The following is a 63165-nucleotide window of genomic DNA, read 5'->3' on the forward strand; positions in this document are numbered from 1 at the left end:
TTCTTGGTGGACCTGCGGCCCAAGGAGTTGAAGGCGTTCTCTGACCGCGTTGTGGAGATAGCGCGGGTGGCTGGGTTCGCCCCTCACACTGCAACCAAACCCTCGGAGACTTTTGCGAGGTTCTACAAGTTAGGGGACTCCACTCCAGGTGGCGGAGACTCAGCTGTGGAATCATCTGGACCCGCGCCCCTCTCCCAGAATCGATAAGCCTGCCCTAGGTTGACCAGGCCCCCTCTCTAGAGGCGATGAGCCCACCCCAGGCTGAGCTAGTCCTGCCTGTAGAAGCAATCAGCCTTCCCCAAGGCGACCTGACCTCCCCTCCAGAAGTGATAAGCCCACTCCAGGAAGCTATGGCAACGTCCTCGGTGAATGCACCTCCAAAACATGTAACATGAACCCCAGGGACCACGTAGCCCCCCTTTAACTGCTGAAGCAGGCCCAGGGATTGACATCACCAGCTCAGCCCACCGCTGCATGCTGTTTTACTCTGCATTCCTTCTCAACCCGGTTCAGTGATATGACTAGAATTTCAAATTCCTTTCCTGGAACTCTCAGTTGTACTATTTGGGGGGCGGGGTGGGGGATGGGTCCTAGACTGTTATCTGAGACTTATCCTGACAAGGATCGAAGGCTGAAGGGACAACCCTGGGCTCCAGCTCCTCTCGTTTGTCTTGGGCCTTTCTTGGCATGCTGCTTTTGGGAAGGACAAGGGCATAGCCTTCCTTGAATGTGATTCAAATAAAAAGCGCAGGATCACCTCTGTGTGTCCTGTCCTCAGTTGGTCTCCAGTGCCAAGAAGGGGGCGGGAGCAGCAGGGATGGGTCCCGATTGTGGGTTTGCAAGTGGACTTGGCTGAATTTCACAGGAGTGAAGGACGAGATCCTTCAAACCAAACATGCCAGGGGCACTGAAACCGACAGAGACGTGGGGGAGAGAAAGGACATACTAGCTGTCACAAAGACTACAGTTCAGTGAGGGACCTGGGTGTGAGGACAGAAGGCCGGCCTGGATTTCTGGGTATGAACATGGGAAGCTGAAGTCTGGACAAAGACTACAGTTCAGTGAGGGACCTGGGTGTGAGGACAGAAGGCCGGCCTGCATTTCTGGGTATGAACATGGGAAGCTGAAGTCTGGACTCTTGGATTTGAGAGAAGAGGGACCTTGCTCCGGGTTTTCCTAAGTCTGAGGGAGGAGGGAGCTTGGGCGCTAGAGTCAGAGGAGGAGGGGGTGTAGATCCTGGGCACCTTGGTTGACCCAACTGGAGCTTTGCACACGGCTCCCCCTCACACCCTGTTATCGCTCATCCTGGGCAGGGGAGGAGACAGCAGTATATTTAGTCTTTGTCCTCGCCCCTTATCTCAGTGTCCTCAGTGAGGCTTGAGCAGCCCAGAGGGAACCCAACCTCTAGAGAGCTCCAAGGTCACCAGGGACACCCTTCCAGGACCCTCCAGGAATCTCCGATCCTGTTCTCTGCCTCTGGAGATCATCATGGCTGACGAGTATGTGAATCTTGGTATCCTTGGGGTGGAGACCCCAAAGAACAGGCAGAGGTGTGGTCGGTCTTGAGGGTGCAACCAGGTTGGATACTTGTCCTGAGAGAGTAGGAGGCAAGGGTGGTTGGATTTCAGTAGAAATGAGGTAAGAATTTGGGAATCAGACTCCTGGGGTTCAAGAGTCAGGGGGACCACCATCAGTGATTTCCTCTTCACGGTTTCTCTCTCCAGGAGCAGCGATGCGGTGAGCTGTGAGCTAAGAAGTGGGGTAGGGAACCCTCGGTCCAGAGTGGGTGCTGCACGGAGAGGACTGGGGACCAGTGGGCAGGGGAACCTGCCGCTAGAGGTGAGGGATCCGGGAAGGGCTGGATGGGAGGGTTTGGGTAGTGATGTAGCCTGCTTCAATTCCAGGCTGGGGAACCGCAGCCAGCGCCTGCTCCTGTCCGACGCCGCTCCTCTGCCAACTACCGAGCCTATGCCACCGAGCCACACGCCAAGGTGGGGTCCAAGAGGATGGGCTTCTAGGTTCAAGAATCCTCTGAGACCTAAAAAGGGGCAGGACCAAGGCCTTGGAAAGGGGTGGTAGGGTGGTAGCACTTTGGTGATGGGCAGAGCCCTATGGGTGGGGCAGAATTTCAGAAAGGTTCAGGTTGGGCTTGGTGACAGCGGCCTGTTGTGGGGAACTTGCCTACAGCAAGGTTTAGGCGTGAGCATAGTGGTTAGCAGTGCACAGATAGGCAGTGCGTAGCTCTAGTCGGAGACAAAGATTGGTAGATGGGACCGAGGGGTGTGGCTTCCAGTGGACTCCGCGTTCTGGTTGAAGAATGTGTGACCCGAATGGGTATGCACTTGAGTGGGTGGTGATGCCTTGCAGTTCCACCCAGTGTCCACTTTGGGACCTCACACTGACCTTTCTCCATATCACCTTGGCAGAAAAAGTCTAAGATCTCCGCTTCCAGAAAACTTCAGTTGAAGGTGATGATGAGGTCGGAGTGGGTGGGCTTTGGTGGGCGGAGCTTTGGGGGAGTGGTTTCGTTTCCGGAATGTGTCAGTCCCCGCCCCCCCACCCTGTCCACACACCCCACACACACCCACCCCCCCACACACCCACACCCACCCCCCCACACACACACGTGCGCGCGGGCAGAAACGAGGTAGGTTTTGAATAAAAGACACAAACTTGGATGTTCGGATATTCTGTCTCTCTGGAGGATGGAGGGAAATTTGTTATTCTTATACTTTTTGGGATTCTGTTGTCTGCTCCAACCATTCCGCAGACTCTGATGCTACAGATTGCGAAGCAGGAGATGGAACGAGAGGCAGAGGAGCGACGTGGAGAGAAGGGGCGCGTTCTGAGGACTCGTTGCCAGCCTTTGGAGTTGGATGGACTGGGCTTTGAAGAGCTTCAGGTACCAGTTTACAAAGCAAGGATTCCGGATGAGCCTGGGACCCGAGGTCCCTCATCTCTGGCCTGGCATCCCTTGGGTATCAGGAGCATAAGCACCATCTCCAGTTCTGCTCAGGATCTGCAATCCTTATGCCAAGCAAAATGTTCAGCCCTACAGCTTCAAAACCCAGTGTATTTCTCCAGCCTCTATCTGCCAGGTCTCAGAATTCTTGGCTCCCGGCCATATTTCTTTAAGTTCCCTGGAGTGCAGATTCCGGTGTCAGCTTCCTTTCACCCCCTCCTTCCTCAGACTCAGGAGTCCAGACCCCAGCACTCCTCTCTCAAACTCAGGAGTCCAGAGCCTAGGCCTCCTTCCTCAGACCCAGAGGTCTCCTCTCTCAGATCAGGGAACCCAATCTCCAGCCTCCCTCTCAGCATCCACGCGTTCCTTCATCAGGACTTATGCCGACAGCTTCATGCTCGGGTGGACAAAGTGGATGAAGAGAGATATGATGTGGAAGCAAAAGTCACCAAGAACATCACTGAGGTGGGGAGCCTGGGGAAGCCTGGGCACCTTCACATTAGACCAAGATCTCCAGCTGTAGCTTTGGGCTGAGGGCTCTGGACGCTTGTGCTTGAGATAACTCTAAGCAGAAAGCAGGCAGTGGCACAGGTACCTCACGGCAAAGGAAGCTGTCTCTGCAGAGTAGAGCCTGGGTGGCACAAACAGGCCTGTAGAAACTGAGCATTGAGTTGAGCTCTGGAACAGGGAATAATGATCTGCACAGCATGGGCTCAAGTTGTGTTAGATGCTGTCTTAGTCAGGGTTTCTATTCCTGCACAAACATCATGACCAAGAAGCAAATTGGGGAGGAAAGGGTTTATTCAGCTTACACTTCCATACTGTTGTTCATCACCAAGGAAGTCAGGACTGGAACTCAAGCAGGTCAGGAAGCAGGAACTGATGCAGAGGCCATGGAGGGATGTTCTTTATTGGCTTGCCTCCCCTGGCTTGCTCAGCCTGCTCTCTTGGTAGAACCAAGACTACCAGCCCAGAGATGATACTACCCACAAGGGGCCTTTCCCCCTTGATCACTATTTGAGAAAATGCCTTACAGCTGGATCTCATGGAGGCATTTCCTCAACTGAAACTCCTCTCTCTGTCATAACTCCAGCTGTGTCAAGTTGACACAAAACTAGCCAGTACAGACGCTTTGAGGGATGCTGCTAGGAGCATCAGGAAGAACATGGAGGTGCAGGCTGGAGGTTTTAATCTGGGGCCAGAGCTGGAAGAGAGGAGGAAGATTAGATACAGAGAGCAAGATAGGGACAAGGGAGAATTGTTTGTTGGAAGGAAGGAAGGAAGCAGAGGGAAGATGGGGTACCACACCCCATATGGTCCTCCCCAGATTGCAGATCTGACCCAGAAGATCTATGACCTCCGAGGCAAGTTTAAGCGGCCCACCCTCCGAAGAGTGAGGATCTCTGCAGATGCCATGATGCAGGCGCTGCTGGGGACCCGGGCCAAGGAATCCTTGGACCTGAGGGCCCACCTCAAGCAGGTGAAGAAGGAGGACATTGAGAAGGTGAGTGTGGGCTAGGGTGAGAAGGAAGATGCTGGGGAAGGCCTGAGTGGCCATAAGGTCCAGAGAGAGAGAGAGAGAGAGAGAGAGAGAGAGAGAGAGAGAGCAGATGCACTTGGGGTCTAGTGAGAAGCTACTGATAAAGAGAATTCTAAGAGCACTGACTGCTCTTCCAAAGGTCCTGAGTTCAAATCCCAGCAACTACATGGTGGCTCACAGTCATCCGTAGTGATATCTGACGCCCTCTTCTGGTGTGTCTGAGGACAGCTACAGTGTACTTAACATATAATAAATCTTTGGGCTGTTGTGAGCGGAGTTGGAGGGAGCAGGGCCAGAGTGAGCAGAGATCCTGAGTTCAATTCCCAGCAACCACATGATGGCTCTCAACCATCTGTACAACTACAGTGTACTCATATACATAAAATAAATAAATAAATAAATAAATCTTTAAAAAAAAGAGAATTCAAGAAGTCAGAAGGGAAGATAGTGCATTAGGGAGAGAGGAAGTAGCGAGGGGCAGGAAGTGCAACAGGACTGGGGGGGCATGAGGGACAGGAAGTGCATGGGGGAGACAGGAAGTGCATGGGGGAGACAGGAAGTGCATGGGGGAATCAGGGATGCATGGGGAAGACAAGAAGTACATGGGGGAAACTAGATGTACATGGGGGACAGAAGTGCATAGGGAGATAGGAAGTACATGGGCGACACAAGAAGTACACGGGGGAAGACTAGATGTATATGGGGAGACAGGAGGTGCATGAGTGTGACTGGAGGTACAAGGGGAGATGGGAAATGATTACAGGAAGTTTGCCGGGTTGACTGAAGAGACAGGAAGTGCTCTAGAATCATATTCTTAGACAGGCTTCCAGCACAGAATGGTCTAGCAAGCTAGAAGGTAGATAGAGGATATTCAGGAGATAGAGACCAGAAAGGGCCCTTAACCTCTGACTTTCCACTTGCAGGAAAACCGGGAGGTGGGAGACTGGCGCAAGAATATCGATGCACTGAGTGGCATGGAAGGCCGCAAGAAAAAGTTTGAGGGCTGAGCCATGGCTCCCACACTGTGCTCTGAAGGACATCCCTGCAGAATAAACCTCTCCAAACCAGAAGGAACTGTGTGTCTGCTACCCTGGGGGCACTTGAGAAGGGTGAGGGTAAATGGGGTGGAGTCACAGGCAAGTTTCTAACATGGGTTTCTCACATGGGCTAGTCTCTTCTACAGAGGGCATAGAACGTGCCAAACTCAAGGAAAGACGTGGCTCTGGGGTTAAGAGAACTGGCTAGTTTTCCTAGAGGATCCAGGTTTGATTCCCAATATCCACATAGCAGTTCAAAATATCTGTAACTCAGTGCCAAGAGATTCTATGTCCTCTTCTGGCCACTGCTCAGACAAGCAATTGTGATAAACATACATATCACAATTCTTTATTAAAAATAAATTTTTTAGAGCACCAAGAAAAGAAAAATAGAAACATGGCTATATTCACAGTGAGGCAGACAGATGACAGAGATCCTGTAAGAGACAGAAATAGGAAAGCAAGCCGGGTTTCATCCCAGCACTCGGGAGGAAGAGGCCTCTGGATCTCTGTGAGTTTGAGGCTAGGCTGGTCTACATACTGGATTCCAGGATGGCCATAGTGAGATCCTGTCTCAAAAAACCCCAAACCAAACTCAAACCAAAACCAACCAACTAACCAACCAACCACCCAACCAGAGAGAGAGAGAGAGAGAGAGAGAGAGAGAGAGAGAGAGAGAGAGATATGACACAAAGACATGCAGAAGGATTGAGAAAGAGAGAGAGAGAGAGAGACATGGCCCAGACACAGAGGGGCAGAGCCCAAGTGATAAAGAAACAGCTTAGAGAAATATACAGACATACCGACCGCCAGAAACACACAAGGACAAAACCACAGAGAGATCCTGTTAATCCCACCACTGCAAAGTGGAGGCTGGAGGATCAGAAGTTCAAGGCTGTACTTAGTTACATAATGAGTTCTAGGCTAATGAGGGCAACACGGGACCTATTATGTGGGACATCTTTCATTTCAAATCTTTTATCCCATCCCCCAACCAAACAAAAACCAAAAACTATGCAGAATTTCACAGCAATCCAGATGACAGACAATGGACATGTGTGTGTGTGTGTATGCACACACATACACACACACACACACACACACACGGGGAGAGAGAGAGAGAGAGGGAGAGAGAGAGAGAGAAAGAAGAGAGAGAGAGAGAGAGAGAGAGAGAGAAGAGAAGAGAAGAGAAGAGAAGAGGAGAAGAGAGAGGAGAGAGAGAGGAGAGAGAGGAGAGAGAGAGAGAGGAGAGAGAGAGAAGAGAAGAGAAGAGAAGAGAAGAGGAGAAGAGAGAGGAGAGAGAGAGAGGAGAGAGAGAGAGAGGAGAGAGAGAGAGAGAGAGGAGAGAGAGAGAGGAGAGAGAGAGAGAGAGAGAGAGAGAGAGAGAGAGAGAGAGAGAGATCAAAGAGTCCAAACCCAAGAGGGGAAGAGAAGCCCAGAACACCCACAGAAACAGAACTGCACTGGAGGGAGGCATGGAGGGGGCCAGAAAGCATACCTTGCCACCACTGGCTTCCCTAGAGTTCAAGGTCATGGCTTGACTGGGAGTGGGGGTTGGTGGTGGGAGGATACTAAAAATGTTCCTGTTGGTTGGAAAGAGGAGGGGCTGGGAGAGTGAGGGATCTCCAGCCTGACATCCCATCCCCTCCCCCCTCCCCACACCTGCTTCCCAGCTTTAGCTGCCTGTTGTCACCATTGTGGAATTCTGGTGGTGGACAAAAGAGTGGGGGTAGGGAGGAGGGAGACATTTGGACAGAGACAGAGAGGAGAGAGATGGAGGAACGGGGAGGGGGGGCGGGGGGGGGGGGAGGTGCAGGGAGGGGGGAAGGACACAGAATATACAGATGGAGGCCAGAGACAGAGGCCATAAGAGAAGTTTGAGAGAAGCCACACAGAGGTAGAAATAGAACCTCACTTAAGACATTCCCCTGGGTCATTAAGCCTCCTTTTCCTGTACTGTTTCCAGTCTTGGGAACTCCAAAGCACTGGGTATTGTTGGGTACTCTAAGAGGGCTTGAGGGGTAGCCTGATGTAGCCTGAACCCTACGGTGTTTGCTGATGGAAATCCAACAGGGATGTTGAAGCAGATGACAGGTGTTGGACCCCCAAACTGGATGGAGCCAGAGGGGGCAGGGCAGGGCTCTGAGCATGGGGGATGGTGTCTGAATATCGGAATCCTCGCCCCCTCCTCCAACCTGGGGCGGGGCTCAGCACCTAGCTATAAATCCAGAGGGTGCGTCACTGTCCTCAGAAGCCTCAGACTGCCTCTACAGCATCTGTGGACCCAGCCTTAGGTAACTGGCTCTGAGTTCTTAACACTGATGTCTTTGGGGAATGGGGGCCAGGTGTGACAGTGGGAACAGAATATCCTCTTCCTCTCCTCTTCCTCTTCCTCTTCCTCCTTCTTTGAGTCTCATTTGGTAGCCCAGGCTGGCCTTGAGTTTGCAATCCTGAGAGCTGAGATTATAGGCAGCAGCAACCCAGCTAAGCCTGAGCCTTTGGGAAGACTTGGGGTGGCAAAAGTGGAGGGGTAGAATCTGGGGGGTACACAATCTGGGGGTGCTCTTCTTAACACTGTGGAGGAAGCATTCTGAAGGCAGAGGCATGTGGGTCTCTGAGTTCAAGTCTAGCCTGGTTTACAGAGTTCTGACCAGTCAGGGCTACATAGTAATATCATCTCAAACCAAAGCAAAACCAAACAAAAACGTCTCAGAGACTGGGAAATTGTAGAAGGGCAGATGCCCCCGTGAATTAAGTTTGGAAAGTATGAGGTACAGAGAACTGGGGAGGGCTTAGGGCCTGAGGTCTCAGTGGTACAGGCCAGAAGTCCCAGTGCTCAAGAGGTTGAGGCAGAGGATTTTGAGTTCAGGGCCAGCTGAGAAAAAGCAAGGTCCTGTCTTGGAATACAAACAAAGAAACAACCACCTATTAGGAGCAGTGCCACTGTTATTCGTGGTGTCCTAAAAGGGGTCTCTGAGTTTGGGTGTCGGGTTGTATTTGAGGATCTTATATCTGGGGGCGGGGCAGACTGTTCTGATGAGAGGGAGGCAGAAGAATCAGGAATTCAAGGTTATCCTTGGCTACATAGTGAGTTTAAGGCTAGTTTGGGTTATATGAGACCCTGTCTCAACACCACCCTCCAACCCTCCCCCAGTCCTGAGGGTCTGAGACTGTTAGTGCCCAGACATGTGCTCGTATGAATTGGGCACCCAACCTAGAGATGCGAAGATTTCTTGGTGTCACATAACAGGGGCATAGGATTTGGATCTCAGAATCTGTGGGTAGTGAGCTTTGAGGATCTCAGCCTGGGGACTTTCAGGCCTAGAAAAGCAGAGTTTGGATGGGGCAGCTACTGATTTTAGGGTCTCAGGACGAAGCTGCTCTTGATACACCCATCCCTTTGTGGAATGTAGGGGGAAGGGGAAAGAGGGACAGGATGGGAGGAATCCGAGGCAAACGAAGGGGCTGGGGTAGGAGGGGAGCAGTGGGGCTGGGGTGGGGGAAGCCCCACTTCTCCAACTCCTTATTGGGAAATGTCCTCTGTTTCTTTGTCTGTGACATTTCCCCCAAAATAGCACTAGAAGTGGGGCAGCTATTGTCTTTAAATCCTGTCCCTTTTCCAGTATCTCCTAATCCCTCCAGGGATCAGGTTCTCATGGACCTGTCACAGGACAAAAGAAGACAGCTGTGGTGAAGGAGGCCTACTGCCGCCTGCTTGTGGGGCTGGGGCCTGGCCTCCATGGCCTGGGCTGGGCTGGATGCCAGCCTTCCCTGACCCATGGGTCCAGATCCCATCCTTCCTCCATCAGACTCAGGAGTTCAGGCACCAGCCCCCTTCCTTAGGGATCTATCTCACTCAGCCTCCTCTCTCTGATCTGCAGGTCACTCCAGGATGTCAGACATCGAAGAACAAGAATATGAGGAGTGAGCAATGCAGTCTGGGGGCTGGGGGGCTTACAATGTCGAGAGATCATCCTATCCCAAGATGTCTAACTGTCCTCTCTTCTCTCCTCTCTCCTTGTTCATGTCTCTAGGGAGCAGGCAGAAGGTGAGTGAGGAGTGGGCTGGCCTAAGGGGTAGGGCAGGCCCTCTGGAGTTCTGACTTGGAGGAAATGGCTCATGGAGCAGTCCAGCCCCACTTTGGTGTAAGGGTAGGGGTGAGGTGTACTGATGCTACTCTCAGAAAACCCCTGGCAGCAACTGGAAATGCTCCCTGTTAGATCTGCAGCTGGGGCACAGAGGGTCGTCTTGTTAACCCAGTCTCCTATCCAGGACTAGGGCTTGGACCCCAGGTCTGAGGGAAGAGGGCTGAGGCCTGCACTCAGGTCTGAGGGAGGAGGCATGGAGCCTGAAGTCCAGGTCTGTGGGAGGAGGGAGGAGACCTGATCTCCTGGCTCTGAGCGGGGAGTGCTGAGGCTAATCTCTGAGTCTCTGGGACACTTTCATTCGATGCTCCAGTGTTCCTAACGTTTATGTGTCCCCACTCCTTTCCAGATGAGGAAGCGGTGGAGGAGGAGGAAGGTGAGGCTTGAATCCCACAGGTCTCTTCCTAGGCCTTGGGCTGGGGAGTTGGGGAAGGGACGATATGTTGGGCTGGAGGATGCTGGGTCCACTCTTTAACAGCATCTCGCGTCTCTTCCCACCCCTCTATGCTTCTGTGTGGCTGCCCCTTCCTGCACCTCCCTCCCAATCTTCGCTTCTCCTCCTGCCCCTCCCAGTCCCCGAGGAGCCGGAGCCGGTGGCAGAGCGAGGTAACCATAGCTTCTTCGCTTCCTGGGATTGATTCGGGGTGTCTGGGGACCCCGACATCATCAAGTCCGCAATCCACCATCACCTGATAAGCTCCTGGATAACCGGTCCGCCCAGCCTGATCCTTTAAGCCCCTAGGGCCCTGCGCCCTCTGGTGGCCTTGATGGGAAATTGCCTGGCGTGTTTTTTTTTTTTTTTTTTTTTTAAAAACCCCTTTCCCTTCCTTAAAGGGAGTGGTGTGTAAGCCTTCGTTCCAATCTTGGAAGAATGCTTACTAGAAAAGCTGAGTGTTGGCGGAAAGGTGCCTCATCTCCTATCCTTTTGGCCTCTGACCCTGTATGGTTTTTTTTGTTTTTGTTTTTTGTTTTTTTTGTTTGTTTGTTTGGTTTTTTGGTTTTTCGAGACAGGGTTTCTCTGTGTTTCTCTGTATAGCCCTGGCTGTCCTGGAACTCACTCTGTAGACCAGGCTGGCCTCGAACTGAGAAATCCACCTGCCTCTGCCTCCCAAGTGCTGGGATTAAAGGCATGCGCCACCACCGCCCGGCTGACCCTGTATGTTATATTTCTCCGCTATATACATTCGAAGGCTGGGGCCTGAACCTTTTAATCTTATATTATGTTTTATTTGTTTTTGAGACAGGGTCTCACATAGTCCAGGCTGACTTCAAACTTGCAGCAACCTTCTTGCCTCAGCCTCTTAAGGGCTGGGATTACAGGTGTTCACCACCACGCTCAGTTTGGTTATTTATTTAGTTAGGTTTTTTTTTTTTTTTTTTTTGAGACAGTCTCCACCTGTAGTTTAAGCTGGCCTAAAATTTGATATATATCTTAGGTTGGCTTTGAACTCATAGCAAGTCTCCTGCCTCAGCCTCCTAAATCCTAAGATCACAGGCATGAGCTGAGAAACTTGAACTTTAGGGTACCACTAAGAAGTGGGGGGGGATATGTGTCCTAAGTGAGCAGGGGGCTGGGGACAGAGATCTGGGGTCTCTGAATGAAGAGAAGCAATGGGCTCTCTTCCATTGCTGGATAGGATGGGGGAGGAAGGAGACAGGGGTAGATAGAATTGTAAATAGTCCAGGAGTTTGGTCCTTTGGGCTTTTAGAGGCCTGGGAGGGGGTGTCCCCACACCAGTGGAGAATTATGCGAGTGACCCTTTTCTCCACCTCAACTTCCCTTCACTCTCCTAATGTCCTTCCCCCAGCCTTGGGCTCGCAGGTTGCTTCTGGGTTTCCTCTTAAGGATGCCAAGCCTCTGTCTACCCGACTCTCGCTAATTATCTTTTTGTATTCCCCCATTGCCACCAGAAGAAGAGCGCCCCAAACCCAGGTGAGGTGCTACAGGGTGGGTGGGTTACAGCCTATCCCCTCATGCTCCTCCACCAAGAGAGACAGGGCACCCAAAAGGCAGAGAAATCAGGGCTTGAACACAGCCAACCTTAACTCTTAAAGCAAGAAGTTGAGGACCTTCCTACATTATGAAACAGGTCAGATATAAAAGTAACAGCCTGGGTTCTAGAAAACCATGCAAGGGGACTCTGTGTTGGCCCAGGGCCAATCAAGGAAGGCTTCCCAAGGAGGTGATAACCTGGACCCTCTCGATAAAGACCTTGCTAGTTGAAGGAAAGTTGTAGGCAAGGAAAGTCATTTCTTACACTCAAAGTGAGTGGTTATATATAAAACCTACTCTGGGTGCAGAACCAGGTCACCGTGAGAGTATGGTTAAGCCAGGGAGGCCAGTACAGGCTGTGGAAGCTAACTGAGCTAAGAGGAGGCCCGGAGAGGCCAGGGCTAGTTAGAGAGGTTCCAGGTTGGAGAGCTACCAGGGAAGGAATGCAGGAAGTGAGTGAGGGCCCTTTCCAAGGACTTCTGGGACCCACAACAAATGGTCCTTAGAGACACCAAGTGGATGAGCCCTGCCAAGGCAAGGAATGTTCTGACACATGAATTATTCAGGAAGTTTCTGCTAGCTTGGGCCTTGGGAAAGAGTGTTTGCCAGGCATGGTATTGCTGCATCCTCAGAAGAGGAGTCTTGGTGATTCTGAGTTCAGCATCTGTGGGTTTTGCTGATCTTAAATCGTAGCTATTAAAAGAAACTGTAGGTGACCCGAGCATGCAGACGTTTTTCTTGTTACAGCTGCACACTGTTGCTGTTAAACAGCCAGTAGCACAGCGTTAGAGCAAACAGGTAACTGTAAGTTGCTTAGAGAATATCGATCTTTAAAGTTCATGGCCTTTAGCATGCGTGGTCCCCAGGCTCCATCCTTACCCTTGAAATAAAATTTCCAGGCCTGGAGAGATGGCTCAGTGGTTAAAAGCACTGGCTGCTGCTCTTCCAGAGGACTTGGGTTCAGTTCCCAGTATCCACGTGACAGCTCACAAACATCTGTAACTCCAGTTCCAGAGGAGCCAATGCCTTCTTCTGGCATTTGGCCATACACGTGTTACACAGGCAGCAGGCAAAGCCTCATACATACACATAAAATAAAATGGTTAAAAAGAAAGTGAAGTATCTCAGAGCATGTGCAAAAGGAAGAGCAGTACTTTTTTTTTTTTTTTTTTTTTTTTTTTTTTGGTTTTTCGAGACAGGGTTTCTCTGTGTAGTCGTGGCTGTCCTGGAACTCACTCTGTAGCCCAGGCTGGCCTCGAACTCAGAAATCCGCCTGCCTCTGCCTCCCGAGTGCTGGGATTAAAGGCGTGTGCCACCACGCCCGGCTCGAAGAGCAGTACTTTTAAACTTTAATACCTTTATTATTTATTTTGCGTGTGTGAGCACAGAGGTGTGTGTATGGTGCAAGTGTAGGGTTCAGATGATGATTTACAGGGGTCAGAACTCAGATCATCAGGCTTGTCATGTGGGTCTTTGCTGAGCTATCCCTGCCTGCTTTTTTTTTTTTTTTTTTTTGGTTTTTCCAGACAGGGTTTCTCTGTATAGCCCTGGCTGTCCTGGAACTCACTTTGTAGACCAGGCTGGCCTCGAACTCAGAAATCCGCCTGCCTCTGCCTCCCGAGTTCTGGGATTAAAGGCATTCGCCACCATGCCCGGCTCCCTGCCTGCTTTTTATGCAGAGCATTCAATATATGGCCTCGTATGTTTGAGACAAGTATTCCATCTTGAGTCACCTCACTGGGGGAGTCGCCCCCTGCCTCTCCCTGGGGGATTCCTGGCAGGCATCTCATCCCCAGCCCTGTTGTGACTTTTCATTTTGAGGCAGTGTCTCTTAAGTTTCCATGGATGGCTTTAGATTCTCTCTAGACCAGGCAGGACTTGAATTTGCCTCAGACTTCCAAGCAGCTAGGGCAACAGATCTGTGCCACCGGGTCCTGCCAGTTTTTACAAGTATGTCAAAACAGGCAAAACAAAATACTCAAACTGTATTTCCCTGACTGTGGTCTCACACAGATTCGGGGGCCAGTGGGGGTGGGGGTGGGGGTAGGGGTGGCTGGCATTTTGAACAGCAGGGGAGGGGAGGGCCAGCCTGTTGATGATCTCTATCCAATTCTATCAACACAGCCGCCCTGTGGTGCCTCCTTTGATTCCCCCGAAGATTCCAGAAGGGGAGCGTGTGGATTTTGATGTAAGTGACAGATGTCCTACCCCAGAAGCAGCTGCAGGATTCTTGGCGCCTTGAGCCCATTCTGACAAGTGCCCTTCTATGCTTCCTTCATGAAAACCCTGGGGGTAACCCAGGGTCCTGTTGTTAGCAAGGAATGCTTTGCTGACATCTGCTGGAAGCCATCCCAGCTGACTGTCAGTCATCACCTAGGGCTGGGGTGGGGCAGGCTCCAGGGCCCTGTCCGGCGGCCTCACGGGCTCCCTCTTCAGGACATCCACCGGAAGCGCATGGAGAAAGACTTACTGGAGCTGCAGACGCTCATCGATGTGCACTTTGAACAGCGGAAAAAGGAGGAGGAAGAGCTCATTGCACTAAAAGACCGCATTGTGAGCCGGAAATCCGGGTCCTCTAGTTACATCTATCTCCCCTTCCCTCCCTCCATGTAGTGCTTTGGGGTCTCTGGGAGAAACAGCGGGGATATTGGGCGGCTCCACTCCAGTATCTATTTCTACCAGGAGTACATTTTGGAGGCTGAGGCAGGAAGATTACCATGAGCTCGAGACTGTCTCAAAAAGGACAATTAAATAAAAGAAACTATCCTTATTTTGTTCGTCTACTGGTGGAGGGATAACTTGTGGGAGGAGATAGCCCCCAAGAACCCCCACGTTTTCTGCCCCAATCTTCCCTTAATACCCCTAGGAGAGGCGACGCGCAGAGAGAGCTGAGCAACAGCGCTTCAGAACAGAAAAGGAGCGAGAACGCCAGGCCAAGCTGGCGGTAGGTGTCTGTCCTTTCCCTATAGGAGAATACTTTATTTCCCATGTTTGATTCTCTCTGCGGTTCTCAGAAAGTCCCTGTAATGTCTAGCATAAGGATTTTCCTATTGGAAGGGTGAACAGTGCATATAAATAGTCTACTGCTGATCTAGCTTCAGGCAGGGCTGGATTAAGAGACTTAAGCCATAGCACAAAGACTGAGCTTTGCTGGGTGTGATGGCCTCAGACCTATGATCCCAGCACAGGAGAAGCTGAGGCAGGAGGATTTTGTGAATTTGAGGCTAGCCTGAACTATATGCCAAGTTAAGGAGTGGCTCTCTCCGTGGCTCCAACTTCACTTATGGAGATGCTGAGCCATCAACTACCCAGGCTAGGCTCTTCCTCCCTCAGGTATGTAAGGCCCCATGGAGTGGACCCCTTTGTTCTCACAGGAGGAGAAGATGCGGAAGGAGGAGGAGGAGGCGAAGAAGAGAGCAGAGGACGACGCCAAGAAGAAGAAAGTTCTGTCCAACATGGGAGCTCATTTTGGGGGCTACCTGGTCAAGGTGAGTCGAGCCTGTGGAAATCTGCGTCTACAAGGAGGGAAGGGAAACTTGGGGCTGCTGGTCCTGAGGAGGAAGGCTAAACCTGGACCTCATCCAGGGCCAGCTGTCACTGTAGATAGCACGTGGCAAGTAGGTGAGGGAGACACTCCGCTGATTGTCTCTGTCCCTCCTCCGGCCACAATGTTCCTCTGGTGGTGCCTGGCTGTGAGGGAAGAAGACTGGGGCCTGTACGTTTGAGGGAGGGGGCACGGAGTTTGAGTTCCTGAGTCCGAGGAGAGAGGGCTGGAGCCTGGGGCTCTGGGACTAAGGGAGGAGGAGGCTGAGGCTGGACCCCTGGACTGAGGGAGGAGGGCTGAGGCTGGACCCCTGAGTGTCTGAAGGGGGAGGGCTGAGATGTACTCCTTGCATGTGGTGGAGGCACTGGCCTTGCTGAGTAGATTTAGCCTCCAGGTTCTATCCCTGGCTTGGGATTCCTCCCACTCCAGGCAGAACAGAAGCGTGGGAAGCGACAGACTGGTCGGGAGATGAAACTCAGGATTCTGTCTGAGAGGAAAAAGCCCTTGAACATCGACTACATGGGGGAGGACCAGCTCCGGTAGGTCCTGGCAGCTCTCACAAGGCTTCCACGGGCGATACTCAGGGTCTGAGCCTTGGTGCTGTGTTACTTCAGGCAATTGACACTCCTTTTCTGGGCCACTGTTGCTGTCTATGTTCAAAATGTCACTCAGATGCAAGCTACCCGGTGGCTGGCCTGGCCTGTAGTGTCTGGTATCCACAGTGCCCCCTTCCGTATTTAGGTGGAATTGCAGCATTCAGGGAAGAGGTAGGAGGATCAATTCAGGGTCATCCTCTGCTGTATATTGAGTTGGAGGCCAGACTTCACACACACACACACACACACACACACACACACACACACACACACACACACACACACACACACAACCACGCACTATGTAAGTAATAAAAACCAAACGGCTTTCACTCTGGGGCTCATAGCCATTACTTCCGGAGACTTCCATTTAGGAACTTCTGTTTCAGAAAGTGGTCACACATTTGAAAACCTTCCGTGGGCAATTTAGCAAGAGGGTAGCAACTATACCAATCCCAAAGAGACTTGCTGCATGGCTTGGGGTAAGTGGCTCGACCTCTCTGGACTCAGAAGGCAGCCTGGATCTTGCTGCATCCTGGTCCTTCTCGACCTGCTAGGGAAAAGGCCCAGGAGCTGTCAGAATGGATCCACCAGCTGGAATCAGAGAAATTTGACCTGATGGAGAAATTGAAGCAACAGAAATATGAGGTGAGACCTACCTGCCTCTGTTGGGGCCCAGGCTGGGTGACAGGTGTGGCAGGTGGCCCTGGTTGGACATCTACCTAGCCTGGTTTCCTGCCCCACAGATCAATGTGCTGTACAACCGCATCAGCCATGCCCAGAAATTGTAAGTGCCACTCCCAACCTCCACATACGGCTCCTTCTGTTCCCTCTGTCCCTCCCTCCCTCCCTCCCTCCCTCCCTCCCTCCCTCTCTCCCTCCCTCCCTCCCTCCCTCCCTCCTTCTGCTGCTTCTGCATACCACTGCCCTTTTGGCATCTCCTGTCTGTTTCCTGAGACATTCTATCCGTATCTGTTCTTGTGGGTTTATTTATTGGTTTATTTATTGGCTTTTTTTTGTTTTATTTGTTTTTTCGAGACAGGGCTTTCTCTGTATAGTCCTGGCTGTCCTGGAACTCACTCTGTAAAGCAGGCTGGCCTCGAACTCAGAAATCTGCCTGCCTCTGTCTCCCAAGTGCTGGGATTAAAGGAGTGTGCCACCACTGCCCAGCTCAAAACAAAGTCTTACTTGGTAGACCAGGCTGGCTTAGAACTCACTGTGTAGCCCAGGCTGGCTTTGAATGTGTAAGCAGATCTTTTTGCCTCAAACCAGTGGAATGCTGGGATGGTTGATGTGACTTACCTACCATCCCTGTTTTTTTGTTGGACTGCTTATTTATTTTTAAGTCAAGGTTTCACATAGCACAGACTCACTAGGAAGCTGAGGCTGGCCTTGAACTACTGATCCTCTGGATTCAGCCTCAGGAGGGCTGGGGTTATTGGCCTGCACTACAGTCTTTTGCTTTTCCTTATCAGCTCTTAGGTTTCAGTCTCACTCCCTGTCTGTATTCCTCCAATTCTTTTCTTTCTGAGTACATATTATTTTACACCATTTTTTTGCATCATGTTTACATGCACACAGTGTGTGCATGTACATGTGTATGTGTGTTTGTGTATGGGTGTATGTGTAGGTGTGTATATGTATATGGGTGTATGAGTGTGTGTGTGACTGTGTGTGTGTGTGTGTGTGAGTGGATGTAAGCGTGTATATGGATGGGTGTGTGTGCCCACAGAGACCAGAAGTTTGGATGCACTGGAGCTAAGTTACAGACAGTTGTGCACCACACAACATGGAGTGTGCTCAGAAGACTTGGAAGACTCGGTTTCCTCTTCCTTTCTTGTGGTCCCAGAGATAAGGCTCAGATCTTAGGGTTGGCTGCAAGCACCTTTACTTGCTAACCCATCTCACTGGCCTCTCTCTCTCTCTTTTCTCTCTTTGTCCCTCCCTCTTCTGCAAGTTTTCCTTCTCTCTATTTCTTCTTATTAAGACAAGGTCTCGCGGGGTGGGGTGGGGGTGGTGCACGCCTTTAATCCCAGCACTTGGGAGGCAGAGGCAGGCGAATTTCTGAGTTCGAGACCAGCCTGGTCTACAAAGTGAGTTCCAGGACAGCCAGGGCTACACAGAGAAACCCTGTCTTGACGCCCCCCCCCCCAACCAAAAAAAGACAAGGTCTCCTGTAAGCTGGAGTGACCTAGAACTCCATTGGTATTTGAGACTGCCCTTAAACTCCTGACAATTGCCTGCCTCCACCTGCCAAACCTGGCACATGTATGTGCATGTGTGTGTGTATGTATACACACATATGTATACATATATGAATATATATGTACACTATATGTATGTATATGTACACATATATGTATGTATATGTATGCAGTACTGGGCACTGAGTCAGGGCCTCTCCCATGTTAGTACTCTACCACTGAACCACAAACCAGGCCTCTCACTGGCGGATTACACACACACACACACACACACACACACACACACACACACACACACACACACACAGGCCAGGTTGTCCTCAAACATTTCCTGATCTTCCTGCTTCATCCTCTTCAGGGCTGACATCACTGGTGTTTCTCACCATGCCCAGGCTTCCTGCTCAGTCTCTTTCTTGTTCTAGCCTTTTCTGTACTCTTCCAACCTCCCTGAGCCCTGATGCATGTCACCACCTCTAACTAACCCTTCTTTCACCCTCAAGCTCCTTTCACATAAATTTTCATGAGTTATCTGAACTAACCCAAGAAAGTCAACTCCCACCAACCACTTACTGGGCATTATCTGAAAGAGCTGCACTCAAAGGTGGTCGTAGCTCAGTGGTAGAACCACTACCTAGAATTCCCAGTGAGGGGCTGGGGGTGTGGCTCATAGGTAACCCCCTGCCTAGAATCCCCCAGTGAGAGGCCTGGTTTGTGGTTCAGTGGTAAAGTACTTACTTAACATGGGAGAGGCCCCGACTCAGTGCCCAGTACTGCAAAAAAGAAATAGCACTGCTGGCCTCTGCTCCTGACTTCCTCTGGGTGGGGGTGGGTATTTGGTGGACTTCCTGAATTTTAAAGATGCTGTGTTAAGCTTATCTCGGAGGCTCAGAACCTCTTCCTGACACCACCTTCTTCTCCCACAGCCGAAAGGGGGCTGGGAAGGGTCGAGTTGGAGGCCGCTGGAAGTGAGACTGCCAGGACATGACCCGCTGTGTGGAGCCCAGGAGCCACTGGAGTGTGTCCCATCTGTAACTCAAAATAAAGCGCCCCCAGGCATCAGCTTAAGTTCTTCAGGGTTGTTATTATGTGGCTGGCTGTGTGGGTTGATCGACATCTCCATATTGCCCGGGAGAGCCATCAACTGTCATTAAAGAGATTTCAAGCTCATGACTAGGAGTACAGCTTGTCTAGAGCTCATGAGACCCTGGTTAAATCTCCAGTTCTGCTTAAACTAGATACGATGGCAAGTGACAGTAATCCCAATACTGGGGAGGTAGAGACAGGAGGTTCGGGGTTTCAAGGTCATTCCTTGGCTACACAGTGAGTTCAAGATCATCCTATATGAGGTTCTGTCTCAAAAAAATAAAGACAATACAGGTGGTAGTGGCATATGCCTTTAATCCCAGCACTCGGGAGACAGACACAGGCATATTTCATGAATTTGAGGCCAGCATGGTCTACAGAATGAGTTCCAGGACATCAAGGGCTACACCAAGAAACCCCGTCTCATCAGACAGACAGACAGATGACAGACAGACAGGGCTGGTAGAGGAATAGATTTATAAGCTGTGATCCTAGGGCCCAGGACCCAGCCCAGCAGGTAGATGTGTATCCTGCCAAGCATCGTGAGCCGGGTTGGATTAGATCTCCACAACCCCCATGGAAGAAAGAAGTAATTCCTGCAAGTCACCCTCCGCCCTCCACATGTGTTGTCATACATAAACACACATGTACAAATGGATATAACAACTACCAAAGAGATGCGGTTCTGGAGCAGGAGAGATGGCTTAACAGTTACCAGTTTTGCTGCTCTTCCATTCAGTGTGTTAGAAGGGTGTGCATGAATGCTGTGGTCAGGAACTGAAAACCGGAAGATAGTTTTTGGTTGGTGCTCTCCTTCCTCGTGGGTCCCAAGGATGGAAATATCTGACTTCTTGCCTTGGGGAAGAAGGGTGTGTGTGTGTGTGTGTGTGTGTGTGTGTGTGTGTGGTGTATGGGGTAGGGTTCACGTAGCTCATATCTCAAAAAAAAAAAAACCCACAGGATTATCCTTTTGGATTTATGACCATTGTTTCCCAGGCCTCGAGCTTTTTATGGCTTATTTCTCTGCATAAATCCAAAGATTATGGAGTGGGTGGGCTGCTTTAGTGCCCCTTAGGAAAAACGTTTGTTTTCCCTATGCAAATTTTGACAGCTTTCTTGTTAGACTTTGGTAGGTCTGTGTTCTTGTTTCAAAATGTTTTTTTTATCCTTCTCAAATTAGATTTTTTTGGGGAGATAATGTGAAAGATCACATTATTTTTATCAGGTGTTTATTAGGTGTTCTTATCTGTTGGAAGAACTTTCAAACCTAGTGGAACATCACATTTCAGACTTACAAAGTCATGCCAGGGGCTGGCTCAGCGGTTAAGAGCACTGGCTGCTCTTCCGGAGGTCATGAGTTCAAATTCTAGCAACCACAGGGTGGCTCACAACCATCCTTAATGAGGAAAAAAACAAAAAACAAAAAACTATGGGCTGGAGCAAGCAGGGCCGGAGTGAAAAGGGGTGTGGGGAGGAAAAAAAAGAACCGAACAAAAAAAATCATGCCCGGAGAGCATGATACAATCTGAATTATAATTCCTATTGTCCTTTGCAGCCCCAGGTGGGCTAAAGAAAAGTATGTGGTTATTTTGGTCATGTTTGAGGGTCCTCTTTCTGGTATGCTCAGGGAATTATTACCACTAGAAAACGTGGGCTTGTTCTTGATCTGGAAACTGACTTCTTAGGTACCTTGCATTCTGAGACATATTTGGAAGTCTGGAGCTGAACCCTTTGGAGGCGTGGCCTTGAGACTACATTTCCCAGCTTGCCCTATGTTATCTGATTTCCTTGAACTTTGCTCGGGAACTTTATCGCTATGTTAAAAGATGAGTTTGGCGGTGACAAGCTTTAATCTTGTTTGAGAACTCAATTTCCCGTCGGCCCTTGGTCTACCTGATGCCTTAGGGAGCCCATTCATTCATTCGAAATATTTTTTATTGCCTACTCTCAGGCTTAGTTCTAGTCATTAGGACTAAGAGGGTCTCAAAGAAAACAAATCGAGTTTACTTATAGACGATGGGAGAGGGACAGATTCAAAACCAAAACAAGTACGCTCCTTTAATTTCATCACTCGAGAGGCAGGAGGAGGCGGAGTTTTGTGAGTTCGAGGCCATTCTGGTCTGCATAGCGAGTTTCAAACCAGTCATACTGAGACCCTAGCTCAAAACAAAAATACCCCCCCGCCACACACACACACACACAAACAGACTCCTGTAATCCCAGCAATTAGGAGATGGAGACAGGAAGATCAGACGTTCAAGGGCATTATTAGTGAGTTCGAGGGCCATCCTATCTCAAAACAAATCGTAAAAAGTATGCAAATTTTATTTCTATCTCTCAGGATCCGCTATCCGCTATCATTTCCCATGCGCCTTGGCTTAGTCACTTTACAAAGTACACTACATTTCCCAGCATGCCCCAGTAGCCTGTCCGGCCGCTCTACCCAGATTCCCAGCACTCTCTAGGGACATGCCCTCCTTTAGGCAGTTCTCCTTTTGCTTTTTTCTTCGAGAGAGGGTTTCTCTGTGTAGCTCTGGCTGTCCTGGAACTCAGGACCAGGATCAGACCAGACTGGCCTCGAACTCACTGCCTCTCAAGTGCTAGGATTGAGGACGTGCCTTTTGACTATTTTCGTTCGACCCCTTCCAGCTTTGGATTTCTAAACGTGCCTCAGGATATATAGGGAGTCTAGCGAAGACTTCCGCTTGTAGAACCCATTTCCCAGCACTCCTGCTGCCTCATTCTCTAACCTATCTGCTCAAGTTATGCAAGGCTCCTCAATGGGGAGAAACTCCACTTCCCAGCTCGCTATGAGGGGCTTCTTTTTAGGCCCTTACCCCCAGCGATAGCTACGCAAGTCTCAGGCGGGACTCGGTTACCCAGAGGGCTTTGGGTCGGCGCTGTGACGTCAAATATACCGAGCGGGGGCTGGGCGAGCTTCTGGGCGGTGCTTGTCGCGCGGCGGTTCCCGGCGGTTCCCGGCGGCCCCCGGGGCGGGCGGGTGGCGGCTGTTCGTCGCCCGGTGCTCGCTCGCTCGCTCGCTTAGTAGGCGGGCGGGCGGCCGGCGCGATGTCCGGCGAGGATGGTCCGGCCGCGGGCCCGGGGGCGGCGGCGGCTGCTGCGGCCGCCCGTGAGCGGCGGCAGGAGCAGCTGCGGCAGTGGGGGGCGCGGGCGGGCGCCGACCCGGGCCCCGGCGAGCGGCGTGCCCGCACGGTCCGCTTCGAGCGCGCCGCTGAGTTCCTGGCGGCCTGCGCGGGGGGCGATCTGGACGAGGCTCGCCTGATGCTGCGCGCAGCGGATCCCGGCTCCGGCGCTGCGTCCGACCCCGCCGTCCCTCCGCCTGCCCGTGCCGTGCTCGACTCCACCAACGCGGATGGCATCAGCGCCCTGCACCAGGTCAGCGCCCCCGCCCCGCGTCTTCGCCACTCCGGCTTCCTCCCTCGGTCCTGAGCCACCTCCCCTCGACTGTGCCATCACTGAGGATCCCGCCTGCTCTGTGGCCGCCTCTTCTCTGTCATTCGTGCTGTCATCTCTCTCCGGTGCATTTTTGCAGCATCGCTTACTTCCGTGCCTATGCTGGCCGAGTTCCTCCTTTCCTGGCTGGTACTTGTTTGACTGTGCTGAAGTCTTTCCTGACCCAGGCCTGTGATTTCGTTCTCCTGCAGTCTGACTTGACCCTCTTTAGGTCCAGGTCCTTCAGTGTCACTTCTTTGAAGGTCCATCCTGTTTGTGCCTTCCTCTTCTTCCCGTGACTTGTGCTGTACGTTGCGGCCTGGGGATGGTCTTTTCTCTTCTAGGCAGTGTACCACGTTGTTTCCTTGAAAAGGCATTTCCTCTGTCGGGTCATCCCTTGCTTTTTTTTTTTTTTAATCTTCTACCTGCAATCCCATGTCCTTAATTACATTATCTCTTCATCTCCCCCCCCCCCCAAATTTGGGGATCTTGTTACCTCTTATAGAGGTTTCTCCTCAACTCTCTTTCTCTGTTTACATTGTTTGCTTTCCTGGAAACTTGTAGGCATTTGCTCTTCAAGGAGCTGGACCACTTTTCCTTTTGTTTTGTTTTTTTTGTTTTTCCTTTAGACAAGGTCTTGCTATGTAGCCCAGGCCAGCCTCAAATGCAGGTCCCTATGTCTCTGCCCCCACCCCCCCTTTTTTTTTTGGTTTTTCGAGACAGGGTTTCTCTGTATACCCCTGGCTGGGAACTCACTTTGTAGAACAGACTGGCCTCGAACTAAGAAATCCGCCTGCTTCTGCCTCCCCAGTGCTGGGATTATAGGCGTGCGCCACCACGCCCAGCCCTTCTCTGCCCTTCTTATTTCTGGAATTACATGGCCACTTCACCTATTGCTGTTTCATCTCCTTGACTTTATTTAGGGAACCAACGTCCTTCTTCAAAAAGTGTGCCCTCTCTCCTAGATTTCCACACTATCACCTCCCAGGATTCTAGAACCTATTCCACACATTTTTTTCCATTGCTCTGTGCCTGAGAGTCAGGACCATCTTGTGTTGTTGCTTGGGTTCTTCTGGATTCAGGATGCTTTTATTCAGTTAGGATGACCGAGAACAAGATAAGTTACACAAGAGCCTACATCCCAGTTCTCCCTCCTGGTCTCAGTGTTGGTCCATCCAATGTCAGTCTTCTGGTGGGCAGCTTCTTTCATGGCGACTTCCATCTCCTGGGTTGTCCTCTCTTCTTGCTAGGATCCCTTAGTTCAGTTACTGGTGGAAACAGAGGGGATCCTGGAAGGGAAGCCTGCTGCCTGTGGAGATGGGAAACAGAGGGAGGGTATTTGACAGGTTCAATTTTCACACATGCAGGTAGAGAAAAAACACTCAGAATCCATCCGTCCTGGGCTGCGATATGTAGCTTAGGTGGTAGAGTGGGTACTTAGAGCTCAGGAAACCAGGGGCTTGGAAAGTGGAAGCAAGGTGATTGGAGGTTCAGTGTCAGCTTCAGCTACAGAGTGAGTTTGAGGCCATTCTCAGCCATATGAGACGTAGTCACAAAAACAGTACATTAATCAGTACTGACTTAATGTCTGTTTGCCTGTCTGTCCTTTGTCTCTTGTATCTTGAATGTTCTTTCTCTGTGTCCGTTAGCTTTCTTACTTGTGGAATGGGGCCAGTGGTCACCTCTGTCCCTAGAAGCTCTGGTGAGAAGTGTCATGTGGAAGCTCCTCCTTGAGGCCTACATGATCTGCTGGTGTACCCTGGGAAGGTGTTCCCAGTGCTGTCTGGGACAGTTTCCTTTACATACAGCAGGGTACTACTTCCCTGAGGCCCCTCTCAGGGTCTCAGCATCTTTTTTTTTTTTTTTTTTTTTTGGTTTTTTGAGACAGGGTTTCTCTGTATAGCCCTGGCTGTCCTGGAACTCACTTTGTAGACCAGGCTGGCCTCGAACTCAGAAATCCGCCTGCCTCTGCCTCTGCCTCCCGAGTGCTGGGATTAAAGGCGTGCGCCATACCACGCCCGGCTGGGTCTCAGTGTCTTTAAACAGTGTGGGAGAGCAGTTCAGACTCCCACCACACCCAAGTCCCTGGCTTCTGAGCTTTCTCTTCTGACTGCATCCCTCTCCTCTGGATCTGCTGGAGGCCACTAGAGCACCTCCTCTGACAGGAACCTGTAACCTCAGGCCTGGCCTGTCAGGCAGCCTTCCAGTTGGGTCTCTCCTCCCACCGCGGCAATACCTTGGTGAACTCACTCTTTAGGGCTTTGCAGGAGGCTTGGAAGATTGGGAGAGGAGATTCAAAGAGAGCAGTTGGTTTACAGAGCCAGTATGCAGAGAGAGCTTGGGTCTAGAGTGGGGGCGAGTGTACTGTCACCACCTTGTACTGCCCTGGCTTTAGCAGTGAAAGTTCCCAGAGCTAGTTTCAGTCCCAGGAAAACAAGAACATTTGTTCACTCTGTCTGGTGACTTCTGGTGTCTCCTGGTTTCTACACCTGGAGCTGTGTTTTCAGTTTTAAACCCTCCTTGGGGCATCAGCTTCCTGCCGTGATATTTCTTTTTTTTTTTTTTTTTTTTTTTAAAGATTTATTTATTTATTATATGTAAGTACACTGTAGCTGTCTTCAGACACTCCAGAAGAGGGCGCCAGATCTTGTTACGGATGGTTGTGAGCCACCATGTGGTTGCTGGGATTAGAACTCTGGACCTTCGGAAGAGCAGTCGGGTGCTCTTACCCACTGAGCCATCTCACCAGCCCCTGCCGTGATATTTCTTGAGCCCCAACTTCTACCTCACCAAGACAGGGATACTCTTTTTTTTTTTTTTTTCCCCTTTGTCCAATAATCTGCCTTGTCCAATAATGGCTATGAGTTGGGTCTATGGTTGGCAGGGCTGGGAGTTAAGAGTCCTAGGTTTGAACAGGGGAGAGATTTTGTGCTCAAACACATGGATCTGAGGGAGGAGGGGCAAGTCTAAGAAAAGAGGAGCAACTAGAGCTCTGTGTCTGAGGGAGGAGGAGGTGGGCCTAGATTCCTGAGTCCCTGGTGCCCAGCCTCAGGCATCTTTCACATGGACATCGGTGCCTGGCCAGGCCCTTGAAAGGGAAAGGCCCATCTGCCTCCTTGCCCCCCTCCCGTCACCATGACAACAGAGTAGAAATAAACTGAGCCCAGAGTGACGCCCAGAGTTCATCCCGTTCCCAGGGCACGTGTGGCCCCCCTCTTGCAGCCTAAATTTCCATGACTTCATGCTTTTGGCCCTTGTAGCTTCCTTCCCTCTTTCTCCAGATGGTTGAACTTGAAGGGGGTTAATTTTCATGAGGGCTCAGGAGTCGGGACCCAGCCCCCTCTCTCGACTCAGTGGTTCCAGCATCTAGCCAGTGTCATCAGGGATTGGGGCCAGCTCTCTCCTATGGCCCTGAGTACTGTGCTAGCTAGGGTGAGGCCTTCCTCTCCCCAAGTTTTCTGTTCTAAGAGGGAGGAAGCGGAGGTCTAGTGTGGTGTTGGTGTTTGGGGGAAATATGTTCTGAGGAAACCTGTGCACAGGAAAATTTGGGAAATATGCCCCTGGCCCTCAACGTTGTCTCTGGGAGGTGCTACATACATATGATAATCTTATTTATTATCTATTTATCTGTGCTGTGAATGGAGCTCAGGGCTAGGTGAGCACTGTGCCACTACCTACACTGGGGTGTGTCTGCTCAAAGTGCCCTGTCTTTTGGGAGATCATGTCTGCGTTCTGGGACTCCTCCATCTCAAGAATATGTTCAGCAGTCACATGCAGGGATGGCAGCCCAACATGTTCCATGTCCACTTTTTTCATCCTGGCTTCTGGAACCTGCTCTTGTCTCCATGAACTCTTCATGCTTAGATGGCCCAAACATGGAGTAACTAGGGCATTTTAAGTGGCGGTGTCTGGAGGTCCCTGGGACTTACATTGAAGGCCATTAGCATTGCTTTTCACACCCTTCGCTGGCCCTGGGTCTCTGGGTCTGCCTTTGTAGAAAAGTCTCCTGGTTGGGCCTCTGGCTGGGTGAGATGAGAGCTGATGGGCTTGTTCCCATCCTTAGGCCTGCATAGATGAGAACCTGGAAGTCGTTCGCTTCCTGGTGGAGCAGGGTGCTACTGTGAACCAGGCAGACAACGAGGGCTGGACGCCTCTGCATGTGGCTGCCTCCTGTGGGTACCTGGACATTGCCAGGTGAGGCAAGGGTTGAAGGGCAGGGCTTGGGTTAGGTGTTGAGTCCAGGCCTGGCAGCTCTGACCTTTCATTGCCCCTAGGTACCTCCTGAGCCATGGGGCCAACATTGCTGCTGTCAACAGTGACGGGGACCTGCCTTTGGACCTGGCTGAGTCAGATGCCATGGAGGGGCTGCTGAAGGCAGAGATCACTCGCCGAGGTGGGCCTATGGGATTAAGAGCTTTGGAATTTGGGAGTCTGGACTCAAAGGTCTTGCCCATTTCCTTGGACTCTGGCTCTCTTTATGCCTCTTTCTTCCCCAGTAAAATGGGAGTGGAGGTGCCAGGGTTACCAAGGGTCTAGCAAGACACTACCAGACATAAAATAAGAGTACTAGCTGCTATGGGTGTGCCTGTTATTTCAGCCCCAAGGAACTGAGGGATTGAGGTACTGTGAGCAAATGCTTGTTCAGAGTAAGGAGCAAGATGGCTAGACCCTACCATGAGTTAGGAGGAACTGGGACATATGGTGGATTCTGTCCTGAGCTCCCAAGACCACTGTGTCCTGGTTTCTTTGAGTGGGAACCAGGAGCCCCTTGCATCTCCATGTCTGACCTATCCATCTCCCTTGCATCTCCATGTCTGACCTATCCATCTCCCTGGACGAGGTGCTTGTGTTCTTAAAGAGGCTTGAGGTCCCTGTCTGCTGGCCTCCAAAGCCAGCGTCCACTGTCCAGGTCAGCTGTGGTGCTGTGTGCCTGTGATCCCAGCCTTGGGTAATAGTCATGCTCCCCTATGTAGTAAGCAAGTTCAAGGCCAGCCTGGGCTACATGAGATCCTGTCAGCACACAAACATCAGTATCCAGAGCCAGTTGGGTTGTAGCTGGGTGGATCTCAGCTCTTTAATGTAGGGCCTGGAAGGAAAGGAATTGGGAAGCAGGCTAGGTTGGGGATGTTGTGGAGTTTAGCAGGCTCTCCAGGGACGTAAGATGCCCTTGTACCCTGGATTCAGTTCTACACTGGGGAGTGTCCAGTTAGGAGGTAAGAGGGGAGAGAGGACAAACAGATCATGGGCGGTGTAGTCTTGGCTTCCCTGTTCTTGCATGTTACCACCTAAGGTGGGAAGACATGGGTTTAACATCTTGCCATATTGAGTTTCAGATGGCTATGAGTTACTTGGGGATGCTTGGTAGCTAGTCGGCACCAAGAGATGGAGGTCAGAGGTTAGAAGCCTCACTGGGTTATAGTGGAGCAGCAGTAACAGTGGTTGAGCCAAGCTCCCCTTCCTTTTCCTGATTTTATTTTGGTAAAACTTCAAACACAGAAAAGTTGCCTCAGTACTATGGCCCTTTCCTGGGCTTTATCACAGAATTTGTTAAATTACATTTTTGGGTTTTCTGTCTGCAAATATGTCTTTTCCACATGCATGTCCGAGGCCATCAGATCCTTTTGCAATTGTAGTTATAGACGGTTGTGAACCACACTGGGTGCTGAGAATTGAACCTGGAACTACTGGAAGAGCATCCTGTGCTCAGAACTGCTGACCTGTCTCTAGCCCCATTTATCTTTGAGACAGGGTCTTGCTATGTAGGCTGGTCTGGTACTTTCTATGTAGATCAGGTTGACCTTGAATTTGGAGCAATCCTGGTCCAGCCTCCTGAGTACTTGAATTATACATGCATGCCAGTACTCCAGCTGCTGTTTTAAAAGTCTTTTTTATTAGGTTTATTTAATTTATCATTAATGGGAAAGCTTATGCTTTGTGAAGGTCAGAGGACAACTTATGGGAGTGGGAGTCCTCTCCTTCCACCATGTGGGTCCTAATGAGGGAGCTCAAGGTTGTCAGGCTTGGTGGCAAGCACCTTTACCTGCTGAGCCAGCCTGCCAGCCCACCAGTGGCTTTACAACAAAGCAGCTTTGAGGCTATAATCAACACACCCAACAGTTCACCCATTCAGAGTGCTCAGTTTGTGGTTGTGCTGTAGTGCATGGAGTTGTAGAGTCAATACCACATTCATTTCAAAGCATTTTTAAAGTCACCCTCAAAAGAAATCCTGTAGTTTTTAGTCCCCTTTCCTGTCCTATCTCTTAAGGCCTCTGTCTTCAGGAATGTATCTGTTATGGACATTTCAGAGATGAAACTGCAGTCTAAACAGACACCCTTTACTGCTTTGCCTGCTCTTTTCCCTCCATACACATAGGCATCAATATCTTTCTTGTTTTTCCCTTCTCAGCCTGCTCTCCTCCCTTCCATTCCATAGCTCTTTGAGACTATGTTGCTGATCTTGTAGACTCTGCCCAGATAATGCAGAGTACCTCCTTCATCAGGCCCTGCTGCTCAGTCCTCTCCAACAAGGAGGCAGGAGCAGCCTGGGGCCTTCACCCTCAGTGCCACAAGGCTTGTGCTGTGGCCTGAGTTTCTCCCACAGAGAGGTGTCAGTGAAGGTGAGCCCGTTGGTCTTGCCTTCTTCCTGCTGCTGCTGATACATTTCTCAGATTCTATTCTGCCAGGCCTGATGAATAGTGAGTTCAAGGTCTGTCAAAGCCAACTTGGGCAACTTAATAAATAAATGAATAGCTGGATGTCTAGAAAGAAAAAGAAAGAAAGAAAGAAAGAAAGAGAGAGAAAGAGAGAAAGAAAGAAAGAAAGAGAGAGAAAGAGAGAAAGAAAGAGAGAGAAAGAGAGGAAGGATGGAAGGAAGGATGGCTCAGTCCCTGAGACCACTTTCTGCTTTGCCAGAGGATCAAGTTCAGTTCACAGCACTGTATCTGGGCTCATTGTAGCTTCAGCATCTGGAGGGAACTTCAGCATCTGATCTCTTCTAATACCAGATTCTGCCCATGCATAGATACACAGTTACACACAATGAAAAATAATAAAAATAAAATAAAATAAACCAGAGGGGAACTGGAAGCTACTCAGCGGTAGAACGCTTACTGAGTATGGGCAAGTCCAGTCCCCAGCGCCACAACACAGCAAAATACGCATCCCAAGATTCAGACCCATAATGTTTACTATTTTATTAGTTAATTTAGTTAATTGACCTAGATTGTTATGAAACTTAATGTTGTAGTCTAGTGTGGTCTTGAGATCCTCCTGCCTCAGCCTTTTGAGTGCTGGGGTTGTAACAGTGAGCCACCATGCCTGGTTCTCTTTTTTATATTTTGTGGTGTTTGCAGTGAGAAAGTCCCATGCAGGCATATTTACAGTATCTTAGGGCTTGGGTGTGTCTTAGTCCAGCCTGTGGCACTTGGCCAAGTTTGTGAATTCCTTCCTCAGAATCAGGGAGAGTAGGAACTCAATCAAGGGATGGGATGGATAAGCAAAATGTGGTCTGTACAGATAGAAAAGGAGGAGACTGACTCATCTAATGGCTTGGATGGACCTTACAGGCTCAACTGAATTAAGCTAGCCACACAGAGACAAGTGTGCAGTTCTCATTTACATGAGATACTGAGAATAATCATATTAGTAGAGCTTCCAAATTCATGGAGGCAGAGCATCAAGTGTGGTGGTGTCCAGGTGCTCATAACCCTAGGAGTAGAACTGGCTGTGGTGCGTTTAATCCTGTCACATCTCTTTAGCCCCAGCTCTCCGGAGGCAGAGGCAGGCGGATCTTTGAGTTTGAGGCCAGCCTTATCTACATGGTGAGTTCCAGGACAGCCAGTGCTACACAGAGAGACCCTGACTCAATAAGCTAAACAAACAAGGGGTTGGGGGAGTCGGCTAGATGTGTCAGTGGGTAGAAGTGCTTGCTGTCAAGCTTGACAACTGAGTGTGATCCCTGGGACCCACATGGTGGAAGCCGAGAACTGACCTGTGATTCCCACACATATACCCAAATAAATGAATGTAATAAAAATGTGGTAGGATAGAGTTACTGTTAGAGTGACTGTTTAATGTGTGTAGAAATTTAGTTCTTCCTATGCCTGTAAGTGCATGTACGTGTGCACCTATGGAGGCCAGAGGTCAAAGTGACCCTCAGCCGTACACTTTGAGTTTTGAGACAGGGTTGCTTAGTAGCTTATTTGGCTCCTGTCTCTGCCTCCCCGTGTTGGGATTACAAGTGACTCACCGTGCCTGGCATTTTACATTGGTGCTGGGGATTGAACTCAGGCATGCTTGTGTGGTATATGTTTTACAAACTGAGCCATCTTTCCAAGCCTCAGTGTGTCAGTCTTTGGAGATGGATCTCAAATGGCAGCAGTTGATTTGGTGGGCGTCATGTCAGGTATGTTCTCTCATTGAGGTGCTTAGCAAGGCTTCTAGCAGTGTAGTCTGCTGCCCAACTGGAACACAGTAGCCCCACCTCAGTAAGCCGTTTCTCTGTCATGTCAGACCCAGAGCCCGCCTGTCACTCTGCAGGAGGACTTGTCATCCTGTGACTAGGCTGTGAGCAGAGTCACTCAGAAGCCATAAGGAGGAGGAACGTCAGGATGTGGGTACTGAAGGAGGAAGAGTGGGCACTGCCAGGTCCTAGCAGTTCTGGTGTGGCTCAGGCTGCAGGGTCAGGCCTCGGCAAAACTCCTTTGGGGGACAGGATAGGAAGGGGACTTAAGTGCTTTTTGGGAAAGGCGAAGCCATCTCCTTTGACAGCCAGGAAGGACAGGACTGCATAACCCTAGGATAGGGTTATGTGATAGTTATAGGTGCAAGCTTGAGTAACAGGAAGGGTATGCCTGGAGGGAATGCTCATGCAGGAGTTGAACATGGTTGATGCTGCGGACCTGAGTTTCTGACCTGGCATTTGTTCTTGTAGGTGGTATAAAGCACATAGGAATATTGCACAGTGTTTATTGTTGGTAAGGGAAAGGTTGGTGCTGCCACTGGACGTGGATGGTGCCTGATTTATAAGCAAGTGATCCTAGCAGGGGTCAGCTGACTTACCAGTGAAGGGGTGGACAGTACATATTTCAGGCCTTACAGGGCATACAGTCCCTATTATAATGACTTTACCGTCTGCTATAGAGGGAAATGAGCCAAGGACAAGATGAGAAAAAACAGATGTGGCTGGATGCCATTAAAGCTTTATTTTCAGGCCGGTGAGATGGTTCAGTGGGTGACGGCACTTGACATTAAGCCTGACCGCTGACTTCAGTCCCTAGGATCGACTTGGTACTTCTACCAAGTAGAAGTGACTCCTGCAAGCTGTCCCCTGACTTTACACATGTGCTTGAGTGCGCATATACATTCACACAATAAAATATATGTAATAACATTTTTTCTTACAGCAAATTCAGTACACACACACACACACACACACACGTGCGCACACACCCTTCATTTCATGACTAGGGATGTAACTAAGTCAGTAGTAGAGGGGCTAGCTGCACACACTAAGGTCCCGAGTTCGAATTCTCAGCAACCATATAGACAAGCCCAGCCAGTACCTGAAATCCTAGTGAGTTGTTGGGAGGCAGATATAGGAGGATCCCTGTGATTTGCAAGCCTGTTGGGCTAGCTGAATCAGTGAGTGATCCACTCTCAAGACAAGGTAGAGGGGCTGGTGGCTTAATGGTTAAGTTCTTGCTGGTCTTCCAGAGGAGGGTTCAGTTCCTAGCACCCACATGGGCACCTCTAACTCCAGTTCTAGAGGGACTTGACACCCTCTTCTAGCCTTCTGAGGCGCCAGGCACACATGTATATAGACATACCCACAAGCAACACACATATTGTGTTACATATAAAAATCCTAATTAACAAGCCAGCCCAAAGCAGCCTATTCAAGAAAAACTGTGAATAACACAAGCAGCTCTAGCTGTGTGGGAAGCACAGGACACCCTTAAGTGTGCACAGGAATACTGGGTAGTGGTTGAAGAAAAGCAAATGTACCCCGCCCTTCCCCTTCCCTGCCACAGTCTGATAGAACTGTGCCATGACTCCCTTTAAGGAAGCAGGAGTCTGGAGGAAGAGGGCGGTCCTGGCTTTCCCTGCTCTATTCTCTGTGACTGCACTGCAGATGGACTTTAGCCATACATTCTTCAACTCTGCCACTACAAGGGAAGTCCTAGTTGGTCAGGAGACACAAGGAGCCAGGATCCAACTGCTACCAGGTAGCTAGCGCCTAGTTACAGCTGGTGTCTGGGTGGAGTTGGTCTTGGTTTAGGATGAAAAAGAAGATCCCTAACAAACCTTGGGGATTGTTTCTTTATAGCCTTGTGGCAGAAGTATACAGTGTATCTGTTGAGGAAGCAGCTCAAGCAGGTCAACCTTGGTTGTAAGGGAGTGGAGTGAAGCTGGAAAGGAGCCCACTGTAATTCTCGGCTGAACTTGGAGCCTTATGTTTCCAGGCAGGCATCCTGCCACTGGACTAAACTCTGATCCCTGGTGTTTTGAGGCAGGATCTTGCTTTGTTAGTCCTAGTTGGCCTTGAACTAGTGAGTCTCTGCAGTTTACCCCCTTGTGTAGGTTTTTGTCTCGGTTTTGAGCCTAGCCTTTAGCAGCTGAATCATCTCTTCAGCCCCTTGGTGTTTAGCCAGGTTCTGCCTGAAGGTCTTTGCCAGTGATACCCACTGGAGATCCTGAGTGAACCACAAATGTAGTTTGAAGTTTCCAAGTCATAGGCTGGGCATGTGGCTTAGTTGGTAAAATGCTTCCCAGCTAAGCATGGCCCTTAGCTTGATCCTCAGCACCATGCAAGCTAGGTGTGGTAGTGCAAGCCTGTGATCCTGGCTTGGGGAGGCAGAGGCAGGTGGATAAGATGCTTATCAACTCTGCTGGGTAGTGAGTCTGAGGCTCACCTGGGAGATAGAAAACTCTCATACACACACAGAACAAAACAACAATAACCAAGTTTTAAACAGTGAGGGGAACTGGGGAGATGGCTCAGCTAATAAGACGTTAGATGCATGAGTCTTATGGCCCAAGTTCCCATGAGTTGGTGGCACTCGTGCACTCTCCTCCCCTCCCCTCCCCTCCCCTCCCCTCCCCTCCCCTCCCCTCCCCTCCCCTCCCCTCCCCTCCCCTCCCCTCCCCTCCCCTCCTCTCCTCTCTTTTGAGACAGGGTTTCGCTGTATAGCCCTGGCTGTCCTGGAACTCACTCTGTAGACCAGGCTGGCCTCGAACTCAGAAATCCGCCTGCCCCTGCCTCCCGAGTGTGCGCCACCACGCCCGGCTGGTGCACAGTTGGACTTGCAGTGTCTAAAGCGATGACAGAATTGTCAGGAAGCTCCCTTATGTGAAGGCGATGGACTGTGGATTGCGATGGGAAGGATGGGAAGACTTAGATGTGTCAGGTGCTGGGTTTGCTTGGGAAACTTGAGGTTTCATATTTAAAATCAAAAAACAGGTATGGGTCAAGACCTGTGGTTTCCATTCTTTAAGACCCTCGGTGGTACCCAGGTCTGCAGAGAGCACAGTTCAGGCCTTCTGGTCCAAGCAGAGAACTGGATGAGAGGACTCGTTGAGTCACAGGGCCAAGCTGCAACCATGAAACTGTCATGGGGGTTTCCAGGACCACCTTGTATGAGTTCACCAGTCATTGCCTCATTCCTCCAGGTGTGGATGTCGAGGCAGCCAAGCGGGCTGAAGAAGAATTGCTGCTTCATGATACAAGGTGCTGGCTGAATGGGGGTGCTATGCCAGAGGCCAGGCACCCCCGGACTGGGGCTTCTGCCCTGCATGTGGCTGCTGCCAAGGGCTACATCGAGGTGATGAGGTGAGCTAGGCCACAGTGATTGTTTTGTGTCTCTGCTGTGTACGTTGCCTCAGCACTTGAATCCAATCAGTCCAAGTCTGCAGAACTGACAAGAAACTGCAGCACACCACCAGAAGGTTTTTGGTGTGTTTCTCTCTATGGAGTCCCAACAAATGCAGCTCAACTACACACTGTAAGGTGGACCAATTCATGCCTGTGTTAGCAAAGAGTCCTCCATCACGTGTCCTTAGAACATCCTTTCTCCTGTGTCTGCCTTAGCCAAACGATCCTTCACGAATCTGCCTTAGCCTTTCACACCTGTGTCCACTTTAACAAAGTGTTTCTTCATGTGTTTGCCTCAGCAAAATACCACCTAACCAACTCTCCAAAGACCCTCAAGTTTCCACTTCAGCCCATTGTGACTTTCTCCCCTGTCATGGCATCTACATCCCAAGTCAGTCAGAAACAGAGGCAAAGGAAGCAAATGTGAACGTTTGCTTTTCAGGAGAACATTCCAGAAGTGTGTGAACCTCTTAATGCCTGTGTTCTGTTTACCCAGTTCTCATCATTGACTAAGTGTTTTCACATGACCCTGCGTCTGGCTAATGATTGTATAGTGTGTGTCTGTGTGTGCGTGCGTGCATGTCTGTGGGCACTTGTTATGTGTGGGTGTACATTCACGTGTGTGTGGAGGCCCTAGGTTGATGGTGTATTTTTTTCTAGTTGCGACTGTCTCTGGCAGAACCCTGAGCTTGCCATTTTGGCAACTTTAGCTAGCCCTCTCCCTCTGAGGGTTTTTTTTGTCCCTTCCTCTGCCTGCTGGAATTACAGATGGTCTGCCATGTCCACTCAGTTTTTAAATAGATGCTAGTGAGCAGAATGCCTGTCTTCATGCTTAAGCGCTTTACCCACTGAGCCATCTCCCTAGTTTGTGAGGCTGTTGGTAGAGAAAGTATTGATACTTGTGGGCTTAGGAGTGTCCATGGGCTGTGGGTGCAGGGCATGACTGTATTCGTACCTAGAGTCTCCCTGTGAGGGGCTGAGGGTGTGGAAAGCACTTGCCTAGCATGTGGTTCTGAGTCCTTGTCCAAGCCCTGGGCAAGAACTGAGTGATTACAACTTGTGTTTGCTCATTTGGCTTTCTCATTCAGTACCTCATGTTGATCAAGGATAGCTTCCAATTCATCAGTCTTGAATCTCTGAGTTTTCTCCTTTGTGTCCCTCTGGGATTCACAGTGAGAGCCGCTATGCCTATCTCCCTCCCCTCTAATTTCTTCTTTTTTAGTTGAGATAAGGTCTTGCTGAAAAATCCTGACTAGCCTGGTACTTGATATATAGTTGTCCTGCCTCAGCCTCTTAGTGATGGGATTGCAGTGATGACAAATCTTGTGATTTTGTGATAACCTCTTTGTGTAGGTTTGTATTTACACTCATCTGTTCACTAAATTTGCTGTCATTATTTTTAGCTATATTAAAAGTCTTACTGTTACTCTCATTAAAAGTAGAGGTAAATATTTACTTAATGTCTGTTGGGTGCTGGCCTCTTGGGCTGATCTCAAACTGCCCATCCTCGTAGCCTTACTGGCATTTCAGGTATGAACCATAGCCATAGCCACCATAGCTAATGACAGACATGTGATGGGCTGGGTCATTCTATTCTGATGGCTGTCCTGTCCACTGAAAGCTCACCAGGTGCTAGCGCAGCACTGACTCAGTTGTTGGACATTGCCACAAGTGTTTCGGGTGTAGCAGTATCCAGTTGAAAACCTTGGCTTCTAGACTAGTGAGATGACTCAGTAGGTAAAAGTGCCCGGCGACTTGCTTTAGATCCTGGCACCGGTGGTGGAAGGAAAAGACTAACCCCTGACTATGGTCCTCTGATCTTCATCCATGCTGTGGCATTTATGCTCACATTCACACACATTGCACACACACAGTAATAGTAAATAAAGCTTTAAGTGTCTAAGAAGAAACCCTTGGCCTTGGGAAGATATAAGCAGCATGTAATAGGGAGGGCCTCTGGCAAAGCAACTGCTAGGTGAGGAAGTGCGGATGGATTAGGGTGCATGACTGGGTAACATGCTGCGGGCTCCTAGGATATGGACCAGGAGAGGAACACAGCTAGTACTGTGGGCAATAGCATGTAGGAATTTAGCAAGGAGCCCAACATGCCCTGGGATGGAAGCAGGGGTATCTTGGGAAATGTGAGGGAGGAAGTCTCAGCCCAGACAGGACCTAGTGCTTTACAGTGTATCAGGCATCTATCAGGCATCTCTGTCTCCCCATGCTTGTGGCCTTGCTCACTCACACAGGACCTCATTCTACTTCTTTCAAAAGAGACCTTGCCCTATGATGAGTTTGGAGAGCTCCCTGGTTGTTACTTTGTGAAAGGTCATTGGCTGAGCCAGGCTGTTTCAACTCTAGCATTCTGATGTTTTGGATCTAGTCTGTGGTGGGGCTGCGCTATATGTTGGAGGAGGTTGAGCATCCTCTTCGGCCTCAACCCACTGATGCTACCTGTCTCTGTCTGTAAGTTAGGATTCCACTGATGATGTTTCCAGAGAGAGAGGGACGGGGGGGGGGGGGGGGAGTGAGAGAGAGTGTGTGTGAGAGTCTGGGTCTGTATGTGGTGCTTGACACTGTTGAGATGCAGTATTCTAAAACAGGTAGGTTCTAGAATTACACAGGCCCTTCGTGGGTCACATCCTCTTAAGGCTTGGGTTAGTGGGGGAGTCTTGCACTTGTCTCATCACCCCTCACCACTGCTCTGAATCCTTTAACACGGGGATTCAAAGAGTGGGATCCCTGTGCTGTGAGGGACTTCTTGTGGGTTTGGATTGTAGCTGCTGGTCCGAGAGAGGGCTCAGTTGTGCAAAGAAGCTTGGGAAGGGCTGGTTGCCAGCAAACCCTTTCTTGCATTGATCAGTAGTATTGTGGCCACAGAAAAAAATTTGAAATCAGCCATTGTCCTCGCTTGACCCTTGACCCCAGACTCCCTGTCCCTTGGAGTAGGTTGCTACTCCAAGCTGGCTATGACACAGAGCTCCGGGATGGAGATGGCTGGACACCCTTGCATGCAGCAGCCCACTGGGGTGTGGAGGATGCCTGCCGTCTGCTGGCTGAGCATGGCGGGGGCATGGATTCGCTGACCCACGCGGTAAGGACCGTGTCAGGAGGTGGGGCAGGGAAGGGGAGAAGGACTTACATCAACATCATCTACCTCCTTCCCCTACTCAGGGGCAGCGTCCCTGTGACCTGGCTGATGAGGAAGTGATGAACCTTTTGGAGGAACTGGCTCAGAAACAGGAGGACGTGAGTCTCGACTCTAGTTTGCCTCTTTACTTGGCAGCTCTGAGGAGGTAACAGTAACTGGGATGGCTGGCGTACTTTGTCCCTTGATACCCTCAGTCCTGGGACCTTCTGTTCCCACCTGGTGGCCCAGCTCTGGTTGAAGTCTATGAAAGGGGGCACCTCTGGGTATATTGAGGAGGTGAGGCTGTGTTTCCTGTCTGCTTGGTGAGGAGAGAGCTGTGACATAGGTTGGGCCTATCCTGTTGTCTCTAGTGAAGGGATGGTGGGTGCAGGTCCCAAGCAGATGGCATGGGCTGGAATTTCAGTATTTAGTGAGGTTGCCCAGACATTGTGGAGCCAGCCAGAAGACCCACTGGGAACATTCTGCAGAGATGAGTGCTGTGGCATACTGAGATGCAAGGAGGGCATGGGATAAGTGGCATTCTGTTAAGGAGACATGGGTTTATGTATGGCAGCAGATTGCATTTAGTCTGGGAAGGTGGCTGCTGTCATTGAGTGGAGAGCTTGTGTGTGATAACCAAAAAAAGGAGACAAAGAGCCCCCGGCCCTGTTAACCAGCATCCTAGATGTGCTAAAGAGTAGAGAGGAGGTCTGAGTGACCTGCTAGCCTCTGGGAAGTAGAAGAATCCCTCTGGGAATAAGATCAGAGGCCAATGAAATTAAATCAGACCAAGCCTGGCAGAGCTTGCATAAGCCCCAGATATGGTGTGCTGCTAGGAGACTGAGTTCTCATGTTAGCACAACTCTGCATAAAGTGTGGCTAGCCCAGTTATGCATGATGGCCCTGGAGGTAAGAAGGTGGCACAGAGATGGGGAAGCTAGGAAATCCAGGAGGAATTGTACTCTCTGGCCTTCCCCAGTTGTCCCCTTCCATCCTTACAGCTTCGGAACCAAAAGGAAGGCTCCCAGGGCCGAGGCCAGGAGACACAGGTCCCTTCAAGCAGTAAGCACAGAAGGTAAGAAGTGGCTGGCTTGGGGTGGGTGGGACTCATCACCAGACTTGGACAGTGACATTGTCCTTTCCCTAGGAGCTCTGTGTGCCGTTTGAGCAGCCGAGAGAAGATCTCCTTGCAGGATCTATCAAAGGAGCGCCGGCCTGGTGGGGCAGGAGGGCCTCCTATTGGAGATGAGGATGAGGGAGATGAAGCCTCAGCTGGTAGGGTCTGAGGAAGGACTGCTGGGCCTGGATTCGAGGGACTCCAAAATGTCAGAGGCATCTGACATTTCCTTTCTGTCCCTGTACCACAGAGCATCCAGCTGTGGAACCAAGAGCCCTTAATGGTGTGTCTTCCCCTGTGTCCTCCAACCCTAAGAGCCCTGTGGTGAGTCTGATCTCTGCATGCTGATGTGAGGTTGGGGCAATGGTGGGACACGGTAAATATTCCCACCTCTGGTCGGGAAGATGGCCTTTTGACTTGCTTCCTAGGTCCTTGTGGACAAACAGTTATTTTTTGGTGGCACCCACCCTGGCTGTGATGTCCTGTGATTCTCCTTAGGAGTTATACACTTAGCTTCTGTGGAGAGGGATCGTTGCTTTGCTCAGTGGTGGAGACCTTCTCTTTTCTCCCAGCTGCCAGAAGAGGCTCCCTTTTCCAGGCGCTTTGGTCTCCAGAAGACAGGGAGCACTGGTGCCTTGGGTCCTTCAGAAAGGAGGGCTACAGAGGGAGTTCTCGGTCTGCAGCGCTCAGCCTCCTCCTCCCTCCTTGAGAAGGCCTCCACTCAGGTAGGTGTCATGAAATGTGTTAGGTAGGGGAGAGGTGGGTGGGGTGCCCAGGCTTCTGCCTCGGGACAGAGTACCTCCTTTGTTTTACTTTTGCCCCCACAGGCCAGGGAGCCCCGTCTTGCCAGAATAACCCCTACCCCTGCCCAGAAAGTGCCAGAGCCCTTCACCCTGTAAGTACCTGGAGCATCCAGTAAATGCTCACTGGAAACTCCCACTGTGGTCTGACTGCCTCAGGGCCTTTGCTCCTCCTGTGAAATCCCTCATTCCTGTCTGCCTCGGTTGTCACCTTTTCCTTAGGGCCTACCAGGACTGCCTTGCTAACATCGACACAGTACATATGCCCGGCTCATTCTCTTTATTTTCTCCCAGCGCCTTTTCCCCTCATACTCCGGACTTAACCTTTTTGCCTGCTGTTCGTTTGTTTGTTTGTTTGTTTTTGTCTGTTTTGCCCAGAAATGACCCCTTTCAGTAGTGACAACTGTTTTATTCTCTGTAGTCTCGCCCATGCCTGTCACGGAATTGCAGGCTTGAGGGATATTTGCTGATGAATGAATCCTTGCAGGTATGAGGCTGCCACGCCTCCTTCTCTGGATCACTCTGTTCCACCCTCCAGGAGGGAGCCTGGATCCCTAGTGAAGCCAAATGTCCTCACAGCCTCTGCAGCGCCCCTGGCCGACTCCAGGGACCGTCGGAGGTAAAGAGGCTGGGGGCAAGCAGCACTGAGACAGCAGTGTTTGGGAGTCTTTAGGGCTCTGTCTAGTACTTGTGGAGTACTGTTGGTCTAAGGTCTGTGGGAGGTGAAATGTCCTCTGCTAGGATGTGCACCCTTCTATAGTGTCATTCACTGGTGTGACAGCTCCCGAGGAACAACAGGACACTGTCTCAGTTCAGGCTTCTCCACTCAGGTCCTACCAGATGCCTGTGCGTGATGAGGAGTCTGAGTCTCAGCGGAAGGCTCGCTCCCGCCTTATGCGACAGTCTCGGAGGTCCACACAGGTTTGGGCTTGGGCTAGGACCTGTGCTCTTGGGTCTGAAGGAGGAGGGCAGGGTCAAGAGTCTTCCCTGATTGTTCTCTCTGCTAGGGTGTAACTTTAACAGACTTGAAGGAAGCAGAAAAGGTGGCTGGGAAGGTCCCAGAGCCAGAGCAGCCTGCCCTGCCCAGCCTGGTAAGCAGGGTCAGGTGAAGTGGGTTGGGTGGATCCTGTCTCCCTGTTTCTGACTCTGTGTCTTTCTGGCAGGACCCTTCTCGGAGACCTCGGGTCCCTGGTGTGGAGAACGCTGAGGGCCCTGCCCAGAGAGGTGAGGTCGGCTTTCTGGGAAGTCTTTGCCTGGGGAGCCATTCTATCTCTCCCATAAGTCTTTTGTTAACTTGGGGATGGAATCAGGTTCCCTGCCTAGTAGAGAAGGGTTCCTATGGTAGTCTCTGGGCTGATTCCCACCAATTCCCCAGCAGAGGCGCCCGAAGGGCAGGGCCAGGGACCACAGGCAGCCCGGGAGCATCGAAAAGCTGGCCATGAGCGGAGGGGGCCAGCAGAGGTGAGGGTGCTGTGTGGAGGGGTGGCAGGCTGGAGGGAGGGCAGGCCTGAACATTGGGTAGAGACTAAGCTTCTGGGGGTCTTCTTCAGGGGGAAGAGGCGGGGCCTGCGGAACGGAGCCCAGAGTGCAGGTAGACTGGGTCATGTGTGGAGGCTGGGACTCATTTCTGGGGTAAAGCTGGCTTTCTAAGGCCGGTCCCTTCTGTCCAGCACTGTGGATGGCGGATCCCAGGTCTGCAGGCAGCACTCACAGAGAGACCTCGTTCTAGAATCCAAGCAGGAGCATGAGGAGCCTGATGGAGGCTTCCGGAAGGTGCAGCATCCCACCCCATGCCCCACCCTACCCTGCTCTGCTCTCAGCTGAGGGTCCACATCAGCTCCTTCTGAGTCAGCCTGCATCCTCTGTTTTTCCCAGATGTACACGGAGCTCCGCAGGGAGAATGAGCGGCTTCGTGAGGCCCTGACAGAGACCACCCTGCGTCTGGCACAGCTCAAGGTGGAGTTGGAGCGGGCCACGCAGGTATAAGTGTTGGGGATACTGAGAGTCAGGGCTCCAGTGGGCGGGGTCTGGCCCTGGCTGGGAGGTGAGAGGTTCCTCTCTGGGGACGGGGCTCTGGCTGTAGTGCAGTAAGGAAGTAGCTCCTGACTCTAGGTCTCTTCTGTGCTCACCAGCGGCAGGAACGCTTTGCTGAGCGGCCCGCCCTCCTTGAACTGGAGAGATTTGTGAGTTGGGCTCCTGGGGTGGGCCCACCGTGTCCCAGACTTACCCTGCCCCTGTCCTTACCCCCGCCCTGAACCTGCCCCATGCCTTGCAGGAGCGCAGGGCTCTGGAGCGCAAGGCAGCAGAGCTGGAGGAGGAGCTGAAGGTAACTGGGGCTTGTGATGGGCAGTATCCAGAGCCCAGCCTACCCAGCACCACCCAGCTGACTCCACCCTGTATCCTAGGCCCTCTCTGATCTCCGGGCTGACAACCAGCGGCTCAAGGATGAGAATGCAGCATTGATCCGAGTCATCAGCAAACTATCCAAGTGACTCTGGAGGAGTTCCCGCACCATATTTATACTGCTGCTTCTGACACACGCACCCTTTCCCCCGCGTGAACATGAGTGACAGGGCTCTGGGGGAAATTGCTGAGAAGCCATAACCTCTCGGGACCTCAGAACCGGGAGGAAAGCACAGAGTCTCCAGGAACCAAGGGGGACTCTTTGAGATCAGGATAGAGATGGGAGGCTGACGTTGCTGAGAGTGGACAGGCACCAGAGAGGGACCAAGAAGGAAGCAAGGACCAAGAGACACAAAGACCGGTATCCAGAAGCAGAGTGGCTGCCCCAGGACCCCACCTCACGTGTGATGCTCCCCAGCAGGGACCCAGGAATGTGCCAAGAGTCCCCCTGGCCTCTGCCAGGTGGGCCTGTATATAGGGTCCATGTGCAATAGGGAGGGATGTCTTCTATTTTTGCTGCCTCCTCCCTACCCATTGTCTGGGGAGGGGGAGAAGGTATTTTTGAGACAAAGCACAGGCACCATAAATAAAGTGACATTGCCACTCAGTGACTTTGTCTCCTGATTGTGGGCTCAGGCTGACTGAGCCCATTTGGGTAGGGTACACTTGAGGGCAGGGGGTGGAGTATGTTCACTGCTATGGGGAGGGCACCTTGCTAAAGTGAGCAGCTGGAGCAAAGGGTCCCAGACGATGTGGGAGAGATTAGAAGGAAGCCCATGGTGCTGTGATATGGGGCTGGGGCACCCAGATTTGCCCTCAGTTCCTCTGAAAGGAGTGGAGTAGGTGTCTGATACTGAAACTGTGGGATGGATCACATAGAAAACTCCAGAAGTGTAGTTCTCTGGGGAAGGAATAAGTGATGGCAAGTTCCTCCAATCCTCCATGGCCACATGGATTGGAACAGCAGGAGCCAGTCTTGAGATGCACTGCACCTCCATCCCACAGTCAGGAGCCGCTGCCTACACTAGCAGTGGGTTCAGATCTGCCTACAGGGGTACCAGGAGTGAATAGCTCAGGCCAGGAGCCGGGGCTCCGCAGGAGGGAGGTAGTCAGTATATGGGTTTCAGCTGTGGTGCTGTGGAAAAAGAAGGGGAGAGGGCAGTGGGTGTGGATGGGTGTATGCTGTCTGGAGTGGTCTGTGTGTATGTGGCATGCATTTTATGTATGGTGCATGGCATAGCTGTTGTGGGATATGGCTTACATGTGGTGTAGGTGTATGTTGGGTGTGTATCTGGTGTGTGTGTATGGTGTTTATGATAGTCTGATACTACAAGGTACCAGAGTGAGCCGTATGTCTGAAGGAAGCACATCTTCCATGATGAGAACCATGAGTGCAAAGGTCATAGAGTAGAGTAGCCTGGCAAGCTAAGGTCTAGGAAGGAACTTGGACCTGAGTAGCAGAGGACAGTGCAGAGGTGCTGGCTTTGTGCAGGGATGTGGCCCTGCTGAGGACTTGAGCTCTGAGGTGGGAGGTCTGGCCACCAGACTGCCATCAGACTTGAGCCAGGTCCCCCTGGCTGTACATCGATACGGATTGGAGGAGTGGCGGGACAGGGTGATCAACGAAGCACGAAGTCAGGATAAGCAGATAGAAATGATCAGATTCCAGACCAGAGAGACCTACAGGCATCTGACGTTCCAACAAGTCAGCAGGTCCCTGCCTGCATTGCAGCCTGCAGCCTGGGAGCTCACTAAAACAGTTTGGGCAAACTGTTCATGTTTTTAGTTTCTCTTAGAAAAAAAGACAACAGGGCATTTGCCAGGAATCCCAGCGTTCAAGGAAACGAAAACGGGAGAATTGAGACTTTGAGGCTATATCCAGACTATCTCCAACAAAACCAACCAACTTACCACCCAACCCTGACATAAGGTATGACAGGCAGTGATTAGGTTCTGAAGGGCCTATTCCTGGCAGTGCAAACAGCATGAATCAATGCCCAGAGTCCTGAAAAGTGAGGAAGGGTGGCCCTGAACCTGGAGCAGTCATGTGCATCAACTCTCATGCTGGAGTTAGGTTTTATCCCATATGTCAGGAAAAGCCAAGGGACATGCTTGAGGAATAGACAGGGAGACATGCGCAGTGGTTTAAATGTTCTAGAAGGTTGTGCGAACAGTGAAGCTGTCAGCTGGCTTTTCTAGGTTGGATTTTAGGTGTGCCCCCTGCTGGCTTAGGTAACAACTGAACTGCTTCAGGAGCAGAGGCAGACTGCAGTGGTGGGACTCTCAAGGAAGTGTCTTAAGGAATGGGGCTGGTGAGATGGCTCAGTGGGTAAGAGCACCCGACTGCTCTTCCGAAGGTCAGAAGTTCAAATCGGTTGCTCACAACCATCCTTAACGAGATCTGGCTCCCTCTTCTGGAGTGTCTGAGGACAGCTACAGTGTACTTACATATAATAAATAAAATTAAAAAAAAAAAAAAAAAAAAAAAAAAAAGGATGCAGAGAAGCGCCACGGCAGGAAAAGAAAGACCTTAGGGATATCTAGTCTGAATGAGAAAACCAGCCCTTATTGGCCACCTAAATAAACCGGACAACTTGCAGGACTTGGCAGGGAGAAAGTTCTCAAGGGGACTGGAAGACCTATAGCATGCCCAGGAAAAATCCAGAACTCCATAGCTGGATCCTGGGTGGCTGGCGCAGGCATCTATGGCATGCAGGTGAGCTGAGCCAGAATGATGGAGGCTGTTCCAACCAGCAGAAGCAGTAAGTGTGAAATGCCTCTGATTGAAGGGGTTGGCCCAAAATGGAGGGTGGGAGGAGACGCCCTCCGCCCTCCGCGTTTGCAAGGAAAACCCCAGGCCTCATGCCAGGTAACAGGACCAAGAACAGCGAGGAGCCAGGAATGGGTTTTGAACCAGAGATTGTAGGTACTGCTAGAGTGAGGATAGACTAGTGCTTAAGGGGAAGCCTGGGTTGGAATCTCCAGGCTTCCATGGAGAGAATATATGGGGTGTCTCCTAGATTTCTGCCTCCTTGGTAGCTGGCAAGAGAGGGGGACAGCAGGTGGACTTAGCCTAAAAGGAGGCTGTTTATAGCGCATCACAACGCACAGGGCCATCATTGCACCTCTTGGACGTGCCTCTCTGGTAGTGTCTATGCTCTGTCCCTTTCCCCATTCCCATTAGTCCCTCTGGAAGAGTTCCGGTCAGCACTGTCAGTGCAGTCTGCCGCCAGGATAGCGGGGAACCCAGGCTGGGAGATCCTTTATGGCATCTACTGCCACTGGCGATGGAGGAGGGGCGGGGGAGTCTGGCGACTGTTGTCCTACGGGGCGCTGGGAACCCCGTCGTCTCATCACTTTTTGTGATCGAGCCAGGATCAAATGACTTCTGTTTTGGTCTCGCCTTCCACTTTTTTCTTTTGCTTCTCCATCACGGCCTCCAGCTCTGATACTTTTTCTCTGTCCTTGAGGGTGGGGTAGAAATCAAGACCTTAGTACGTGAATCCTGGGCGCCCCACCCCTAGCCTCGTCAGGGCCTGGGCGATTCTCTCACCTCCAGCAGCGCGCGCTGCACAGTGACTTGGCTGTACACTCGCGCCCCTTCCTCGGGGCACACCGCCCGCAACTCTTCCTTTTGCAGCGAGAAGAGCTGTGCGCCGGTCAGCACACCGAGCGCCTCCACAGTCCTAAGAAGGCAGCAGGGACCATCACAGCTCAAGCCCCTTCAGCTTCACCAATCATATCGCACCCACCTAGCTGCTTGTCCAATCAGAGCTCTCAAGCAAGGAAGGTGGGACGGAGAGGCTCAGGCTCCGGAGGTGTCAGATTTCAGAAAAGGAATGCTCTGTGGTCTCCAATCGGAGCCTGTCTTTGGGCGTTGCAAATTGCCCTACAGTTTTCCCCGCTCCCACCCCCAGACCAACTAAAACCTTGACTTCCAGGTCAGTTATCTGTCTCTGCAAAGTAGCAGCGGGGACCCCACTCACCCGGAGCTAAAGCCCTTGGTCTGCAGCCAGGCACGGACCACCGAGGCCTCAGAGCGCGGGCTGAGCTGGGGCTCCTGGACTCGGGGCCCCGGGGTTACCCGGCTGGGACCCGAACGGCCCTGCGCCAGGCGCGACTGCAGCTCCTCATTGACACAAAGCATCTGGGAGAATTTCTCTGCAGGAGGGAAACCGGGAAGGGAGGGAGTGCGCACTCAAGGTGCTGGGGCCAGGGATTCGGGAGCCTCTAGCTTGCCCAGAGTGGAGCCTGAAAAGTGAAGACAACGATCACTTCCCAAAGTGACTCTCCACTACTCACCCTTCTCGCTGGGGTCCAAACTGTTTAGACTGTCGCAACTGTCCCACTGGGGCCGCAACTGAGTTGGGGCTGGAGCTGGGGCAGGTGGGGGAGGAGGTGTGCTAGTCTCCTAGAAGGGAATGAAGAAGGGGTGGGGGAGGGAGGGAGACCGAGACAGAGATAAGGCTTCCAGCCCCTTTCTCAATAAACTGAACATTCCACTTTCCAAGAAGTACCCTTCACACCTGATTTTCTTCGTTCTCATCCCCAGGACCTAAAATCTGCCCCCCCCCTTTTCCCTGGAGAAGCAAGAATACGCTGACTTACTATGTGTCTTGCGGGACTTTGGCTGCGGTGCACCTGAGGTCCAGGGTGGGGTGTCAGGATATTATAGGGTACATAGCCCTCTTGTCCCTGATGGTCCCGAACCTTCCACCATTTGCGCCTGTCATCCAGGACCTAGGTGGGGAATAAGCAGAAAATTCGTGCCCTGGTTCTATGTGTAACCTGTGCAGAACGGGCCAATTTCAGGGTCTCAGGCCCCCACACCGCTAACCTCCAACACATCTCGGTGCTTGACAGATAGCTCGCTGCCATTTCGGGCCTGGAAGTCATAATTACACAGAACCCATTTTCTGGCTTTCTCTTCTAGCTGGGACTCAGTTTCCAGTTCTGGATCTTGATGACTAGGGAGAATGAAATGGGTAAGGAGGTAGCCGGCCTCAATGGTCTGGATTATAAATTGTTCATGTGAGGCAGGGTTAGAGCCAAGCAGGAGCCAGAGCAGGGTCCCGGGTTAATGTGTTAATACAGACTTGCCACTGGAGTCACAGCTTGAATATAGTTGACTCATTTCCTTGCCTGGCATCATGCAGTAAACATGATGTACTATAATTACTGTTTAATTCTTTATGGGGTGGTGGGGATGGAACCCAGGGTCTACTTTACTTCTGAGCCCCAGTTCTCATTTGTATTTTTTGTTCTTAATTTTATTTGTGTGCATTTTGCCTGCACTTACCACTTATTTTCTTTTTAAAGATTTATTTATTATATGTAAGTACATTGTAGCTGTCTTCAGACATCCCAGAAGAGGGAGTCAGATCTTGTTGTGGATGTTTGTGAGCCATCATGTGGTTGCTGGAATTTGAACTCAGGACCTTCAGAAGAGCAATTGGTGCTCTTAACCGCTGAGCCATCTCTCCTTGCCTGCACTTATGTATGTGCACCATCTATGTGTGGTCCTCACAGTGCCCTAGAAGAGGGCATCCTAGAGCTGGAGATACAGCCAGTTGTGGGCCACCATGTGGTGCTAGGAACTGAGCCCAGGTCCTCTGCAAGGGCAGAGAGTGTTCTTAACCTCTGAGCCATCTCTCCAGCTCCACACTTGCATTTTTATAAGTGAGAATAGTAGAACTCAGGACAGATAGCTAGAAACAGCAGATCTACTATACTGATCATCCACTAGGATAACGAGCAAGGTACAAGTAATAGCCAATGCATCTGCTTATACCACACCGCATGCCAATCATGTTCAAATTCGATCCTCCCAGAACTACAGGGTAGCTCCATAAATGTGGATCCTCTTTAGTTCCTTCCTCCTCCAGAGATTTCACTATTATCCCTCTTCTACCCTTTTTGTGGTGCAGAGGATTGAACCCAGAATCTTGCATATGCTAGGCAGACATTGCACCACTGATCTATGTCTCATCCCCTTACTAATAGAGTCTAGGCAAGTACTCTACTTCTGAGCCACACCCACCACAGTCCTTCACTGGTTGGAGTCTAGGCAAGAATTCTACCATTGACCCACACTCCCAACCCCTCACTACTAGCTTCTCAGGCAGTCACTATTCCTGAGCCCCCAACCCTTTACTGGTAGATTCTAGGCAAATGCTGTCACTGAGCTACATCCCAGCTTTTTGTTTTACTTTATCTATATAGATGTGTTTGTCTGCATGTGGGTCTGTGCATAACTTGTGTGCCTGGTACCTGCCGAGACCTAAGAGAATGTTGGATCCCCTGGAATTGGAGTTATAGATGGTTGTGAGCTGCATGCATGGGTGATGGGCACTGAGCCTTGCTCCTCTGGAAGAGCAGCTAGTGCTCTTAACTACGAAGCCATTTCTCTAGCCCCTCCCAAGCCTCTATTATCTATCTATCTATCTATCTATCTATCTATCTATCTATCTATCTATCTATCATCTATCTATCTATCTATCTATCTATCATCTATCTATCTATCTATCTATCTATCTATCTATCTATCTATCTATCTATTTGAGGCAAGGCCTTGCTGCTTTGCTTTGCACAGGCTAGCCTCTGAGCTCATTCTGTAGCCCAGGTAGGCCCAGAACTCTTGATTCTCTTGCTTCATGCTTTTGAGTAGCAGGGATGACAGGATGGGAATAGGGGAATATGGCCATTATTTCACTTTTTATGGGGAAGGAACCGAGGTACAGTGTGGTCAAGGCACAAAAGAAAGGTGTAACTTAGTTGGGCCTGGCAGTCCTTGTCAGGGTCACTCTGAGCTGTTCTCTATGTACTAGATCTGAATTCAAGTTGAGCCACAGTCTTACTCTCTCTGTAAAGCCCTCACAGCACCAGAGACTTGTTTCCAGGCAAAGAAACTACATCCAGAGAAGGTGAGTAAAAAGCTAGAGGTGCCAAGTCAGAGAGATTCAGAAGCAGGCAGACAGAGGAAAGGGTCCTGCAACCCCAGATAGCTTAGGGGACAGTTGGCTCTGGCCGCCCCCAACAAGAGAGCCCTCATCCCAGATCAAGCCTACCTGTGGAAGGGAGAGGGGGGGCTCTTCAGGGTCTTGGCACCCCCTGTGTGGGGCTGACAGCTCCCAGTGTGCCGTCCCTGCTGAGACCCTCTGCTGGGGCCCTCACTTAGACCCCCATGCGTATTCTCCAGCTCTAGTGTTTTGTTCTCAATCCACACCCACTCCCTCCACTCTTGGCCCCTATTTGCTCAAGGATCCTAGAGTTGTGACCCCTCTCGATCATCTTCCTCCCCTGGATCTACAAACCCTCAGCTTCCACGATTTGTTAGAGCCATAAATTTAGGTCGATAGTTCTTTCTTTTCCAGCAAAGTATGCAGGAGTCCAGGTCTTGACCCTTTGATCTCTGCAAGCCTTCCAGTCTGCCCCCCAGTAGGTACTATTTCTTAGAGCATTGGGAAGCCAGAAGTCCCACCTCAGTTAATGGCCCAGAGACTGCCAACACTTTCTAATGTTTTCTCACACTTGTCCCCAGCTTCTCCAAGCACCAACCCTATTTTTAGGTTTTCATCTTTTCCCTAACATCCTGTACTCTGGGGGGGGGGGGGAGGGGGGGTGCGCAGGGACTCAAGCATGGTGCTTTTCCTGGTTCCAGAACACCAAACTACACTTTCTCAGTTATTTTGAGGACACTGGAGTCCAAGCCCGTAGACATACCCACTCTTAGCACCTAACACTCACAGCTTCAGGAATCTAAGCCTCCATTCCCTCTTCCCTTGGACCCACAGATCTGGGACCCTCCCCCCTCCCTCCTTATTCCTACCCCCACCCTAGCCCCAGGCCCGCCCCCTCACCACCTCACCCACCTGCAAAGAGCCGGGAAGGCAGAGGGGGAAGAAAAAGACAAGAAAAAAGGGAAGAGTCGGAGTCAGCACCGGGTGACCCTGGAACTTGGTCCTCCCAACCCCGTCCCTGGCCGCTTTGCAGCGGACAGGACACTCACCCATTGACCGCGACCTGTGGGGCACTTTGCTGCGGGAAGTAAGAGAGCTTGGAGTCAGGTAGGTTAGAACTCAGACTTCCTGGCTCACCCCTGTGATGCAGTTAGGGGGAGCTTAGTGCTTCCCTGGCAGCTCTGCCTCACCTGCCTGCGCCGCTTCTCGTGTTGTAGCTGTTTTTCCACTGGGTCCTCCCAGGGGCGGCCCTGTGGATCAGTGGCCGGAGGCTCCCAGCCATTGTAGAATTCCGGACTGTATGGAGACCCTTCTTCCGGGGGCAGCTCCACCCTGTCATCAGGGACCCATCAGAGGTTAGGCCAAACCAACCCAGGGACATTATTTCACAACATTTCTCTTTTCCTGCAAACCTTGCTGCTTCTACCCTCCAAGCCCAACTCAATACATTATATTTCTTTCTTAAAAAAAAAAATTAAGCCAGGAGGTAGTGGCCATAACTTTGATCCCAGAACTTGGGAGGCAGAGGCAGGATCTCTGAGTTCATGGCCAGCAGATCTACAGAGTGAGTTCCAGGACAGCCAGGGCTACACAGAGAAACCTTGACTCATAAATAAATAAATAAATAAATAAATAAATAAATAAATAAAAATAAATATTTTATGTGTCTGTCTGTATGTAACTGTGTGCACCATGTGTGTACCTGGTGCTCATAGCAAACAGAAGAGGGCATCAGATTCCCTGGAACTGGAGTTACAGACAGTTGTGAGCCACCATGTGAGCTCCCTGGAAGAGCAGTGTGTGCCCTAAGCACCCATTAATTATATTTCTAAACACACTGAGTTCACTGTCATGCTTCCCCCAGCCTCTGAGGCCAAAGCTTTTCCTGTTTTGGAGGGTGGTAGCCCAGGCTAGCCTGGAACTAGCTTTTCAGACTAGTCTAGCCTTGACTTGCAGACACTCTCCTATTTCACAAGTGTTTGATTACCTACAAATATTTATCTGTTCACTTATTGTGAGTGTGTGGGTGTGGGTGAGCGCATGTGGAAGTCGGAGGACAGTTTTGTGGAGGCAAATATCTTTGTCCACAATGACGTAGATTCCTGTAGAAACTCACACCTCCAAAGACCCCATTTTTGTGACAGGGTCTCCAGCTTGCTTTCTAGTGGAGGGTAATCTTCAACTTCTGTTCTTCCTGTGTCACCAACCAAGAGCTGGGATTACAGCTGTGCGCCACTGCCCGAGCTGCTGGAGCTTCTGGCTACTTTCTCAACACTTACATCAACCCACCTTCCCTTTGACCCCCTCCCAGTCTGAGCTCCACATTCTCCCTGAAAGCCTCCAAGCACAGACTCCTTTTCAACTTCCTGTATGTCCCACATTTCCCTTGTAGCTGAGTCCCACTTGCCTAGGCAACCCTCCTTGCCCTGTCTCTAAATTCTCTAAGCCCCGCCCATTTGCTTCAATCCAACTATCTGATTAGATGTTAAACCTTTCCCTCACGCTAATTTCGAGCATTTTCTCCATTTGAATCCTGGCATTTATCTTAAGTCCCGTCCCCTTCTCAAATTTAGCAGTGTCCTGCAGCCAAGTCAAACCTCTACACCCTAGTTTCCCCTCTCACCCTGGGCAGGTCCAGGAGTCCCCCAGCAAGGTCCATAGTTCATTTTCACGAGGAGTGACATTGTCGCGGAGCAGAGTCACAGCCTCCAATGTCAAATGCGGTCGTCGCACACTCTTCGCAAACTCAGGGCCGCCTGAAGTGTTCACAATCTACCAGGCCAACAGAAATGAGCATGCCAACAAGACCTTCTTGAAGTCGAATCTCAATCCTTCTAAAGCAGGGGAGCCCTGAGGGCTGAGAGTGAGTCTCACCATCTGCAGAGGTCCAAACAGAAAGTGCAACAGCTCTGGAGAGGAGGGGTTGGCGATGTTGCCTCGCAACCGGGCCTGGAGTGAAAGGAGGTCATTTATTATTAGTGCACGAATGATGGATGGGTCAAAGTGCCCTCACTCCATCGATGCCCAGCAATAGATGTATCCTCACCAGCAGACTGAAGGCATATTTGATTTTCTGAAGCACATCGGTGTATTCAGCCTCCGTGGGTGGCTTGGCCCTCAGTGTCAGCAGACCCTCTGTGCGGAGAGAGAGGTTGTGGGGACACTAGGAAAGCATTAGATAACAGTTCCAAAGGTATAAACACCCAAACGGATAGCCTTAGGAAGTCAGACCTGGCTGGTGGTGGGAGACCCCAGGGAGAGAGGATATTTGGACATCCCTCAGGAAGGTGTATTCTTGTGGAGGCCCCCTTACCTCCTGCAGCTCGGCGTCGTGTCCTGCGGCCTCTCTCACGGTGCTCCAAAACCCGGGTAGCCTCTGCTGACTTTTGCAGTCTGGATACAAAACTCTCCACGTCGTCAAACACGTGGTTCAGAATATCCTACCATAAGCAAGAGAGGTAAGAGTGGTGCTCCTGAGTCTGACTCTGGTCTAGGTCCAGGGCTCCAATCTGAACTCCTGGACACACCCCCTATGTCAGGCCATGCCCATAACTTTAGCAGTGGGTGGTCTATATCAGAGACTCTAGCCATACTTCTAGAATTAAGTCCCACCCCCGACCCAGCATCTTGTCAGCTAGTCACACCTAGACGTGCCACGTTCCTGAATCTCGTTCCCCACTCCAAGACTGACTTGATTGTCAAGGAAATCTTTTTCTCCCAGCTGGTGCCTCTCACTCATGCTCACCACATCCCGCTCTGCCTGCAGACCCGCCAGCTCAGGACCTCTTGGGCCCAAGTCTGGGGAGGTAGGGTCAGCACTGCTAGTCGTGCGCGCTTGGTCGGGTTTCCTCGCTTCCTCAGTCTCTGGAATTGACTCCACTTGGGGTCGCCCGCGGACTGCGGATGGTTCCACGGTGTTGATCACCAGGCGGACAGACGGGCGACGCTGTAAGGGCGGGGTCTCCGCTGCTGGAGAGGCGCCGCGTCGCAGCTCCTCCTGCGTCGCCCTGAGTAAAGACAAAGAGTAAAGACCAAGGCTGGGGCAACCGATGGGACCAGGAAGAGAGGGGGGTCAAATGAAGGCTGGGCATTTCATAATGAGAAACTGGATATGAAGATGGAGAAACCAAAGACCAAGACAGGCTAAAGTAGAGGACTGGGGCCGGGCGGTCACCTTGTCTGGGAGGTACGGGTAAGACCTGGCCAAGGCTAATTTGTGACCACATTCAATACTCTAGGCTGTTCGTATCAAGCTCATTTCTTAGCTGAGGAGAGTGAGGTCCATAAATGGAAGAATTTTTTTTTTTTCCAGTGCGCTCTGCATCTGCTTCCCCCTTCTCACCTGAGCGCTGCTGCCCTGCGTTCTCCACGTCCGGAGCGGTAGTTCTGCAGAGCCCCTTGGATGTCCTCACGGATCAGCTCCGCCTGTCAATCATACTTTAAGATATCCCCTCTTACGCCCCACCCATTGCCTGCCCAGGACTCTTTCTTGTTCACAGCGCTTTGCCTCCGACTGTCTTGGACAAACCCCATGGACCCCATCTTGGTTCTGCCTGCCTGCCTGCTTCCAACCATCTTTTCTATGTTTTTCTCAAAGCCTTAAAGCGTCTCAGTCTTTGGTCTGCATCTTCCCATCGTCACATCCAGTCTTGGCCTAGAGTTCATTCAACCTGTCCTCAATTCTGGTTCCCTCTCAGACCCGCTTTCCAAGGCTATGTCCCAGTTTGCCAAAGCCCCGCCCCAAACATGGAAGCCCCGCCTCTGATCCTCTACTAGAAAAAAAAAAGCCACACGGAACCACACCCACTCACTCCGAGGAGCAGGCCCTGGAAGAAATGGACATCGGGCTGTGCACGTTCTGGCTCCTGGCACACCAGGAGCAGCAATGAACGGCTCCGTCCTCGGGGCATCACCGCGTCGCAGCGTACGATGGCATCGAGAGGATATGACTCTAGTTCTTCCTGCAGGACGGGGTCGCAGGGTAAACGGAGGCACAGATTTCTATTACTGCTAGAGCAGTGTCCGGGACTTGGGGCAAGGCAACTGAAAGAGTTCAGGGGTCTAGAAATAACACCCTGTTTAATAACCTAGGCTTCAAAGGATAGCTTGCCAAAGTTCCCAGGGGAAGGACGCTCCCAAGCCAAGATTCACCCTCAGATCTCAGCCCCATTTCTCTCTTCCACCCAATTGCTCTCTGGCACCTTGGAGACTGGATCAAGCAGAGTGACTTGACTAGGTGACACTCTCAGTAGCATCTCCTGTGCCCAGACACGCCCCTGGCTGTCCATGACTGCCAGCTTTCTGGAAGCATCTTCCACAGTGTGCACACCATCTTCTTCCCCCAAGCAGAAGGTGACCAGGTGCTGGCAGGAAACAGAGTAGGTAGCTGAGTCCCAGGCTATGCCAAGCTGGTGCTGAGCCGGCTAAGGGCTTCTAGAGGTAGTTCCTGTTAAGCCTAGCCATACTTCCCCCAGAATGCTCTCCTCAGACCCTTTGAGTCCAGACCTCATTCTTCCTCCCTCAGACCCTTCAGCTCCTTCAGTGGCCAGCACTGATTAGATTTCCTTCCCATTAGGACATCTTCAAACCAAGATTGGAGGTTTCTCAAGGGCAACAAATAATAAGGATTGAACTCTTTTAAGTGCCTCCTCTGCATTGCATTATGACACTCCACACCCTCTCCTGGACCACAGAACTGTGGCTGATTTGGTCCTGCATCCTGCACTGGGGATGGCTCAGAGGAAGATCAGACAGAACTGAGTTCTCAGGCAACAGGGATGGATGTTCATGGGGAGAAAAGAGCTGACTTTTCCTAGAGTCTTTCCCTTCTTTCTTTCCTTCTTTTTTCCCTCCCTTCCTCCTGCCTCCCTCTCTCTCTTTCTTATTTATTCACTTTACATCCTGATGGCTGCCCCCCTTCCCAGTCCCTGTTTTCAAAAGGCCTGTCACTTCAGGCTCACCTCTCCCCAAGAAACATCTTAGGGAAACATAGACCCCAGACTCACATTGACATGATACTGGGACACGTCAGCCATAACCACGGTGGAGTAACGTTTTCTCTGTTCTAAGGAAGGGAGGGAGGGGAAAGTGCATGCAAGAGTCAGACTGCAGCCTGGTTCCTTAGACCCTTAGACCTTCTCCCTCAGAATGAGGAGTCTAGACTCCAGCTCTCCTCCGTCAGACCCAGGAGTCCAGACTGCAGCCATCCTCCCTCAGACCTAGGATCCCTGACCCCAGCTCTTCTCTCTCAGATCCAAGAGTCCAGATTCTGTCCCCCCCCCCCAAACCACAGACTGTATTCTCTCTTCTCCCAAGAGCCTTGTTCTTGGTCACCTTAACCCTCAAGCTTACCATAGATAGACTTTGCACTTGGTTTGGGTGCAGCTTCAGGCCTGGTGAAGAAGAAAATAAGGGGTTAGAAGGATGGTGGGGCTGGGGATAGACCCTGCAGACATGCATCAGGGAGGGTAATGGAGAACCGTGCAAGTTCTGAGCAAATGAGAGCAGGACACACCAGTGTTAAAAAAGATGGTATGGTATAAGCTGGGTGTAGTGGTGCATGGCTTTAATCCCAGCAGTCAGGAGGCAGAGGTGTGAGTTCGAGGCCTGGTGTACAAAGAGAGTTCCAGGATAGCCAGGACTGTTACATAGAGCAACCCTGTCTCAAAAAATCAAGACATATGATGAGATAATGTGTGTGTGTGTGACCTCTACATCACACAAACCTGGATTCAAATATTCTGTCCATTTCTGTCTGTCTGTCTGTCTGCCTGCCTCTCCCTATCTCTTCTCTCCCTCTCACCCTGAGATGGAGGACCCTAGTTCAGTTCTGGGTAACCAGGCCAGGCTGCTCACAACCAGCTATGAAGCTCTGGCTGTTCTGAAATTCACTACAGTAGACCAGGCCTCAAACTCATAGAGATCCTCCTGCCTCTGCCTGCCAGCTGCTGGAATTAAGAGCATGCACCACTATGTCCAGCCCCTTCCTGCGCTCTCTTTTAGTAAAAATGCTTTTGAAATTTTGAGATAGAGTCTTGAAATCACTATATAGCTTAGGATGGTCCTGAACTCATGTCCTTACTGCCTCGACTGCTACTGTGCTGGGAATGCAGGCATGTATCATCATATCCGGTTCTAGGTTAAAATTCACAAAGCCGGTGGGGGCTGGAGACTTGGCTCAGTTGTTAGAGAATTCGTTGCCTTTCTAGAGGACCCTAGTCAGTTCCAGGGAACCAGGCCAGGCTGCTTACAACCATCTGTAATTCCAGTCCCAGGGGACCAATGACCTCTTGTAGCGTATGCAGACATCCCTCCCTCTACCCTTACACGCACATCAGAGAGACAGAGACAGAGAGATAGAGAAAGAGATACAATTAGAAAAGACTGGTGGCTAATCTTGGTTGTCAACTTGATTACATTGGAAATCAACTAAAATCCAAGTTGTTGGAGACATAAAAGGACATGGGAGCAGGACACGTCTATTTTTTGCCTGCTTGCTCTCAATCTCGCTGCTCATCTATCCTCCTGCTGAGGTCTTCCTTTGCTGGTGTTAGGATATATATATATATATATATATATATATATATATATATATATATATGATTCTAATGTAGGCCAAAGACCAGCAGCTCTCTAGGAATTTCTAGGGAACTACACTGCTCACGCCTCCACTCTGGTAAATTGAATAATGATTGGACTCTTGGCTTTTCTGCTGTGAGACAGCCACTGTCGGATGACCCAAACCACAGCATATAAGCCACTCTAATAAATCGTGTGTGTGTATGTGTATTCATGTGTATGTGTATTTGTGTGTTCATGTATATGTATAAGTGTGTGTGTGTGTGATTCTATCAGTTCTGTTCCCTTAGAGAACCCTGACTAATGTAAAGATAAAGGGCAGAGCCTATTGTGATTGATGCACACTCACAATCTCAGAACTCAGGAGACAGAGAAAGGATGATTTAAGTTTGATGCCAGCCAGGGCTACATAGTGAGACCTAGACACAAAAACAAAAAACAAACAAACAAAAAAAAAACTTCAACCCAAACCCAATAACAAAACAAGAGCAAGGCCCTGTAAACAAAACAAAATACAACAGAGATACATAAAAACAGCAAACAAATTGTCTTAGCCGGTGTTTTTATTCCTGCACAAACATCATGACCAAGAAACCCTGACTGAGACACAAATAAAACAAACAAACAAAAAACCCCCACAAAACGCAAACAATAAGACCCCAGGGTTGGAGGGCTGGCCAAGCAGTCATACGCAAGTGCTGTTCTTCCAGACCCAAGGTCAGCTCCCAACACCCACATCAGGCAGCTCACAACTGCCTGTAACGGCAGCTCCAGGAGAGCCAATGCTTTCTTCTGACTTTAGGCACTGCACTTACATACACAGACCCACAGACAGACAGACACACACACACACAAATTATTAAAAAGTAAAATAAACCTACAAAAAACCCCAATAACAATACTACAAGACCCTGGTAAAGGGACCTAATCTCTCCTACCTCAGTTCCCCTTCCTGTAACATGGCATAGCATCTACCTGCTGCAGCTGTTGTATAAATTTAACCCAGTATGTGAAGTATTTTTCAGTCCTGGCAATAATTATTATTCTGATTATGGTGATGCACAGGGCTTAGCACATAGTGGTTGCTCAATAAATGGTGATTGTTCCACCAGCTTTCAGTAGCTGGAGCAGGCATGGAATTACCTCCTTCCCCTCCCACCGTGGTTCAGACCTTCCCAGGCAAGTCATTCCCTGTCTCTTCCTGTCCTCAGTCTCCTCTGAAATTTACAATTTTGCAAAAGTACCAAATTGCAATAAGTCTTTCTTTGTTGTTGTTGTTGAGATATAGTCACATGGAGCCCAGGCTGGCCCCAAAGGTTAGGATGACTTTGAACTCCTGATCCTACTTCATCCTACGTACTGGGAATATAGGCATACTACTCCATATCTCCATGACGTGTGTGTGTGTGTGTGTGTGTGTGTGTGTGTGTGTGTGTGTAAACAGGCTCTCACTATTTCACTATGTAACCATTCCTGGCTTGGGGCTTGCTGTATAGACCAGGATGGCCTTGAGCCTAAAGAGATCTGCCTGCATTTGCCTCGAATGCTGGGATTAATACTGTGCCCATGCCTTGCTTTTGAGGTACTATGGATTAGACCCCAGTGTTTCATACATGAGACAAACACTCTACTAGGTGAGCCACGTCCCCATGCCCTGGAGTTTCTTAAATCCCCATTTCTACCAGAAAAGCAGCAGGTCAGAGCTAGGCAGTCAAGACTCCTGCCTTTGCCCTGATCTTTCTTGTTGCGTGTTACATTCCATTACCACTGAGCCGGAGCGCTCACTACCTCTCCAGGTTTAATTTCTATTCCTTCCTCTTCGTTTGTCTTCCTGCCTGCTCCCTCCAGGACATTTGTGTCTTCACTGTCTTCAGCCAGGCTTTTCGAGCAGAGCAGAGGGCTGATATTTAAAACTAAGATAAGGATGGAATCAGTGCTGGTTGAGTGCCTGTTACAGGAACAGTCAGCCTGTCCTGCATGATTCTGTCACCTCTCAAAACAATGCCCATTTCTATTTCTCTACAGGAGGGGCTGGGTTCCGGAAGGTGGTATGCCCCTGCCAGAGCCGTGCCACGGCAGTGTCCACATTTACAACGAAACCCCTTCTATCAATGCCTAACCACAGGCTGGGCAGGGACGGATGGGAACATTCCTCCTGAATGTCTAGAGCCTGGACTGTAGAAACAGGATCTGCGGGTGTGGGGGAAGGGTGGAGGGGCTAGGGTAGGAGGACAGGGGTACTTACCCTGTGGTGGTGCTCATGGTGGCAAGATGAGGTGCTCTGTTCACTTGGAGGTGCCTTGAGAGTTGGCAAAGACATGAATGACTGACTTGGCTTCAGGCACAAGATCCTGACCCAACGCTCCTCCCTCAAAGGGAAGAGTCCAGGCCCTAGCCTGGCTCCTTTAGACAGGGATCCTTTCTTCAGACTCAGGAGTCAAGACCTGACCGGTTCCCCTCAGAACCAGGGGTCCAGAACCCAGCTGTCCTCCATTAGACTTTGGAGACTGGGCTCCAGCCCTCCTTCAGACACTGAAGTCCAGATTTCTGCTGTCTGTTCTGACACTCAGTGTTCCAAGTCCCAGCCTTCTTTTCTCAAACCCAGGGGGTCAGTGAGAACTTTATCCCTCAGATCCATGAGTAGATTCCAGCCCCTCCTTGTTCAGACCCAGGGGTCCAGGGGGAAACCTTATCTCTCAGATCTAAGAGTCTAGACCCCAACTCCTCCTTGCTCAGATCCAGGGGTCTAGAGGGTACCTTATCTCTCAGATCCAGGACCCCAGCCCCCAGCTCTCTCCTCCCTCAGACAAGGGCCTGCCCTCCTCACCTGCCTGCTGGCTCTGTCTGGCTCTCAGGCTTCAGCTCTCCCTCCCTTGTTTTCTAGTCTCCTCCTCCTGCCTCCTCCCAGGCCTTGTGGCTGCTGCATACCTGAGCGCTCACCTGGCACTGCTGGCCTGAGGTGGCTCAGGGGCGGGGCTGGCACACAGTCTCTAGTGCGGGGGCAGGGTTGACTGTAGGGAATCCCAGAAATTATGCGTGTCCGTTGTAACAACAGAATAATAACAACAGTTTGCTGTCACACTTGTTCACACGTCTGAGTGAAGAGTTCCTCCTTAAATATATCTTTGAGTTCTCCCCTCCCCCCCTCCCCGAGCTGGGGGTGGATAAAGGTTGGATTTCCTCTTGACCAGGGAAGTTAAGGTGTGGAGTGGTTGGACCACTTGTTCATGCAGCTAGGTCACCACTGTCTGTGGAAAAGGAGATCAAACACTGGCTGTGTCTCCTGGGCCAGGATGTATCCTGGCTACTGGAACACCTATCAATAATTGTCTTTTCCCTGGCTCTAGATTCTACCTACCCTTACTCTTCCATCTTCCTGGGAAAACTGCCCTCCATCACCCCCTGTGGAGCTGAGGGTTGAGCCCTGTCTCACTAAATACCCAGCACAGTGACTCTCAACCTTCCTAATGCTGGACACTTGAATACAGTTTCCCAGTTTCCCATGCTGTGGTAACCCTCAACCACAACATTGTTTCGTTGCTCCTTCGTAACTGTAATTTTGCTACTGTTGTGAATCATAATATAAATACCTGGTATGCAGGATATCTGATATATGACCCCAAGGGGCCACAATGCATAGGTTGAGAACCCTTGACAAAGCTGGATGTGGTGGCTCACTCCTGTAATACCAGCCTGGAGGCTGAGGCGGGAGGACTGCGTTGACTTTGAGGCCAGTCTGAGCAATGCAGAAAGTTCAAGGGCAGCCTGGTGTGAGATCCACCTGAGAATGTAGCTCCATTGCTACATGCTTGTCTAGCACACATGGAGGCCTGGTTCAACCCCCAGGATCATATCAACTGGTCATGGATACATACACCTGTGACCCCAACACTGAGAAGGTTGAGGGGGGGAGGACATCCTCAGATACATATTGAGTTTGAGGCTAGCCTGGGCTACAATGGGCTCAAACAACAGGATAATAACAACAAAACACAAACCCAAACAAAAAGTCTAGCACAGCTGACACATCCCTAAGTAAACACAGACAGCTTTCTGAGGTATTTTGTAGACCACTTCCCCTGTGCTATGGTCTTCAGTGACCAAGCTGTATACATCATTTCTTCTCCAAACCCACAACAAGTGTGTGTCTTTATCTAGATGAGGAACCTGAAGCCCAGCATTTTCAGATATTTGCCCAACACCACTTATCATAGCCAAGGTGTAGAATCAGCTTAGGCGCTTGAAGATGGTTGAATGAATAAGGAAAATATACAATGGAGTACTATTCGGTCATGAAGAAGAGATGGTATCATGCCATTTGTGGGGAAATGAGTGGAACTAGAGATGATTATACTAGGTAAACATGTTTTTACATTTACATGTGTGTGTGCGTGTGCTTTTGTGTGTGTGTGTGTGTGTGTGTGTGTGTGTGTGTGTGTGAGAGAGAGAGAGAGAGAGAGAGAGAGAGAGAGAGAGAGATGGTGTACGTGTGAAGGTCAGAAAACAACATGTGGAGTCAGTTCTCTCCTCCCATCACGTAGGCTCTGGGGATTGATATCAATTGCTGTGTGGCAAGGCCTTTATTCACCGCACCATCTTGCTGGCCCATATTAAGTAAGAAGAGATTTGTCCAAGTCGATTGCTGGTTAGTGGATGTAATGTCAGATTTGAAGCCTGCAAAACAGAGGGCAGATTGGAAGCCAATTCCTTGTCTCTCTCCTTCTTCCATTCTGTAATTCCCAGCTCATTCACCCACTTACTATCATTTCTTACCTGGCAAACCCCAATCTACCACAGGGCTTTTGCTCCAAGTGACACCTATTCAGAGAGGCCTGGCTGATCACGGATTTAAAATGACAGTCCTCATCTCTTCATGTTTGGTGTGAACATGTGTGTATGTGTGTGCAAGCACGTGCACACACACTTGTGTATAAAGGGAGGTGCACATTTGTCACGGTGTGTATATGGTACTCAGAGGACAACCTCAGGTATCAGTCCGTACCTGCCATCTTGTTTGAGGCAGCGTCTCTTTTGCTGCTCACCAGGGTAGCTGACCTATGAGTCTCGGGGAATTCTCTTCTCTCTGTCTCCCATTTTACTGCAGGAACATTGCCATTCTAGAATCACCTTATCACACCCAACTTTATGGGACCTGGGGATTTGAACTCAGGTCCTCATGCTTGCGCAGCTAGCTTATACTTTACCTCCTGAACCATCTCCCCTTAAATTCCATTATTTGTTCACAGTTTACTTTGTGCCTTCCCTCCTTAGAATGTGAACTTTGGCATGGCCAAGACTGGGTGCTTAGATCACTGCTGACTGGTTTTCCATGGGGGTTTTGAAAGGAGACCCTGGCCACTGCAGACACCCTGTGAGAAGAAGGGGTATGAGTCACCCTGAATGGTGTGACTAGGAGTACAGGATGATGGCAAGGAGGAAGAGGATCTGGGGTCTCAGGGAAGAACACATACCCAGCAATAAGGGTCTCAGACTTATGCTACAGACAGGAATAGGCCATCCATACTGCTTTTGTTTTTTGTTTCTTTGGCTCCTGCTAATGTTCTTACCATGTCACAATGTTTCTTTCTGAGCTATTGTGTATGTATAAGAGTTTGAAGGAAGGTTTAGATGAGCATGAACCACATGGCTGGTGAAACAACCCAGGCTCAGAGTGCGAAGCCAACACAGGAGGGCTCAGGAACCCAACCCGAGACACAACCACAAAGGGTCTGGCTGAGCCGAGGCCCCTTTGTTATGTATAGGAAGAAAAATTGTCTGAGAAAGTTATTGGTTGTGACCCCAGGAGCCTGATTTCAGGGTCTGAGGGAGGAGGGCTGGAGTTCAGAGCCTCTTATGAGTCTGAGAGAGGCAGGCTTCTGGATATGAAAAAGGGGGCTGGGGGCAGACTACTGGGTCTGAGAGAGGAGGGTTGTGGGTTGGACTCCTGGGTTTGAGGGAGGAGGAACAGATTGTGGACTCTGAGGGAGGAGAGCTGAGGCTGGACTCTCAGGTCTGAGGGAGGAGGGCTGGGGCTGGACTCTCAGGTCTGAGGGAGGAGAGCTGGTGCTGGACTCTCAGGTCTGAGGGAGGAGGGCTGGGGCTGGACTCTCAGGTCTGAGGGAGGAGGGCTGGGGCTGGACTCCTGAGTCTGAGGGAGGAGGGCTGAGGTCTGGACTCTCAGGTCTGAGGGAGGAGGGCTGGGGCTGGACTCCTGAGTCTGAGGGAGGAGGGCTGGGGCTGGACTCCTGAGTCTGAGGAAGGAGGGCTGGGGCTGGATTCCTGAGTCTGAGGGAGGAGGTCTGAACCTTTCTTCTCTTTGAAGAGAGAACAAGGAGGAGTCCCACCCACTGTCCACCCTACTCTCCGGTCCTTCTATCCACTGCTACTTCTGGTTGTGTGCAGTACAGGTAACCCTGAAACCTGACTCTCCACCCTCATTCCAGAGCAGAGGTTTTTCCTCCTTTCTTGGCAGTAGAGGAAAACCCCTCCCTCCCTCCCTCCCTCTGAACTGTAGCTTTGGCTCCCAAAGTCAAGCAAGGCTCCCACCTGTGGCTATCCTGACTCAGCCTCACAGGGCGGAGGAAACTCACCCGAGGACTCTCTCCCTGAAGAAGCCTTTGTGGCCCCATGCCTGCTCATTCAGCTATGCTGGGCCTCCAGCGAAGCTGATAATTTCCCACTCTGTGTCCGCCCTGGTTCGCTGTAGTTCAGGAGGTGGAATTTTCCTCTTTTGCATTGAGAGTCATTCT

The 63165-nt window shown here is 50.7% G+C and overlaps 5 protein-coding genes across 7 annotated transcripts in view; 4 read left to right on the forward strand and 1 right to left on the reverse strand.

Annotated features, from left to right (window-relative positions):
• Positions 1 to 819, forward strand: part of Dnaaf3 (dynein axonemal assembly factor 3) — an 8727-nt gene extending 7908 nt beyond the window's left edge. The window contains exon 12 of the mRNA XM_021168124.3: positions 1 to 819. This exon is cut by the window's left edge and continues 1 nt beyond it. Coding sequence (XP_021023783.1) covers positions 1 to 207 — 207 coding nt within the window. The 3' untranslated portion in view covers positions 208 to 819.
• A 596-nt stretch (positions 820 to 1415) lies between these two features.
• Positions 1416 to 5572, forward strand: Tnni3 (troponin I3, cardiac type). Of its 2 annotated transcripts, none has more exons than XM_085842412.1 (8): positions 1416 to 1499; positions 1725 to 1761; positions 1905 to 1991; positions 2427 to 2468; positions 2771 to 2902; positions 3338 to 3427; positions 4290 to 4466; positions 5426 to 5572. In XM_085842412.1, the coding sequence occupies exons 1-8, from the start codon at positions 1489 to 1491 to the stop codon at positions 5507 to 5509; spliced, it is 660 nt and encodes a 219-aa protein (XP_085698538.1). In that variant the 5' UTR covers positions 1416 to 1488; the 3' UTR covers positions 5510 to 5572. The 2 variants fall into 2 exon arrangements, with proteins under 2 accessions (XP_085698538.1, XP_021023604.1); XM_021167945.3 differs by having other exon boundaries at positions 1725 to 1737.
• Positions 5573 to 13801: 8229 nt separating this feature from the next.
• Tnnt1 (troponin T1, slow skeletal type) lies at positions 13802 to 19070 on the forward strand. The gene is made up of 8 exons (XM_021166217.2): positions 13802 to 13865; positions 14114 to 14230; positions 14544 to 14621; positions 15052 to 15165; positions 15651 to 15760; positions 16375 to 16465; positions 16564 to 16604; positions 18945 to 19070. Exons 2-8 carry the CDS (start codon positions 14132 to 14134, stop codon positions 18988 to 18990), a joined length of 579 nt encoding a protein of 192 aa, XP_021021876.2. The 5' UTR covers positions 13802 to 13865; positions 14114 to 14131; the 3' UTR covers positions 18991 to 19070.
• Positions 19071 to 22074: 3004 nt separating this feature from the next.
• Positions 22075 to 42488, forward strand: Ppp1r12c (protein phosphatase 1 regulatory subunit 12C). 2 transcript variants are annotated; one of them, XM_021166873.3, is made up of 22 exons: positions 22075 to 22500; positions 26621 to 26751; positions 26832 to 26950; positions 34228 to 34387; positions 37379 to 37523; positions 37604 to 37678; positions 38561 to 38634; positions 38707 to 38834; positions 38927 to 39000; positions 39249 to 39401; positions 39504 to 39571; positions 39964 to 40095; positions 40307 to 40397; positions 40484 to 40567; positions 40640 to 40700; positions 40852 to 40937; positions 41027 to 41067; positions 41147 to 41249; positions 41352 to 41456; positions 41609 to 41659; positions 41752 to 41802; positions 41882 to 42488. In XM_021166873.3, exons 1-22 carry the CDS (start codon positions 22174 to 22176, stop codon positions 41966 to 41968), a joined length of 2346 nt encoding a protein of 781 aa, XP_021022532.2. In that variant the 5' UTR covers positions 22075 to 22173; the 3' UTR covers positions 41969 to 42488. The 2 variants fall into 2 exon arrangements, with proteins under 2 accessions (XP_021022532.2, XP_021022533.2); XM_021166874.3 differs by having other exon boundaries at positions 40855 to 40937.
• A 1047-nt stretch (positions 42489 to 43535) lies between these two features.
• Eps8l1 (EPS8 signaling adaptor L1) lies at positions 43536 to 59306 on the reverse strand. The gene is made up of 20 exons (XM_021168637.3): positions 59244 to 59306; positions 58662 to 58715; positions 55190 to 55230; positions 54844 to 54902; positions 54040 to 54201; positions 53650 to 53799; positions 53181 to 53263; positions 52584 to 52845; positions 52152 to 52278; positions 51885 to 51973; positions 51713 to 51787; positions 51462 to 51610; positions 50029 to 50170; positions 49888 to 49916; positions 46717 to 46846; positions 46488 to 46619; positions 46182 to 46290; positions 45866 to 46040; positions 45433 to 45565; positions 43536 to 45343 (listed from the first exon to the last, which is right to left on the reverse strand). The coding sequence occupies exons 2-20, from the start codon at positions 58676 to 58678 to the stop codon at positions 45257 to 45259; spliced, it is 2151 nt and encodes a 716-aa protein (XP_021024296.1). The 5' UTR covers positions 58679 to 58715; positions 59244 to 59306; the 3' UTR covers positions 43536 to 45256.
• Between the last annotated feature and the right edge of the window lie 3859 nt (positions 59307 to 63165).

The sequence above is a fragment of the Mus caroli genome, unplaced genomic scaffold (genome assembly GCF_978045245.1).
Source record: "Mus caroli unplaced genomic scaffold, Mus_caroli_1 scaffold_8, whole genome shotgun sequence".
Taxonomy (NCBI): domain Eukaryota; kingdom Metazoa; phylum Chordata; class Mammalia; order Rodentia; family Muridae; genus Mus; species Mus caroli.

Excerpts from the sequence above, each read along its gene's own strand:
- Tnni3 (XM_085842412.1), top strand. Across the intron at positions 2,903-3,337 it reads TGGGCTTTGAAGAGCTTCAG|GACTTATGCCGACAGCTTCA; the intron begins GTACCAGTTTAC and ends TTCCTTCATCAG. Across the intron at positions 3,428-4,289 it reads TCACCAAGAACATCACTGAG|ATTGCAGATCTGACCCAGAA; the intron begins GTGGGGAGCCTG and ends GGTCCTCCCCAG.
- Tnnt1 (XM_021166217.2), top strand. The coding sequence starts at position 14,132 with ATGGAGAAAGACTTACTGGAGCTGCAGACGCTCATCGATGTGCACTTT. Across the intron at positions 16,466-16,563 it reads TGAAGCAACAGAAATATGAG|ATCAATGTGCTGTACAACCG; the intron begins GTGAGACCTACC and ends CCTGCCCCACAG. Across the intron at positions 16,605-18,944 it reads ATCAGCCATGCCCAGAAATT|CCGAAAGGGGGCTGGGAAGG; the intron begins GTAAGTGCCACT and ends CTTCTCCCACAG.
- Ppp1r12c (XM_021166873.3), top strand. The coding sequence starts at position 22,174 with ATGTCCGGCGAGGATGGTCCGGCCGCGGGCCCGGGGGCGGCGGCGGCT. Across the intron at positions 38,835-38,926 it reads GGGAGATGAAGCCTCAGCTG|AGCATCCAGCTGTGGAACCA; the intron begins GTAGGGTCTGAG and ends CCTGTACCACAG. Across the intron at positions 41,457-41,608 it reads AGTTGGAGCGGGCCACGCAG|CGGCAGGAACGCTTTGCTGA; the intron begins GTATAAGTGTTG and ends TGTGCTCACCAG.
- Eps8l1 (XM_021168637.3), bottom strand. Across the intron at positions 51,974-52,151 it reads ACGACGCCGAGCTGCAGGAG|AGGGTCTGCTGACACTGAGG; the intron begins GTAAGGGGGCCT and ends CTCTCCGCACAG. Across the intron at positions 46,291-46,487 it reads AAAGTCCCGCAAGACACATA|GAGACTAGCACACCTCCTCC; the intron begins GTAAGTCAGCGT and ends ATTCCCTTCTAG.